The following is a 63630-nucleotide window of genomic DNA, read 5'->3' as shown; positions in this document are numbered from 1 at the left end:
CAGCAGCCCTGGCTCACTGAGTCCTTCTTCTGTGAATACTGAGCAGCCAAGCACAAAACACTCTTCAACCTCTTCTCTTTCTTCCGGAACGACCACCTCCCACGAGCGCACATTGCAATCAACAACTCTGAGTACCAGTGCGGAAACATCAAGTGTCCTGCATAGTAGCCTCTCTTCCAGCACGGTCAATCTTCAGACGAGCTTGCCCTCCACCATTTCCTCCGCCAAAACCCACAGCTCCAGCCACACGACTGGCCAAACAACGTCCAGTCCCAGCACACTCAAGGGGACTTCCACTCAGTCAGAACTCACATCTCCTTCTCCTGCTCCTACCTCGGAACGGTCGCACAGCACGGTTGTGCCCTCTCACTCAACCTTATCTGTGTCTTCCAGTCGGAGCCCAAGTCCAAGCCAGGAGTCCTCGCTTCCTGTGACATCCGGCGCCCCTAGCACTTCTGCACCGGAATCTCTGAGGACAACTACAGCGTCCATTACTTCTTCTATAACTGCTGTCCCTGTAGTTTCTTCCAGCAGCCCTGGCTCACTGAGTCCTTCTTCTGTGAATACTGAGCAGCCAAGCACAAAACACGCTTCAACCTCTTCTCTTTCTTCCGGAACGACCACCTCCCACGAGCGCACATTGCAATCAACAACTCTGAGTACCAGTGCGGAAACATCAAGTGTCCTGCATAGTAGCCTCTCTTCCAGCACAGCCAATCTTCAGAGCAGCTTGTCCTCCACCATTTCCTCCGCCAAAACCCACAGCTCCAGCCACACGACTGGCCAAACAACGTCCCGTCCAAGCACACCCAAGGGGACTTCCACTCAGTCAGAACTCACATCTCCTTCTCCTGCTCCTACCTCGGAACGGTCGCACAGCACGGTTGTGCCCTCTCACTCAACCTTATCTGTGTCTTCCAGTCGGAGCCCAAGTCCAAGCCAGGAGTCCTCGCTTCCTGTGACATCCGGCGCCCCTAGCACTTCTGCACCGGAATCTCTGAGGACAACTACAGCGTCCATTACTTCTTCAATAACTGCTGTCCCTGTAGTTTCTTCCAGCAGCCCCGGCTCACTGAGGCCTCTTCTTACTACTGGGCACCCCAGCATGCAGCCTTCATCCCCTTCTCTTTCTTCCAGAATGACCACATCCCAGGAGAGAACATTGCAATCCACGACCTTGAATTCAGGTGAACAGTTTGATATTCGTACATTACCATTCTCAATAGTCGTGCAAGTTCTGTTAGTTTAAGCCGTGCTATCTTTCTTTTCGCTGCTCCCTCTTCCAACCTGTTTTCCTGTTAGCTGTTCATCTACTTCTACTCAGCTTCTCTTGGCATCTAGTTCCCCCTTGCTCTGTTCAAGTCCTTCCTTATCAATGAGTGTTCATTAAAAATCTTTGCCCCTACTGATGTCATTTTGAAGAAAGTTAGAGCCAGTCCTGTCCTTCCATGTACTCTTTCTCCTCCTGGCATATGTTCCTCTCTGTCATAGATGTTACCTAATGTAGTTTTTTTGGGTGTTAGTAATTCCTCATGGGTCACAGTATCAGCAAGTAAGTCAGATGATTTGTTTGGTTTGAGAAGATTTCGTTATTCTTCCTTTGTCAGTCTGTGTACATGAAGTTATTCTAGGCAAGGTGATATAATGTAGACTTTAAAGCAACTTTCTGATGAATCCATCCCTTCTTAGATGTGGTATTTTTTATGTCCCCACTCCGTATGAGTTGCTGATGATGTTACATAATTTACGAATGAAACATTCGCAAGAAAGCAACCCAGTTAGAAGAGCGCCAAGTTCACCATTTTTATATCTTTTGTTTAGGAAACTCCTAATGGGTGAGGCTTTAAAATGATTTCTAGACATTTACCTTCTTTGTTTTCACTAATTTTGTTCTTTTTTGTGTAGCGTCTACAACTAAAACTCTGCCCCCCAAATGTTTCAATGGCGGGGTTCCTCTTGGGAATATCTGTGACTGTCCGTCACCTTTCACTGAGCCATTTTGCAAGGAGGCAAGGAATGAAGTTGTTGTGGGTAAGTTCTTCTTCGTGCCCCTCCTGATTTCTGTGATCACGGTGATGGTGACGATGCTGCTGGTGGTGGTGGTGGTGATGAGGATGATGGCTGCTGAGTTTTCATGTGGCGTTCAGGACAGTCTCTGCAGGCCCAGCTGGAGCCCCTCCATGTCTGAAGTGCTTGAGCCTCCTTCCCTCTGGTCTGACGGCACGGACAGGGGCTTCAGCGGCAGGCAGCTGTCTCTGTTGCTCTGGCGGGCCCACAAAATAAGTCAGATAATTATTTAGTTGCGTCTTTATATATTTATATCCTGCTAGAATCCCCAAACCCTGGGTGGTTAACAACTATAAGAACATACAATTAAGATAAAAACAGACATATCAGAATTTATTTTGGCGATATCTAATGATTTTTAAATCCTGTGTGGTCAATTGCTATCTTATTCAGTAGCATGAGGTGCATTTTGAATGATTTGACCTAATTGACATATCTATCAAATGCGCAAAAATGCCTGACACCACCATGACACACACACACACACACACCGTGGGAGGTCTACACTGTTTCTTCCAGCCTCCTTCAGGGAAAATCTGTGACTCTGGAGGCCGATGGAGATCCAGCTGTCCTTGCAAGCAAGAGGGTGTAAGTTTCCTTCTGGGTGGCCTGGCTGAGTTATAGATCAGGGACAATGTTACCTTCTGTTATTTATCCTGGGTCACCTTCTTTTGTAAACATCGGATGCGGGTCTGATGCTATGGAAAAGGTGGTCTCAGCATCCTTCCGACGGGATCTGGGAAAGACCCTTGATAAGAGTTATTGGCAAGTACTGAGTAGGGGAGAGTTGGAAAAAATCATGCTAATCTATAGGTACTCTAATACTAATAGTCTTCAGAAAATCAATAGTTTTTATCAAATAAATTCAGCTAAGGATTTATTTATTTAAACAGTTTCTATAAAAACTGAGTGGCATACAAAAAAAAAAAAGATTTCAGTGAAGAAAAATGCAGCTGAAAACACTAATTACTGGATTCCCCAGAGAATTTTGGTTTTTTGAAAGCTGGGTCTTCACGTGGGAACGACGATGTGATTTAGGCCTCCCGGCTCCCAGGCGCTTGTTCTGCTACGGCTGTGTTTTGGCTTTGCTACCTCTGCTTAGATGTTGTCAGAAAGGCCAAGAAGATCTAAAGATGTGAATACAATCTGGAGGAAATACCAAAAACCTGAAACATTATTCTATAAAGAAGTGTAAGCCAGAGGAGGGGCAGCAAAAATTATTACTCTTTGGTGTTAGAAAGATCGGCTGGCAGTTTTATGCTCTTGGGTCATCAACAATCCTTTTTTCTTATAAAATATGTAGAAAAAAATGGATCAGATACTCTGTGGCTAAGTTTTAATGATATGTTTAAAAGGTTGAATTAAGAAAAAAAAAGGAGGGGGGGAAAAGAAAAAAAATCAACAAAGGCAAACAAAGGAAAAACCGCACAAGGAAGCAACTAAAATAGAAGAGTCTTTATGGGGCAGAGCTCGGCTGCTCCTTCCCCCTGCCCTTCTCCCCTCCCTTCCTTTGAACTTTATCCTTTTTTCTTCCTCTCCCCATTTTGTATATTCAAGCAGCTTAAAAAATAATGCTGTATATTTGTACTCGAAATAAAAAAGTGTACGCAACGTATCAGGAAACCTAGAGTAGAATCATAATAATTAGTAAAGACAGATAATTATTAAAATGCTTAATGACCGATGGTTTTTTTTTAATACTCTTCTGGGTCATTTATTTTTTTCTTCCACCACAGATTTGGAGCTGTTCACCAAAACCCCTATCGGAAACATACAGCATCCCTCTGTGGTAGAAGAGGAGATGTGTAACTCAGGATTCAATTGGGGGGGGGCATCCTTGGTGCTCTCTGACCCTGGTGGTTTTCTTGCAGACGTTTCACCACCCAGCTAGGGAGCAACATCAATGCCAGGTGACATTAATCAGCGATTGTTACATTGATGACGTTGCTTAGCTGAGCCGTGAAACGTCTGCAAGAAAACAACCATGCTCAGAGAGCCTCAAGGGGACCCCGTTGGCCTCTTCTGCCGGGCTCAGCTCGGAGGGCCTGGGTGGGCTGAAGGTGGGCCCAGCCAGGATGGCGTGGTTTGTCCATCGCAGCTCTCGGCCAGGCAGGTCCACAGAGTCTCTTCTGGAGATAGCGCTGCCCGGGAAGGAGTTCAGGGGGTCCTCCTGGTCTTCTGCTCCCACCACTGTGGAAGGCCCCTCGCCGGTATTGGCTGGCGCAACACTTAGGCCGCTGTTGGGACAGAGAGGCCTTCGCTCCCTCTCGCCTGGACTACTTCAAAGCGCTGTCCAGCGGCCCGCTTCAGACGCCCACCTGGTCCAGAAGGGCTACGGGTGCTCAGGGCTGCCACCCAGCTCTGCAGGTTTTCAGGAGCAACCGAAAGGGCTGGTTGTCCCCTCCAAGTCAGCTGAGAAGGGAGGGTGGGGAGGGGAGCAGCTTGCCCTGCCTTCTCAGGGAACAGACCCCTCCCACCCGTGGCGATGAACATGCTGTTGTTCAAGGGCGTGTGGGCACAGAAGGTACAAGGGTGTTGACGTGAACATTGTTTTTATGGCCTTATTCTCCAGATGGGTGCACGGGCAGCCAAGGGTGCCAGGGCGTCAGCTGGATTTCTGCTCCTTAATGAGTTAGCAATTCTTTGACTCTAAACCTGTCTTTGAGGAAGTTGGAGGGTCAATAAATAACTGGATAAGTGAATGGGTCCACTTGATTGCCCCCTGAAGGGGAGAGGCGAGGGGCCAGGAGAGGCCTGTGGGCCCTGGCCTAGAGGCTTTCACTACCCTGTGCTTCCTCACAGTGACGATTACGGCTACAATCAACGTCTTCGTAAAAGTGATCCAAAAGAATTTCACAGCAGGGATGGCTACTCCTGGCTCGCCGGCTTTCCGGACTTTTGAGACCCAATTTAAGCAGCAGGTGAAGAGGCTGGCTGGGCTGATGGGAAGAGCCCCTCTGTCGGTCCACCAGGCTCCCCTCGTCCTGTCCCGAGAGCTGCGGCCGGGAGCCCGAGGGGTGGGGCTGGTCACGGCCTCAGGCCTCTGCCGCTTAGATGCCACCCGGTCCCCTCTGCCTGACCGCGGGTGGGAGAGACAGCCGGCTGCCCTCTGATCTTTTCCGGCTATTGACCGGGCTTTGGCGCAGGCAGACCTCCTCCGAACTGGACCCATAGATCTGGCTTTGCCGCTCAGTGAAGGTTTGAGGCTGGCAGGTCCTCATTTGATCTCTACTGCTGATGAGGCTCCTGGGGCTCCGTGATGAGGGTGGAGGCCTGGGCTTCTGCCTGCAACCTCTTGCTTAGGGGGAACATTGGAAGGACTGATGCCTGCTTAAAGCCTCCCCCACCCCACCCCAGATCTGGGGTGAAACGGTGCAGTTGGGGAAGGCCTCAATGTGCATCCTCAGAGATACTTTGAAAACAATGACCCCCCATCTCTCTCCCTTCATTCCCCCCCCCCCAGATGAAAATTTTCTATGCCAACATTTCTGGGTTCCAGGAAGTAACTGTGATCCGTCTGAGGTGAGCTATGGGGGAACCAAGTTGGGGCCCGGTTGAGGGGCAAAAGCCCCACCCGAGGCGGCAGGCACCCCATCCCAGGCGCTCTGTGGGTGGCCCAGTGCCCACAACCAAGGCCACGTCATCCTGGGGCCCTCGGGGCTGGACTCGGGGCCCAGTGAAGCAGCGTCTTCCTCCCCTTCTCTTCCCACCAGCAACGGCAGCATCAACGTGGAGCACCAGGTGCTTCTGCAAGTGCCTTTCTCTGAATTCAATGCCTCTTACGACACGGCTGTGCGCAACATCCGGACTCTGCTGCAGAGCAAGGAGGATGTCTGTACCTCCAAGACCAAAGGTGAGGGGGCCTTGGTTGGCTTAGCCCCACCACGGCAGCCCTGGGGGGCGAGGTGAGATGCAATATCCCAGGCCTGGGAAAAGCTCCTTTCCAGAGGCAGCTTCCACTGTTCAGTTCTCCTCCGGGCCCTTTGCCTGCATTGGGGCCCTTGAAAGAGCCCGTTTCCCAGCAGCAATCAGAGCTTTTAATGGCGCGATAACCGGATCTCTTTCAGATAAGCTGTGTTTCAACTCGAGTGACTCTGAGGTGACTCAAGTGGCTCTCAGTCCTCAAGGTGAGAGCCGGTGCATGCAGTGTGCGTGAGCGTACGTGCAAGAGAGTGTGCCAAGGGTAATGCCTGCTCCACGGGTAGCCTTCCTGGGCACGGAGGGAGCAGGGGAGAAGCAGCCCAAGAGAAAGGGGGCAGGCCCTTCCGCTGGAGGTCTCAGTGGGGCCTGTTTTATCCATGGGAGAATGAAGGAAGCAGGCAAGGGCCAAGACGGGTCCTCCCACGACCCGGAGCTCAGCCTCATCGGGTGACCCCATGACAGGGGTGGGGGAGGGGCTCCGTGCCATTTCTGGGCCAAAAGCAGTGGCAGAGACAGCCTGCAGCCCCGGAAGGCTGCAACGGGGGGGCGGGCGGATTGCAATAGGGGTGGGAGCCCCAGTCCTTGGCTGACCCGGCTCCTCTCCTCCTGCCTGCTAGACTTGTCTGAGGTCTGCAGAAATGCCTCCGTGATCAAGAAAGACATGCAGATGTACTACCTGGCCCGAAACATTAGCAATCAGCTGCAGTGCGTCTCCAACTGCAGCTTTTCGCACCCAGATCCCTTCCGCTGTGACAAGGGGAGCTGCTACATCCAGACAGATGGGCCGAACTGCTAGTGAGTAGGGCGGGGGGAGGGGTGGGTCAGCAGCAGGTGGGCCTGGCCCCCTCCTCTCGGTCACCAGCCCAACCGAAGGGGCTTCCTAGGGAAACCCCAGGGCAACATATCCAGAGCCCCGGGCCCTTCCCCCCGAGGGGGTGGCAGAGGGGACTGCAGCCCCGGTTCTTGGACCCTGCCGGGGCTTGGGAGCAAGGATGGCCTGGGGGGTGGGCAGGTCGGGGGCCGGGGGAGATGTGCACTAGACCCTGAAGGAGCAGATCAGGAGCGGCTGAGGCTCTGGCCCAAAGCAGCTGCAGAGGGCTCTCCTTGCAGAGCAGCCCCGGGGCCCTTCCCAGGATGGCGCCTTGGGTGCCACAGGAGCACGGCGGGGCCTTCCCCTCAGTCTCGTGGCCATGCGTGCTGCAGGGCATCCATGGGCCCCCCTTCCCATGCCCCACTCGGCCAGAGTGTGAAAGGTGACGAAGAGGAAACTAAACCCTCCCATGTAGAGAAAGGCTGCCCCCCAGCCCTGGCACTCTGCCCTTCTCTTCCAGCTGCCAACAGTCGGACGCCTACTGGTACAGCGGCCGCCACTGCGACCAGAGCATCAGCAAGGTGGGGGTGGCCGTGGGGGTGGCCCTGGGCCTGGCGGTCCTGCTGCTCCTCATCCTGGTCCTGGCTGCCCTCCTCTGCTGGCGGCGCTGCCACCCACAGAAAGACCACAGGTACATTGGCGGGACGTCCTGGGCTGCCCTGCCTTGCGGGCTCCCTCCGGTTGGAGCTCGGGAAGCCCTTCTCCAGCCTCTCCAGGCTGCCTGGCTAGCCTTCTGCACCGGGCCCTCCTGGTGACGGGCCCAGTTTGCAGGTGCCGTGTTTGTTCTGGACAGCTACGGGAGGCAACCGCTTCCACAAGGCAATTTGCCAACAGCTTGAAACTGCAGTCCAAACAGAAACGGCAAACAATTGGAAGGTCAAGCCACGGGTGTGAAACTAGCCCAAAGGTTCCCCCTGTAAAACAGGGACCTGTTCAGCAGAGAGCCGTCTACTTAGCCCTTGTTCTGAGCGCTGAGTACATCCCAGGGCAGCCCTTTCCGAAGGGAGACGCCGCAGAAAAGCAGGCACCACGCCTCGCGCGCAGATTTAATTCAGATATTTGAAGGTCCTCGATTAAAACTCCAGATAAGCATCACAGCTGGTCTGCAGGTCCTCGCTTCCTGTTTTCCCCACAAAGTGACCCTGCGAGGCGGGTTGGTCTTGGAGAGAGGGGCCGGCTGAAGTCCCAGCCAGTTTTCATGCCTAAGGCGGTCCCAGATGCCTAGTTTCTAGCGCAGCCCCAAAAGGCTCCCACTTCCTGCCCTCCCCGGAAACGCCAGTGACGTTTAGTGGCCACTGCTGACCCAGCGGGGCAAACAGCTTGTCCAGAAGGCCATTCTGGAGCAGTCCCTGAGAAAGCCACACTGGACTGGCCTTCTGGAAGTGGGCTGGCACCGCAGTGCCTGGCACCACTTGCCAGGGAACGCTGCTCACTTCCACGGGCGGCTCCGGAGGTGGCTCGCCCAGGGCCAGGGTGGAAGCAGCTGCCCGGGCCTCCTTGCACAATCAGGGCAAAGGAAGGCTCAGCAATAGCTCCCAGCCCTGGCACTGCCAAGCATCCAAGGTGGCCAGGGGAAGCCCTCACCAGGTGGCATCTGTGCTTTCCTGCGTTTGGGGTCCCGAGTTCAAATGATGCAGCGGCAGAGGCAGGGCATTGATTCCCACCTCTCGTGTTGCCTGTTCCCTGTGGGCGGAGGGGGGGGGAGCCCATCTTTCTTGGTTGAACATCCGCTTGGGGGAGCAGGCCCAGTCCGGAGTCCTCCTGCTGACCAGTCCTGGGCCAGAGCTCAGGTCTCCCTAACCGCTTTTCCTACTCTCCCCAGGCGGTCGAATTTGAACCCCAATGAGGAGAAATGGTACGAGAATGAGTCGGACTGGGTACCCAGGCCTCAGGGCCTCCCCCCACAGAGCCCCCGAGCCCAGCAACAGAGGCCAGGTAGGTCTTGCCCGGAGCCTCCCTGGAAGAGGGCAGCAAGGGCTCCAGACCTGGGCGGCATCCGAGGAGGGGCAAGGATGTGCCCCACAGCTGGTTGCCTCTCTGGCGGAAGGACCATCGCGTCACTGGCCTCCCTCCGCTCTCTCCCTGCAGCCGCCTCTGCCAGCACCAACAGGGAGGACGCCGGTCCCGCACCCACACAGGGCAGCTTCCGGCCTCGGCTGGACCAAGTGGACACCTCCCTCCAGGTCCAGAAGGGGGGAGGGGCAGCTGGGTGGTGACCCTTTCTGGGAGACACAGCCTGGAGCAGGGAGGGAGGCACCTTCCCAGGGAACCCAGAGCAAAGCGGCTGGGGGGGCGGAGGGGGGGCAGCAAACACCCGTAAGGACAGTTCCTAGAGGGGGAGGAGGGGAGGGCTAACGGCCCCAATGCCAGACGGGGCTGCAGATACCAGGACCATCGGGGCTCCTACGGGGTTTCCCTGCACCCTCCCCTGCCCTGGGGGGTGGCGGGGTGGCTTGCCTCTTCTCTGTCCTCCTGGTGCTCCGAAGCCAGCCCCCCTTTGCCTTTGGCCCTCCTTCTGCAGGCACAGATTGCTCGGCCCCAGATAACCCAGCTCTGAAGAAGCCTCAGAAGCCCAGGCTGGACCAAAGCAGCTTTGCTGGGTTGCTCGTCTCAAGGTCCTGGCCCGATCGGGGCATCTGCTATGGGGGTCCTGGGCCCTGCCATCCCCGACCTGGGGGCTGGGATGCCTAGGAGTGGCTCCTGATGCCACGGGAGGAGAAGGAGCCTCAGCGGGACCCGTGGACTTCTGCTAGGCCTGGACGCTGAAGAGCCCCTGTGGCGGAGTGTGCAAAGATATGGGGCCTTGGGGGGGGGCAAGAGGCTGCTGACTGCGCTGCCCGCTCGCCCGTGACTCACATGCTGTCTCTGCAGGCAGGGACAGCGACCCCCAGCGTATCCCTAATAGCCCCCCAAGGCCGCCCCACCTTCCCTGTCACTTGAGTCTGGGGGCTGCTTGTTCCTGCAATTCATGCCCGGCCTTGCAAGTCTGGCGAATGTGCTCTGGGGGTTGATGATGAGCAGGAGGGAGTGGGCGGGTGTCTTGGCCCGGGCCTTCGGTGGGCATGGCAGATGGGCTTACCCCAGGCTTGGAGCCTTTTGGGTGGAGGGGGTGCATCTTGCCGGCAATTGCACCCAGCCACCCCGGCCCCTCCGGGCTTGCACCAGCCCCGGGAGCAGCAGCGCTTTGCCCGACTTTGTGGCTAATAAAACCAATGAACGCAACGGCCTCGTCTGGGTCTCTTGGGGGCAGGAGGGAGGGCAGCAGCTCGGCCAGCTCTTCTCAGGCCCGCAACTGGTGCTGAGCGCTGAGACCACGACGTTCTGCACCGAGATCCCCGCTTGGCAAATGGGGGCAACACACACACACACACACACATGCCTGCTGAACCCAGCTTGGGCTCCTCCCCACCCCAGAGAAGATGGGCTGCCCGGCAGAGGGGGGGGGCTGGTCTCCATGGGTGGCTGCTGGTGGGGGTGGGGAGGGGGCAGAATCTGAAGCCTCCTAAGTGGGGTCTCTCACCGCAACATCTCCTCTCCCCCTCCCCACATCTGTGGGGTGAGGTCTGCCGGAATCCTCCCTGCCTGGCTGGCGAGAGGGAATGGCTGAGAGGCAGGGCGGCTAGCCCTTCGTGAGCTGGGGGATTCAGCTGCTGAGCCCCCATCAGGTGGCCCCCAAGCGAATCCACTCAGGCTGGGGCCTCCCGGCGCTTGGGCTGGTCTGGGTGGGGTGTGGGTCTTCTCAGTTCAGCAGCAACTGAGCAACAGCTACGTTGTGGCAGAAGTGGGGCATCTGTCAATCAGCATCCTGAAGAGAGGAGACTCTGAAGCAGGGGTGTCCAACCTTGGCTACTTTAAGACCAGAGGACTTCAACTCCCAGAATTCATGTGTGCACGGGGCATTCTGGGAGTTGAAGTCCTCCGGTCTTCCGGTCTCAAGACACCCCTGCTCTATATATGTGTTGCAAGGGGAAGGGGACAGTGGAGTGCATGCACACAAATGTTCTCATTCTCAGCCTCCCCCCCACACACAGCCTCACCCCCGTTTTTCCACGGTAGGCGGTCAGCCGCTCCCCCCTGGCAAGGCAAAAGCAGCGCCCATTGGAGGAAGCCGCCCTTGTCTGACAGCTCCGCCCAGCTCCAGAGTCCCAGGAGGGCGCTCGGCGCCCCCTCCTGGCGGCCCTGAGCAAAACTGGGGAAGCGAAATGCAGCTTGATAAGGAGGCCACCCTTGGGATACCTGCATGCAGTTCTGGTCACCACGGTATATAAAGGATGTTCAGAGTCTAGAAAGCGACAAAAAATATTAGAGGGCCGGAGGCTGAAACAGCTTCCAGCCCTCTCTGCCCATCCTGCCCCCCTCCCCCGTGGACGCCCGGCTTCCCACCTCTCTCCCGCCGCCCCTCCATCCCCAAGCGCCCTGTCCTCAGACCGAGGGCTGAGAAGTGGGACGGGGAGGCAGCGAGAGCCTGAGCTGGGCCTGGGGGGCAAAGAGTCAGAGGGGCTGTGCTACTCCTCTCCCCCCCCCCGAACAACCAGTGGACCTGGCCCTCTCCCCGCCCGCAGCACCCTCCAGCGAGAGCTGCCTGCAGAGGGGACAACTGTTCCACGAGTCAAAAGTCCATCCGTGGCCCCTGCCAGGAAGTGAGGGCTTGGGCCCCCTCCCACGCATACAGGTGAACCCCTGTGCAACTGCAGGGGCCGCGCGAGGAAGCAGCAAACTCCACGGCGAGTCTGGGAGGCCGTTTTCCGACTAGCCCCTTTTTTTCAGCGGCAATCACGGCTCCCCCAGCAACACTCGGGCCACACGCAAAAGCCAAAGGAGAAACCGGCCTTAGGAAGGAGCGAGCTTGGTGAGGAACCTCCCCCCCCCGAAGAATTAACCCAGCCCTTCTAGGCATCCCGTCTGCATCTCCGCAACCCCCCCCCCCCCGCTTTAAAACCTGGCTAGGCTCTAGCACTGAAGAGAGCCGGGTTGGTGGAAAAGCCGAAGTGGATGGGACGGAATGAGCCCACGCTGAATGGCTGTCTGTGTTTGCAGAGTGGCTTGTCTTTTCTTATGGCCCCAGAGCCCCCCCCCCAATCCTCAAAGCAAGCAGACTCCCCCTAGGCGTTCCAGGGCTCCAGCCCTGGGCTCCCTCGCAGCAGACCCTCCTCTGGACGAGCTCCGGAGCAGCGGAGAAAGAAACGCCTCCTCGCAGCCCCCCGGTCGCCTGACCTGGCGTGGCCGTCAGCGAAGGCCGTGTGGAGGCAAGAGGGCTGCGAGAGAAGCTGGCGCCTGGACGGGTGGCGGAAGACTCTGGGCCACTGAGGGGGTCATAATGGAGAATCGCGCCCCGCCTCCGGCCTTTGGGCCTGTTCCCTTCCAGTTTTTGCGCGCGCCTCAGAGCCCTCGGGGCACTTGCTTTTGGTTTCGTTTCTGCTTTCCCCCGGCACCTCCCCTTACAAAGTGGGTGGTGGCGATCCTGGCGGCGGCAGCAGCTCTCAGGGGCTCCCCACTGGCTGCCCCACAAGGCGAGGAGAGGAGGAGCCCTCCAACCGAGGTGGACCCCGGCGGATCTTCTCCAGACCGGGCGGGAGCCGGGCGGCCCTGGCCGGTTCTTCGTCTCGGCAGCAGGAAGGCGGCTTTGGAGACCGGAGCCCTGAGGGCCCTGCCAGAGGCGCCCAGCAAAGAAGCCCCCTCCTGCGCTGCCCGTGGCCTGGGGACCCTCCTAGGGTCTCCTGCTTGAGCAGGGCGCCGGGCCAGAACACCGCCAAGGTCTGTGATTCCGTAGGGTCTGCGGGAGGGGGAAGCGTTGGGGGCAGGTGCTGCAGCCGTGCTGCGAGTTCCTGAAGGGGAAGGGGCCTCCCTGAATCAGCCAGAAGGGCTTGCAAGAAGGGTTGGCTCCCAGGGACAGCGAGAGCCGCTGAAGGCTGGCTTTCCTTGGCTGACTGGCACCTGCCTTCTGCCTGGGGCTGAAAGCAGGTTGGGTCCCAGAGCCCGTCTGCTTCGGGGCGCCGCTTGAGCAGGCCGGGGGTTGCTTGGACGTGGTTCCACCCTCTCTCTTTGTCCTTCCTTCTCTTCCAGGCGCAGGCCAGGGTGGGCTCGGCCTCTGTCCCCTGCTTCTCTAGACAGAAGGTGGCCAGATGGCTGCCAGGGCATCCTCCCTCTGGGAGACCCTCTCCAGCGGCTTCTTGACTTGCACCATTTGCTTGGAGCACTATTGCCAGCCCAAAATCCTGCCCTGCCTTCACAGCTACTGCCAGGACTGTCTGAAGAAGCTGCTGGGTGGGTCAAAGCGGGAGCTGCGGTGCCCCGAATGCCGCGAGCTGGTGTCTCTCCCAGCCGGCGTTGAAGGTTTGAAGACCAACTTCTTCATCAACGGCCTCCTGGACTTGGTGCCTCCGGTCAAGGAGGCCAGGGCCACCTGCAGCCTGTGCCCGCTCATTGGCCAAGATGCCAGCTCTGTTGCCGTGTCCCACTGCATCGATTGTGCCGACCACCTGTGTCAGGCCTGTGCCCGTGGGCACCGTTGCTCCCGGCTTACCCACGGCCACCTCCTGGTAGACCTGGAGGCTTACCGCTCTGGGAAGTTCAACGAGGAGGTCCGGAGGCGTCACGCCTCACGCTGCAAAGAGCACAAGGGTGAAGACCTGCAGTATTTCTGCGTTACCTGTACGGCTGCCCTCTGTCGGGAGTGCCGTCTGGGCCCTCACCTGGAGCACCCGTGCCTGTCCCTCTCGGAGGCGGTCAAAGCCCGCCGCCCCATCCTCACAGGCCTCCTGGGTGGAGTGGAGGAGAAGATGCACCTCCTCGCCAAGGCAAAGGTCAACCTAGAGAAGGAGACACAGGAGATGGAAGAGTGGAACGTGAACATCCGCAGCGTGGTGGAGCATACGTGTGCCAAGGCCGTGGAACAGTTGCTCAGCCACAAGGAGAAGGTCCTGAGCCAACTCTCGGACTACCTGGAGGAGCGGAAGGAGGCCTCTCGGCTGCTGCTTTCTGAGCTGGGCTTCCAGGAGCAGGTGGCCTCCACCACGGTGGCCTTTGCCCAGAAGGTGCTGAATCTGGGCCAGGCGGAGGAGATCGTGTCCTTGGAGCAGATGATCTCCGAGAGGCTGAGGCAGCTGCAGAGCTTCTCCTGGCAGCCCCTAGCCTGGCAGGTCCCCAAGCTCCACATCCAGCCAGACCTCCTCTACGGCTGCAACCTTTTCCTTCTGGAGTTTCACGAGAAGGCCGCAGCCACCAGCCCAGAGAGCAGCATGGAGAGCTCCACCCAACAGGCTAAGAAGAAGAAAAAGCAGCAGCCACAGCGGCCCCAGGCAGCAGAAGTGGGGGAGGCCTCCAGACAGGAAAAGGCCCCAAGTGGGGAAGGCCCTGGGCTGGCGGAAGAGGGGCCAGAGGCCCCTCGGTTGATCCCAAAACCCGTTTTCTTCTGCAGCTTCTGGGTGAAAGTCCCAACGGACAAAAAGCGGCCACAGGTCACGGGCTTGTTCCCGTTTGGCTCCAGTGAAATCCTCGTGGCTGACGAGGAGAACAAGAAGTTAAAGCGCTTCTCTCTGCAGGGCGAGTTCAAGGGCACGATCCCGGTGCCGAGCAACGTGGCCCCATTCAGCGTGGCTGCTGTGGGCAACAAGGCGGTCTTCACCGCCGGATCCCAGCTCTACGTCTTAAATGAAATGGGGGGGATTATGTGGCAAAAGGCACTCAAGGGGGGCCAGGCCAGCCACGCAGTGACCACCTGTGACGGGAATTCTGTGGTCGTATCTGTGGCGGGACATCTGGAGGTGTTCAACTTGAAAGGACAACTCTTGGAGAAGATTGTGTTGGAGGCCTCCCACGAACGGTGCCTGGTATTCCTGGGCAGATGGAAAAAGGGATTTGTGGCATCTGACTGGTACCGACATAGCGTGGTGCTGCTCGACAGGAACGGGGATCTGGTGACCGAATACCAGGAGGAGCAGTTGGGTGGGTCTCAACCAGGCAGCGTCTGTGCCGATGCCCTTGGGATTGTCTACGTGGTGCTTCGGGAGCTGAACAAGATTGTGGCCTTTTCAGAGGCTGGGGAAGAGCTGGGATCATTTCTCACAACAGAGAATGGCATCTTGAAGCCACGAGTGGTCACCGTTACTGGGGACAGACATTTTGTGGTGGCCCTCACCAACGGCACCATCCATGTCTTTAAGATCAAGTACCAGGGCAAGTGAACGAGCAGCAGGCCCTGAGGATGGGGACGGGCATTGCACATCTGCAGGGCTCCAGATGGGAGCAGACACCCTTTGGCAGTGGATTGGCTCTGAAACTGTGTGTGTGTGTGTGTGTGTTTTCAGGCCCCCATTTAACCCTTCATTGTGTGAAGGGCCATGTCTCCAGAAGGCTGGGCCTCTTCCACCACCCCAGTCCAGCCTAGGAACGCTGAGGGTGGACAGAAATGGGTGCCACAAAGCCTGCTCTTGGAGAGGCCACCGGACTGGCTGGAGGGAGGGAGGCGCATCTTCTGTGGACAGGAGGTGGCCAGGTGCCACAGCAAACACAACAGACGAGGCTGGCTGGTTGAAAGGACACTGGGCGCTCCTGGCAAGGGCTCCGCCGCCTCCACCTCCACTCTAAGGGGCAGTTAGCAAGGTAGGAGAGACGGTGCTCAAGAGAAAAGGCTTTGAAAGTTTGGTGCCCAGAGAATGTAAACTGGGCTGTCAGAATTTGGGGTTCGTATCTCTAGGTCAGCTGCCTGGGATGCCTCCCCCCCTCCCCCCATGTTTCAGGACTTCCCTGCTCCCCCTGAGATCTAAAGGTGTCTTTAACCCGGGAGGGGGAACTTGCCTGGGCTTCTGTGCCAATGCAGTCGCTTAGGGCACATTGGCATGAAGTTATGGGGGGGGCTGGATGCAATAATCCTGCATTGCTGCCATCGTGGGGGGATGTTTAATGTTGTAAGTTGCCCGGAGTTGCCTGTGTGGGATGATCATATAAGTTTAAACAAAAATAAATCCTTCCTTCCTTCATTGGTTCTTTTTTTTTTAAGTATTGCTATGCAGAAGAAATTATCTTCATAGACATTGTTCTGGCTGTTTCATTTATTCGTTAATGCGCTGAATTACTGGCCGCTCCCGATCAGGTGTGGCTGAGAAGGTGGCCCTTCCTGCAGCCAGCCCCCAACCCTCTGCTGCTAAGAGACAGCAAACACAAACAACCCGCCCTGGAAGAGCAGCTGTGACTAAGTGCTCCTTTTCCACCCTCTGGGACATTCCCCGAAGCGCTCTGGGGGAGGCGGGGACCCACCGCGGGCCCTGCCTCCTCCGCCCTAACTAGAGAGTCAGGGTCCTGTGCAGCGGCCGCCATTCTGGGGGGAAGGGGCCGAAACGCCCAGGCAAGAAAGCGGATCAGGCAGGCGCGGCCCTGAGCCACGGGGGATGGGCTGGGGCAGCTCAAGCGGGCTGGTGTGATTCTGGCACCCAAACTAGGGGGGTGGGGGTCAGCGCAGGCAGAGTGGCCCAAGAGGAGTTTGAGAGCAGAGAAATCTCCAAGGGAGGGAAATTGCCAGAGTGCTCAAAGGAGGGGAGGGAGAAATCACCATCCAAGGGACACCCCCCCACTTTCCCCCCCAGCACTGGTCCAAAGGCTGCAGCAGCAGCCACTGCCCCTGCTGGCTTAGACACTGGTTTGGTCTCTAGCCTTCTAACCCAGGGACCTTCTCCCCACATGCCGGGCTCTTGCTCCCGTCCGTTCCCTCCCCTGCTCTGCCGCTTTACGCAGCTGGGCCTTCCTGCCATCTAGGGAACTCCAGCCTGGAAGGGGCAGCCCCCCCCCCAACGTTCTCCTCTGAAGTGCTGAGCTGGCTTTGGAAACGGTAACAATGTTCTTCCTTTGGAGGCTTTTAATCAGCAAATTCTCCCGAAACCAAAGCAGGAACCACCCTGCTTTGTGTGACACACAACGGCGTGCGCACATCAAGCCAACCGCAAGTTGCCCAACCAGTTGCATAACCCTGAATTCCGACCTGCTGTTGCAGCCTGGTGGCCACCAACCCAGACTTCTGGGGAGCCCACTCCTGGGGGGGGGCAATCGGCGTCCCTTCTGCCCACTGCAGGAAGCGGCAGTTCTATGGACAACCGGGCCCAGCACCCTCGGACTGGCCCTAAGGAGGGAAGGCCAACGGCCGCCCGCTTCTCAGACCCTGAATCGCACACAGGCTCGGGGCGTGTGTGAACGGGAGCAGGCAGGAGCTGCAAGCCTGCTGCATGGAAGGCAGAGTCCACGAGCCGCCTGAGGCCGCCCTCCCAAGGGCAGCCCTTAGACTCCGGTGGGCCTCCTCCCCCTCCGTGGGCCTTCTGAAAACCGGCCTCTCTTCCGCTTTGGCCCCTGTCTGAAGGGACGGGAGAGCTGGAGGCATCTGAGAGCTTATTAATGCACTTGGGGGCTCCCGGAGCTGCTTTTCCAGGAGGCAACTGGCCTTTCTTGTTTTTGTTTGAAGACGTTTCTCTTCTCCTCCAAGAAGCTTTTTTTATTTTTTATTTTATTGAAAAGTTTTACAATACATTTTAAATATACTACATCCCTCCCCCCCTCCCACCAACCCTCCCCTCCCCTCCCCCCTCCCCGACTTCCCAGAGCTGAATACAGGGTATAAACTTACAAACTTAAACTAAAATATGCTAACAACAAAAATAAAACCTTAAATTCTATCGCACTTTAACTCTCCGTAAACATAACTATATTACTAACAAAGAACTAATAATACATCGTTTCAAACCACTACTTATTCAAATGCTAAAAGAAACTTTTTAGTCCCATATTTATTCTGAATATATTCAATCCATCTTCTCCATTCCACAATGTATCTCTGTTGCGATTGTTCTTTCAAATGTGCTGAAATCTTTGCCATTTCCGCCAAGTTAGAAACTTTCAAAGTCCACTCTTCTATAGTCGGCAGTTCCTCCTTCTTCCAATATTGCGCTACTAAAAGTCTCGCTGCCGTAATTAAATTCAACATCAACTTAATATCTGTAACAGTAGTTTCTGTAATAATACCCAATAAAAACAATTGTGGAGAAAACTTTATCCTTTTCTTAAATATCTTTTGCATATTCCACCAAATTTTAATCCAAAAAGCTTTAACCTTTTTACAAGTCCACCATATATGGAAATACGTTGCATCCTCACAACCACACCTCCAACATTTGGGCTGGCAGTTCGGATACATGTTTGCTAATTTTTTAGGATCTAAATGCCATCTATAAAATATTTTATAAAAATTCTCTCTTAAATTTTGGGCCTGTGTAAATTTTACATTTCTAGCCCAAATCTTTTCCCAAGTATCCATTGTTATAACCTCCTGAAAATTCTGGGCCCACTTTATCATACAATCTTTAACAAGTTCCGTTTCTGAGTCAATTTCTATCAGTGCATTATATATCCTTTTTATATGTGCCTGGCCTTGATCTCCAATTTGTTTTACCAAATTTCCATCAGATATTAAAATGCCAACTTTCTGATCTTCTTTCCATCTTGCTTGTAACTGCCCATACTGAAACCAGGTTTGCACAATCTTTTCTTCTTTTAAAATATTATATGGCTTTAATTGCCATACATTCCTTTCTATCCTTAAAATTTCTTTATATGTAGTCTCATCATGTTTAAATCCAACATTTATATTTTCTATTGCATGTTTAGGTATTGCCCAAATTGGTATCTTGTAATTTAACTTATGTCTATATTTTTTCCATACTCGCAACAGAGCATACTTTAATATATGTATCTTAAATACATTATCCACCTTCTTGTCATACAATAAATATGCATGCCAACCAAATAACAAATCATAACCCTCAAGATTTAATAATCTCCCTTGTGTTAAATTAAACCAATCACTTATTGACGATAAAGCAGCAGCCTCATAATATAATTTAAGATTAGGCATTTTAAGACCACCTCTTTCACGTGTGTCTTGCATTATCTTAAATTTGACTCGTGGCTTTTTCCCTGCCCAGACAAATTTATTGATACCTCCAAGAAGCTTTTTGAGCTCTGACTGGATGGTGGGGAATAAAAGGATTCCATTCGGTCAGAGCTGAGGAAGCTTCTTGGAGGAGAAGCGAAATGTCTTCAAAGAACAAAAGAGAGCCCAGTTGCCTCCTGGAAAAGCACCTCTGGGACAACCATGACCATGAGAATCCCCGTAGGTGCTTGGGGGCTGTTTTGTACCCCACCCAGAATCAGTTGTGCTTTGTACAATAAGCCAACTCTGCCAAATGGCCACATCCTGCCAGGTTGGAGGCCCTGCTACACTTTTGCCCAGGAAATGGGCAGCCCGGAAGTGTGGGGAGATGCTTGATGGGGAGGCAGACTGAGGGGGTCACCCTGTGCCAATCCAGCCAGCCTCCAGTCTGCAGTGGGGGGGGGGGTGGAATGAACGAGGCAGGGATGATATTGGGCAGGAGTTCTACCCTCAACCTCTGGGCCCCACAAGGGCCCCAACTGCACTTTGGTGGAGTCTCCGAAGCCGGGGCTCTCCCCACAGTGGGGCCCTCTGATGGGCACAGAGTGGCTGCCAGAATGTGCCGGGACTTGGTGCTGCCTCTGTGTTGCCTTTCTGGGCAGCAGCCTCTCTGTTGCAGGCATGAATCAGTTGTCCCCTCCCCCTGCCTCCCCCACCCCCTTCGGGGCCAGTCACGTTGAACTCCTGGTGTGGGAAAAGCCCTGCGGCCCTCTAGGTCTGCTGCGAGGGAGGGGCTGTCTGACTCCATGGCTGCTGCTTTGGGGATGCTGGCGGGGGGGGGCACCTGGCTGGGCCCAGCCCTACAGTTGCAAACGGGACTCTGTCTGTAGGCAGGGACCCCTCCTGCTGAGATGGCTGGGCTGAGGAAGGGGCTGAGAGGTCAGGTGGGTGGGTGGAAGCAAAGCAGGGGGGCTGTGAATGACAGAGGGCCCCCTCTAGGGACAGTGGAGGAGGAGCCAGGGCCTGGTCTTTGTGGGTGATGCAGGCTGTGTCTGCTGGCCCCGACCTCTGCCCTGGGCCGCTCTCTGCTGCCCGGGGCACCCTGGCACACGTCTGCAGCGTGCAACGCCAGGGCACCCAGAAGGTGGTTTGAGGGTTCCCCCTCTGGCCCCCTTTCCTCGCAAAAGGTCTGCAGAGACAGACAGCGTGAGGCAGCCGCAAAGCATTCAGGAGCGACAAGCCCCCCCCCCGCTCTCCTCCCCTGGAGCCCTCCGGGGCCAACCCCTTTGGCCCAGGTCAAGAGCCCCAGGAAGGGCTGGCGGGGAGGGGAAACACCTGGCACCCAGGGCCTCAGCAGGGGGAGGGGGAAAACAGGAAGACGGCAGAGGTCTTGGGCAGAAGATAAAGCCAGGCAGGGGAGGGCAGCTGGAGGCCAAAGGGAATTCCCAGACAGGCCCCAAGTGAGTCATGGTGCCCCCCCCCCCACAGAATCGGCTGGGCGAGGCTGGTAGAAAGTCCATTCAAGCCCAGTCACAACAACCTTTTCCTAGATTGGCTCAGCCCACAGAGGGCTCTTTTATGTTATTCATTAGACAAATTTATATACACAGTGACTCTGAGAGCGTGCAACATTAAAAATCCAGTTAAAAATCCACAATTCAACCCTCATCAACAGAATCAAACACTTTATCAGCTCTGAATGGGGTCCCCAGGGCCACTGACACCACCACGCTGCTAAGGCCTTGCTGAAAAGCCCCCGGGGCGGCAATCTTATCTCTGGGGGGCTGGGGTTCCAAAGGAGGCCCTTTCCTGGGTCCCACCAGGCTCCCCTCCCCACACCCGGCAACATACCCTGCCTTCCTGGCCTGGTGAGAGGGGCAGATGTTTGGGGAGGGGCGGTCCGTCAGACGGCCTGGCCCCCCAGCCATCTGGGGCTTTAAAGGTGGCAAGCAGCATTGGGAGGCAGGCACGCACCCAGGGCGGCTCCTTCAAGAGAGGAGACACGCGCTCAGGTTTGGATCTGCACAAAACCATGTTTAAGCCAGCCTTCCCCGGTGTGGTGCTCCCGATCTCCCAATACTCTTCCCGCTAGTGGGGAGGGGGGAGGCAACGTTGCAGCTCCTTTGCAGGCGGGCCAACATTTCCCGCTGGAGGCAGGCGGTGCTCCTTCTTGGCCGACAGCAGCCCCAGAGGCCATTCAGGGGGGCAGGCCAGGAAGAGACGCAGTGGTGGGGAGACCACGCTTGGCACTACGGAGGGGGGAGAGCTGCCCAGTCTCATACCCCTCTTCAACATGCCTGACGTGGCTCAGCCCAAGGCCTCTTTTCTGCCCCTGCTGGGGCGCCTCTGGAACCGGGTGGCTGAGTCTGTTTGCCTGAGCGGGTTTGAGCTGAGCTTGCTGGGCAGGGATGGGCGCACGCCGTGCAGCAACCAAGCCAAGGCCTGGCTGGGCAGGGCGCTCTATCTGCTGCTGTGGCCTGCCAGGTGCCCCTTGCGGCTGGAGGGACTCCGCGACAGCTCTCTCCCAGGGTTGGGTGGGCGTGGGGGTCCAGGGGACGAGGGGCTCAAAGGCCGAATTATACAAGTGGAGGCGGCAGCAGCAGTGACCTCCCCCCTGCCAGCCCTGAGAGGCAGCTGCTGACCCTGTCCTCCTGGGGGGGCAGCAAGGGAGGTCATCCATGTGGCAAAGAAGGCATCAAGCGCCAAAGGCAGCGGCCACAATGGGAAGACCGGGCTGCTTCTCCCAGAGGAAGCCTCTACAACCGGAGGTCTTTGTCCCAGTGAGGTCTCCGCCTCAGCTGGGCGGCTCCACAGACGGAGCTTGCTGGCTTTCAAGTTGGGGTGGCCCCTCTGTCTCACAGACAGCCCCCCCTCTCAGCAGAGGGCAGCTAGCCTTCGGTCTGTTTAGCCTGGCCTCCCATGGGGGGGGGCAGGTGGGAAGCCTCCTTTTGGTTGGTCACATCGAATCTCAACGTTTGGAGTGAACACGTAGAGTCGGTGGTCAGCAGAAATGGAGCAGGGGTGTGTGTGTCTCAGTCTTCATGGGGTGTTGGGGGTCACAAAGCTAAGAAAAGGGGAGCTCAAAAGGCCAAGATCAGAGCAAGGGGGCTCCCAATGCTGGTGCCCCAAGCTGCAACCTTCCTCCCATCCCAGGAGGAGGAGGAGGAGGAGGAAGAGGAGGAGGAGGAGGAGCAGGACCCCACCCCCGCCCCCACTCTCCATTCCTCTTTGCCTCCTGCTGCAGGTGGGCCTGGGAACCTGGCAGAGTCAGCCCCTAGATGGCTCACTGTCGGCTGGGACTGCTGACCACTTCGCTTGGAATGTCCTCCTGCTGGCCACTCCCCCGCACTCAAAGGAGCAGCGTGCTGACCAGCAGGGCCTCTTGGTGCGTCCAGGCTGTCCTTCCCTTCCCGCCCACCAGCACTGGGCCCAGCACCGCCCCAGGGCGCCCCGATACCAGGCCTCCTCTCCAGCTGCTGCTTTGCAAGGGACAGATGTGTTGGGGAACAGCCATGGTGCCAGCTGCGCAGAAGGCACGCAGAGAGCTCGGTGCCCTGTTCCTGGCCCTTCCCTGCCTGGGACCGCCAGGGCTTCCTGGCCCACAAACGGAACTCCTCTCCCGCCCCCATGCTTGGACTGTTCCCTCAGACCGAAGAGCCCGGAGGAGGCAGAGAGAGATTCCAAGCGTTCAGGAATGATGACGACACTGTGGCCAAAAGGAGACTGGGTTCATCCTGGCCCAGCAGGGGGAAATCCACCCCCGCAGCAGCGGCCACTTCAGGCTGCATCATCCCAAGACGGCTGATTAACAGCAGGGGCTGAAATGTGCCGAATGGAGATTGCAAAACGTGCGGGGTGGGGGTGGGGAGCGCTGCAGTCCTTCCCTGAACCCTTGTGCACTGAGTCCAGGGCCCAGGAGGAAACCCTCGGGCTTGGGGGCCTCCCCGCTCCTTGCAGCCCAGGGAAATGGGACCGGAAGAGGCCTCAGGATGGACCCTGTGACGCCCACAGGGACAAGAGTCAACTTCAGACCACGCTCCAGGAAAGGCTCTCTCACCTGGTTGGAAGGGACCTTGGAGGTCACCTAGTCCAGCCTTGCCCAGAGCAGGAATTCCCAGACTATCCCACACCAAGAGCTGCCCAACCGCCTGCAATAGAGGCCCACAAATGCAGCAGGCTCCTGGGGTCCGGAAGTTCTTCCTCGTTTCGAGTCTGGGCCTTCTCTATGCTGTTTCCCTCTGCGGGCGGCTGCCTTGCCCACTGACACTATACAGAAGCCAAGGAGCCTTGGTGGAGCAGTGGGCTAATGCCTCCTTAAGTAACACCAGCTGCCTGCAATTAGTGCAGGTTCGAGTCCCACCAGGCTCAAGGTTGACTCAGCCTTCCATCCTTCTGAGGTAGGTAAAATGAGGACCCAGATTGCTGGGGGCAATTAAGCGGACTTTGTAATAATGCCGCTTGGTGTGTGTGTGTGAAAGCCCTAATAAGCAGGCATATACATAGAATGAAGGCTACTGCTAAGCTTGTAAGCCGCCCTGAGTCTTCGGAGAAGGGCGGGATATAAATGGAATTAAAATAAAATAAATAAATAAAAAGTTTCCCCCTCCGAGAGCCCGTCTCCCCTAAACAGGTTGTCTTCTTTAGGCCGCCCATCCCTAGTTCTTCTCTTCCTAGATTTCGTTCCAAGCTCCTGCAAACCTCTGCCCTCCTTGCAGCTCCTCAGGGCCTCCTTGCATTGGGGCAACCCAAAGTGGACCCTCCGGAGGACAGTCCGGCTGCAATGTGGCCGCCCAGAGAGGACTGGCGCAGCGTCAGCGCCGCTGCGGAGGCAGCTCAGGATTGCCTCGGCCGTTCCGTCGGCCGTAGCCCCTGCCCCCTCAGGCGGGACGCCCGGATCCCTCCCGGGCCGTCCCTGCCTCTCCTGGCGCGCCTGAAGTCGGAAGCCTTCCCTCTGGAGAGGGCTCCGCGGGCAAGGCCGCCGTCTGTCCCGCGCCGACTCCGGGGCCTCCGTCCAGGATTAGGGGAACGCCGAAGGGCGCCGCCGCCGCCCCACGGAATGCCCCCTTCCGCCGAGGAGGCCCCTGCGGGGGCGGAGGGCGGGCTGCTCGGGGCGGGGGCCTCGCTCTCCCTCCGGGCGGGTGCCGGGTCTCGCGGAGGGGGCGGGGGGAGGAGCGGCGCCAGGCGCTGACTTCATGCCGGCTTCCTGGCAGGCGGGCGCAGCGCATAAAAAGCCCAGCGCGGGACGGCGGCAGCGCACCGGCACCGACAGCCCAGGGACAGCCGCCCAGGGAGCCGAGTAAGCAAGGGGGACGCTCCGGAGGCGGAGGGGCTCCCCGCCTTGCAAGCCCCAGGGACGGCCGTTTCTCCTGATCGGCCTGGCGGAGGCGGCCTCGTCCCTCCTACTCTGAGGACGGAACCGGGGTGGCCTCTGCGGGCCTGCCCCGGCCCGGGATAAGAGGCGGGCGGCAGCCCCCACCCCCCGGTCGCCGCTGTGGGCCGCCGGGAGCCGCGTCGGCCAGGACGGCGCCGGTTCACCGCTTTCCTCTCTCGGCAGGATGGAGCTGTGGTCCCTCCTATCCTTGGCCTGCCTGGCCCTTTCGCGTGCCGCGCCCCCCCCTTCTGGCCGCCAAGTGGCCCGGGTGGCCCAGCTGTCCGCGGACTTCGGGCTCCGGGTGTTCCGGGAAGCGTCCAAGGCCTCCAAAGACCAGAACCTGGCCTTCTCCCCGCACGGCGTGGCTTCCGTGGTGGCCATGCTCCAGGTGGCATCGGATGGAAACACCCGGCGCCAGATCAAGGATGCCATGAGATTTAGCCTGAAAGGTGAGGGACTGCAGGAGGGAAGGGCGTGGATGCCCTGCTTGGTGGGGCACCGCTTCACTAGTTGGTTGCTTTGCTCTTTCGGAAAAACGAGATGGGGGGGCAGCCTAGTAGGGCTCCTGACCTCCCAACCTGCGCAGCCTGGAAGCATGAACAGGTGGGCTAGGAGAGGTCCTGTGGCTGAACCCAACCGCCCGCAGATCCTGCCTGAAGGGCCAAGGGAGGTGTCCCTAGTGCAGGGGAAGGCTCCGCAGTGTTTGAAGGAAAGCGGGGTGTGCCCGGGCGGTCCTCTGGGGAGGAAGGCCTCGCCTCGCCCTCCTGCTCTCCCCAGAGCAGCTGACCGTCCCTGGTGGGTTCATCGGAGAGGTCAGTAGAGGGCCTGGCTCCAGCAGATCTGAGGACACGCTCTCCCCCACAGAATGGGGCGTCCCACGAGCCCTGCGACTGCTGCAGAAGACCTTGAGCGACCCCCGGAGCAAGGACGTGCTGGAGATGGCAGACGCCCTTTTTGTGCAGCGCGATCTGCCGCTGGCGCCGACCTTCATGCTGCGCTTCCAACGAATTTTTCACCAGATGGTCAAGCAGGTGGACTTCTCAGAGAGCGCCCGCGCACGTGACATTGTCAATGCCTGGGTAAAGCAGCACACCAATGGTGAGCAGCAGCGGGGAGAGTTCCTGGGACGGGCCTGGGGAGGCCCTGGGAGCTGCAGGAAGGACCCTCGGGAAACCGGGCAGGAAATGCCAGGTGGGGTGCTTGATTGGGGCCCGGACTCGCCCCGAAGGACCTCTGAGGCTGGAAGCAGAGGTTGCCCTGCGCTGCCCTCCCATCACCCGTCTCTGCTTTCTCAGGGATGATCCAGGGTTTCCTGCAGGAGGGCGCCCTGGGTGCCATGACACGCCTGGTGCTGGTGAATGCCATCCACTTCAAAGGCCTCTGGCGGCTTCCCTTCCCGGAGGCCGCCACCCGCCAGCGCATCTTCCACAAGCTGGACGGCAGCACCATTGCAGTCCCCATGATGGAGCAGACGGCTGAATTCCACTATGGTGAGGAGGCCCCTCCTTGGAGAGATGGGAGCTGGGGCAATGTGGGGCCTGAGTCAGCTCGAGGGAGCTTCCCTGAGCATGTGCAGAGTACTGGGGTCAGGATGCGCAGGGCTGGTCCTTGAGATCTCCAGGGGCCCCGATCTGGCTCTCACCCTCCCTTCTCTTCCAGGCGAGTTCTCCATCCCTGAGCAGGGGAGCTACGACGTCATCGAACTGCCCTACCAGGGGGAGACGCTGAGCCTGCTCATCGCCACCCCCTTCCAGCCGAACGCCCCCCTCTCGGCCCTGGCGGCTGCCATCGACACCCAGCTCATGGCGGAGTGGAAGGGCAACATGTCTGCTGTGACACGGCTCCTCGTCTTGCCCAAGTAGGCATCACTCGGGACTGGCTCAAGCCACCAACCCCGCAGAGGCCCGCCTGCCCCTCACTGACCCTTCCTTCCTTCTGTGCAGGTTCTCTCTGGAGAGCGAAGTTGACCTCCGCGGGCCACTGGAGGCCCTGGGCATGACGGACATGTTTGACTGCCACAAGGCCAACTTCAGCCGCCTTTCAGGTTGGGGTCTCCCTCCCCCCCCAAGCCCCCTTGGCTCCTCATCCTCCAGGCGCGGCACTTGCTGCCCACTGGCTGCAGGGAGCCTGGCAGGGCTAAGGCCCAAGGCCAGGAGGGGGGAAGGGGATCCTGGAAAGTGTGCAGAGTGCTTCTTTCCCTGGAGCCCATCAGCTCCGGAGCGAGAGAGCCCAGATCCCCCTGGCCGAAGCAGGCTGGAAGTTTGGAGTATCCTGCTGTGGCTTTGGCTGGCAACCCCCCCCCCCCGGGCATCAGACCAGCCCAGGAGAGAGGTGCTGCCCGTGCAGAGGACCCTGGGGTCGGGGCCACGCTCACGGGTCCTGCCCTCTCTTTGCAGTGTGGGATGCCCTCTTTGTGTCTCGGGTGCTGCAGAAAGTGAAGATTGACGTGAACGAGAGTGGTACCAAGGCCTCCTCTGCCACAGGTGGGTACCCTGGACCACTGCAGGGCCCGTTCTCTGCCCAGTCCTGTGGGCAGAGAAGAACCTGCTTCTTGCCAGCAAACTCCCCCCCCTTGCTTTGGGGCTCCCTGATATGCACGGGGTTGGTTTTGCTCTGAAGTGGGTCACCCCCATGACTCCTCCCACGAGCCTCAGGAGGGGGTGGGCAGAGAGGGTGGCACTGGTGCCCACTGAATATTAAGCTGTTGAATGCATCCCCCCTCCTCTCCCTCCCAGCTGGTATCATCTATGCCCGGATGGCACCCTTGGAGATCGTGCTGGACCGGCCGTTCCTTTTTGTTGTGCGGCACAACCCAACCGGTAAGGCCCACCGAGGACCTTTTCCTCCCCACAGACTGCAGGGGCTTCTCTCCCAGGGGTTGCAGGAGCCCAGGGAAAAATCGGCTCGCCAAATAAAGGAGGGCTTCACTTGAACCAGGACCGCACCCAGTGCCAGCCTTGGGCTTATTATTTATTTATTTATCTATTTATTGAATTTCTATACCGCCCTTCTCCCAAAGGACTCAGAGCGGTGTACAGGGCAGTAAAAGCATTACATACAAAAGTTAAAATAAAATTAAATTAATTAAGCCCTAACAATAAATAATTAAAAATACCCCAAACCCTTAAACCAGGCCGGCCTGTTCAAATAAATAGGTTTTCAGATCACGGCAGAAAGAGCGAAGGTCGGGAGCCATCCGGAGCTCAACCGGCAATTGATTCCAAAGGGCTGGCGCGCCCACAGAGAATGCTGGCGCGCCCACAAGTTTGCTGCCTGTGCACCAGCCAGGGTCTCCGGGGTCCAAGAGCGTGGGTCTTTGCCTAAGTTGGGTGGCTCAGTGTCGTGAGACAACGCCGGTTGCGCAAACTGGTCATTGTGCTAAGCCTTCACAGTATACACTTGCTTGGCACCCTTGTGATGCAAACGCAACCTTCCCTTAGGGTTGAACTGTTTTGGAACCCAGCCAATCGGAACCACAGGGAAGGCCTTCAGGGCAGGGATCCTGTCTGGGCCTGTTCTGTCCATTTTGGTGAGGGGCGGCAGCTCAGAGACGGACAGAGACAAACCCCGGATCCTTAACCCTACTCCCCCCACCCCAGCATTGGGCCGCTTTCATCAGGATAGCTAGCTGGAGATCCATCCGGTGGGGGCAGCCAGGGTTCTGCCTCCCTCCAGCCCTGGTCCTGCTTCAGCTGGAGGCTGCTGGTGTGCAACGGGCACCTACTTGCACACGGGGCTCCTTCAGGCCCCATTCCGTATCCCCACCCCGGCCAAGGAAGGGGGGGCAGAGGCGGCTCCGCTTGCCCCACCCCCACTGGCCCCCTGCAGCATCTCCCTTCCTCCCTGCAGGCACCGTCCTCTTCATAGGGCAGGTGATGGAGCCCTGAGCGCCCCTCCCCTGCTGGGCGCCCGACCTCCCTTTCAAGCGAAGGAGCGCCGTTCTTCGCCCGGCCAGGGAGCCTCCGCGCCAGCGGGATGGTCCCCCGCCACCCTCTTCGCGGAAGCCGCTTCTGCTGGGCCTTCTCCCTCGCCTGCCCCGCCACTCTGGGCACCGAGGGCGCCAGCGCGAGAACCGGGCGCCCAGCCCGTTGCCCTCGGCGGACCAAGGTCCAGGCGGGAGGAGGCCCCGAGGCGCAGGGGAGCGCTGCCAGCCGCCGCCGACGCCAGCCTTGGATCGGGGAGCCGGACTCTCCCCCCCCCTTGCGGAACAAGAGCCGTCTGAACTCGAGCACTTTGGGACTAAAAAGGAAGACTTAATATATGCAGATATTTTGTTTTATTTTTGCACATAAAAATACACCGCGACGGGCAACCGACTGACTCGCCTGCTCTGCTTTTCGGCCACGGGGCGGTCGGGGGCGGGAAGGCGGGGGGAGGGGCCACGCCGGGCCACGCCTCTCTCTGGGGCGGGGCGGCCGGGCGTCCTCCCGTTGACGTCACGGCAGGGCGTCTCCCGCGTCTCCCGGCAACCGCCCGGGCCCGGAAGTGCGCGCCACGAGCATGCGCGGGCGGAGGCACCTGGGCAGGTTAGGGCGGAGAGGAAGCGGCTGCCGGGCCCGCCAGGGACGCCCCGCCGCCGCCGCCGCCGCCGCCATGGTGAGGCCGGGCGGGGGCCGGGGCGGGCTCGGGCGACGAGCAGGAGCGCGGCTTTCCGGGGCCTCCGGGCGGGGAGGCGGGCGGCCCAGGGCACGGCCGAAGCAGCGGGGCCCCTGACGGGCGCGATCCCCGGGCCGCCTCCGCCCCGAGAGCCGCACCTGGGCGGGGAAGGGAGGGACGGCCGAGCTCCCGCCTCTCCGCGCAGGGATGGGGGGGAGAGGAGAGGCCGCCCCCTCCCCCCCGGGGGGCTCCGGGCTCGGCCCTCCCGGTGGCCGCCCGCGGTTCTGCCCGCCCCCCCCCAGCCCGACGGGGCCCGCCTTGGAGCCGGGGCTGCTGCCGAGCGCCTGCCGCGGGCCGGAGGGGCCTCGGCGCGGCGGAGTGAAGGCCGGTGGGCGCTGACCGCCCCCCCCCCGTGCCCCGCAGATGCGCTTCATGCTGCTCTTCAGCCGTCAAGGGAAGCTGCGTCTGCAGAAGTGGTACCTGGCCACCTCCGACAAGGACAAGAAGAAGATGGTCCGGGAGCTCATGCAGGTGGTGCTGGCACGCAAGCCCAAGATGTGCAGCTTCCTGGAGTGGCGGGACCTGAAGGTGGTCTACAAAAGGTGACTCCTTCCCAGGAGGAGCAGCCCGCAAGGCCTCCTCCTCCTCCTCCTCCTGCGTCCAGTGGGGGGCTTTGTGGATTGCGGTGCCTTCTGGGAGAAGGCCCCTCCTTCACTACCTCTGCACACCTGCCTTCCTTTCTGCATCTCTTGGGTAGAAGAACAGCTGGTGGCGCCCGGAAGGGGTCCCACCCCATGGGTTGCCTGGGCTTCGAGCCAGAAGCAGCCTGGCTATTTGGGGAACGGGGGCGTCCTCCGGGAAGGCCTTGCTTCCCCTCCCCCCCATGAGAAGAGGGTTCAGCCTTGTCCATCAGGCCTCCTTGCCAGACGGAACCAAGGACCGGTCGGACATCCAGCACGGCCACATTCTGGGGGACAGCAGAGGGCTGAGCAACCCACTGCTCTTCCTTTTGAGGGGGGGTGGGGGTGCCTCAGGGCAGCAAGAGCTTTTGCCTTCTGCCTCCAATGTCCTCTCAAAGACGGCTGGGCTGACCGTGTCAGACGGCTCCTTTCCCCAGCCAGGTCTCTTAAGCGCTGCTCTGGACAGACAGCGCAGCTTCTCTGCTGAGGAGGGTGTGTGTGTGCTCCGCCCGTTGGGGTGGGCTACGTCCCAAAGAGGGTAAGGGGTCCCCAGGGGAGAGGGCCATTGGCATGTCTGAGCGGCTCTGGCTAATAAGAAAGCAGGGCATTGCTGGTGGTCCTGCACGCCCCCCCCCAGTGCTGTTTGATATTTCAGGAGGAGGTGGGTGCTGTGGGGCAAGGGAGAGGCTCTCAGCCCCTCCTTCCTCTCCTCTGGCCCAGGTACGCCAGCTTGTACTTCTGCTGCGGCATCGAGGGGCAGGACAATGAGCTGATCACTCTGGAACTCATCCATCGATACGTGGAGCTGCTAGACAAATATTTTGGCAGTGTGAGTCAAAGGGAGTTGCGGTCTTCCTTCCTTGTGCTGATCTGGCCACTTACTTGCTCCCACCCCCCTTGTGCCCCACACAACAGGACTGCTCCAGGCCAGCTCTTGGCAGCCCCCCTGTCCCTGCCCCACACCTTCATGGCCTCTGCAACCCTGGCTGTGGCTGGGCCTGCTAAGGACCGGCTGTGTATCCTCCAAGTGGGGAACTGGGCTGGCAGGCCGGGGGGGGAGGGGGGCACTTCGGTTTCCCCAAGGATCATTAGCAAAGCCCTCCCTGCCTTGCGCCCCTCCTCCCCAGGTGTGTGAACTGGACATCATTTTCAACTTCGAAAAAGCCTACTTCATCCTGGATGAGTTCCTGATGGGAGGGGAGGTGCAGGACACTTCCAAGAAGAGCGTCTTGAAAGCCATTGAGCAGGCAGACCTCCTGCAGGAGGTAGGGGCTTTGTGGGGGGGAGGAGGCAGGCTGCTCTGCTGCACCCACTGCCAATGGCCGGGGGGGGGGGGAGGAGGAGCACCCTCCCCCGAGGGGCTTGGCTTCTGCATGCCGTGAGTCACTCGCGCTCTCCCGCAGTTGGTGTGGGCTGCTGCAGAGCCGTAGCGCAAACAATGGGGTGGAGAGCAGCCATGGCCAGCAGACTCCTCCAGGCACACGGAACGGCTGCCTTGCTGGGAGAAATTTCAGCAGCAGGCTGAGCGTGTGCAGAGTGCCTTCTCAGAGCTGTCTCTGGCAGGGGGCTTGCTCGTGGTGTGGCGAGTTCTCCCCCTTGATCCCCTCTCCCCCTTCCATCCTGCAGGAGGACGAGTCTCCCCGGAGTGTGCTGGAGGAGATGGGGCTGGCATAGTGGGGCTCCCTTCAGAACCTCAGGCCATCTTCCCTTGCCACCCTGCCCCTCCCCTTCCTCCACTGCCCCACAAGCTCCGCAAATACCGACTTGTGAGGCTCCGGCAGGTGGGCAGCTGGACTCTGCAGCCCCTGACTCGGGGACAGGATCCAGGTCACTTGTCATCACGGTCCCGGATGATGGTGGTGGAAGGACCTCCTCGCGACTTTCTTCACTGCCCAGTTGTCGGTTCCTGCCCCCTTTCGCACCTGCAGTGTCGCCCTGCTGCCGCTGACTGGCAGAGCCCACGGCGCCCGCCTTCTGTCCCACCCCCCGGGGGGGTGCATCGGGAGACTCCAAAGTCACCATAGAACAGCAGCTTCCCTGCACCTGAAGGCTGCTCTCTGGATGTTGGAGGGGTGTGTGCGTGTGTGTGTGTGTGTTTCTCTGCACTCCGCCTCTGCCAGCGCTTCTCCCTGACCCAAGGAATGGGGGGCAGGTGAGGTCGTCCTGGGATTTCTGGAATAAAACGTGTCTGGAAGAGTCTGCCTGAGGGTGTTTTTATGCCTAGCAGGATCCCAGCCGTGGGAGCCGACCTCAAAGCTGCAGGTGCTGCATGCGCTCAATTCTTGGGGGAGGTGTTTAGGGCTAGGGGTCCCAGCTGCGGCTGTGCCAGTGGGGGTGCAAGGGTCAGCTAGGGCGCACCTGCTGCTGGCCCTGGAGATCTTCTAAGCAGGGCGGGGAGGGCCGGGCCAAGCAAGCCTTGAGGGCCCCGGCACCCCTTGATTCCTCTTGCCACTCCGCATCTTGCCTGGCATTGGGGCACTTGGGGTGCTGGAGGGGGGGTGACAGAGCGGAAGGCCGGAGGTTCAGGGAGAGTGATGAGGCTTCGGGCTGGATACTGGAGCTGCTCACTGACTCCAGCTGGGAGAAGCTGCGCTTGACCAGTGGGAGCCCCTTCCTCTGTGCCCAGCTGGCCCAGTGCCTTTTTCATCCCTCTTAGCCAGTTGAGAGGCAGTTGGAGAAGGGGGGCATCCGCAGGTCCCTGCCTGGGGGCCTCCTGCTTCCAGCCACCGAGGGGGAGGGCTGGGTTGGCCTGAGGAGAGGTCCTCTGGTCCCCCTTGCTCTCCTCCGCCTTGATGGGTGCCGTGTGGTACTGAAAGCCACCATCTTGGGGCTTAATGTCAGGGTTACTTCCCAGCGTGGCTGAGAAACACACAGGAGAACAGACAAGGCAGTTACTACTAGAGTATTTCAGAGTTCCTTGATGGGACCTCATTTCTCTCCAACTTGCGTGGTGCCCATCTCGCAACTGACTTGGCAGAATACGAAGATTAAACCCCACAGTTTGTTTAAAAGGTAACTTGTGTAGATCAACACCTGTCACAAAAACGGACGTCTGCAGTCGGGCCAGCTAGCCTAGCCTGAAGGACGGCTGAAGGGCCAGAGCGGCCAGACCTCCAGGAACGCTGCTCTGTCAGGCAGGCGCTGCCCCCGAGGAGGCAGGGCTCCGTGGCTTCAGCAAGAGGACCTTGTTTTACATGGGGGTGGGGGGGGAGGACGCAGCCTCTGTGCCAGGCCTGGGGGGGTGGGGCGCCTAGAAGCCTGTGCAAGAGCCACCTGGGGGTTCAAGAGCCGGCCTGGAAGGCGTCACTGCTGAGGGGGCAGCTGAACCGGCCTCCTGGCTGCCAACCTTCCTCTGGCCATTTGGAGGGGGGCTGTTGGCAGCTGCTGAGGCTGAGCCCACGAGCAGCCACTCGGCCACCTCTGCCCACCCCCTTTTTGTGGGCCTTCCAGTAGGGTCCCTCTGGAGGCTTCCCGTCCCTACGCTGGGGTCTCTCCACTCCCCTCTGTGCCCGTCACCAAGGTGGGGGGCTTTCTTCCTGGCTTCCGGCTCTTCCTAGCAGAGCTGCCTCCCTTCTCAAGTGAGATCCAGGGCAAACTGGAAGCATCCCCCCCCCACCGCCCCAGGCCAGCTCCTGGCCCCTCTTGCCTTCCCAATGCGGCAAGCAAGGCTTCGTGGTTGGTGCTGGTTTCAGGCAGTGCCGTGGAGAGCAATGGGGGGCTTTCTCTGGAAGGTCTCCTGGGTGCCCAAGGCCAGCTTCTCTGCCCTGCTTGGATTTGAGGAGCTGAGAGTGGGCTGGCACTTGTCACTCTGCAGACACTCGGAAGCTATTGGGGAAAGTACCACGTTGCAGTACTTCCCTGGGCCAGTTCTAGTGATGGTTCTAAGTTTCCCAGATCTTGTATTGGGGGGCAGAGGCCCATCCGGCCTGTAGCCCACCAATTTACAAATAATGAGAGTAACTCATAATAAAATAGTTGCTTTTATTTCTTAGCAAAACTAGTAATTCGACATGCTATTTACAACAGGGCAAATGTGTTTTATTTCAAGTACAACAAAATGGACCAGACATCAAAGCAACTTCTGCTTGTTTGTACAGGACTGGACACCACAAATTGAAGAAACTTGCACACTCTAGGACTGATGTCAGTGGAAAATTCTTACACACGTGCAAACTGCCACCTTCGCCACAACCTCGTCAGCCTTCCGGTGCTCACCCAGATAGATCCCTCTGCCAGGCAGCTTTGGATGGTCATGAATGTTCACAAGCAGGTCTACTAAAGCATGCTCAAGCCCACCCTCCCCACCCCCTGGAGGGTCCCTTGGCTCTGGGTGCAGAATGCCAGCGTGCTGCTCACGTGACTCCTTGGTGTCCATCACCTGCCTAGGAGCGGAGGACGAGGGCCCGGCGTCTCTGTCCCAGATTGCCAGAGCAATGGGGTCCCTTTGAGCAATGGGGTCCGGTGGCAGCCAGGAGGAGAACGGCTTGTCCGGAGAGCGGAACAGGACAAAAGGAGCCGCGGTGCTCCAGAGGGGGCCATGTCTGCTCACCTCTCCCTTTGCCTCGCTTTGCACCCTCCCCGTGCTGCCATCCCGGTTAGGAGAGACAGGCTTTTTCCCATCCCCACAGGCAGATTCCCTCAAATATGTGGCCAGACTGATTCAAGGGCAGAATTGGAGGCCCAATCGCAGTTCCGCGAAGAAGCCTCCCCTCGGGTCTGTAATCCACAGAATGTAAGAACACGCAGGCCGAATCAGAAGATGCCATGGGAGCCATCTTTACCCAGCCTTATTTCCTGCCCCTTCAACCACCTTGGAAAAGATGGGTTTGCACCTCTTGAGATCCCTTTCTCTGCTAGCTGGAAAAAAGCCAATGTATGGTAGGGGGGAAAGTATAAGTGGACACCAAGGAGCTGGGCTAGCAGGTTCAGGCTGTGCTCCTAAGGCACTCTCTTGTTCCCGGGAAAAGGCCCCAAGAAGCTGCTCCTTGAGCTCTTTCTAGTTTCTGTGTTAGTTTGAAATGTCCCTGCAGCCAATAAGGAGAGTCTGCGGTATGAGACTGGTGGGGATTCACTTCTGCTCACTGCTTAGACTGTGACAAAAAGCAGATTAAAGAAACCAATTTAGTGTGTGCATAAGGCGTCAGGCCAGAAACCAGGAGACAGTGAGTTCTAGTCCTGCCTTAGGCAACAAAGCCGCTTAGGCAGCTTTGGGCCAGTCACTTTCTTGCAGCCCTAGGAAATGGCAATCCACTTCCAAAAGATTTTGCCAAGAAAATTGCAGTGATTTGTCCAGGCAGACTCTGAGAATTGGACATTGGACTCTGAATGGGAGGGAGGAGGAGGAGGAGGAGGAGGAGGAGGAGGAGGAGGAGGAGGAGGAAACAGATGGTGAGTTCTTCGGCAACAAGTTGTTCCATTACAACCCCCTGCCCCAAGTCAAATAATTATATTTCGGGGAAGCCTGTGGACCAAAATTTGACCTAATTGGCTGCTCTCTCCTTGTCTCTTGAAGACAGAATAGGACCCCGTCCCTCAAAGTCGCCGTCTAGAGCTCACTGGAATTGACCAGTGCTGCGATCCATACTTCAGGATCAGCCCCAGTCCACCCTGGGCTGCCTTGTGGTTTAGACTGGCTCGTCTGCCTTGCCAGACTTCAGGGGGCTGGGGAGGCAAAGGAGGCTGACCTGAGACACGGGAGGGCAGGTGAAAAGGGAGCATTTAGGAGGTGGGCCTTTGTTGCCACACCCAACTTCCCTTCTCTTGCCCGATTCTTTTCTGCAAATTATTTCTGCAAGTGCTAAGGAACGTGGGTGATGGTTTGTCCTGTTCTGCTCTTGCGAAGGCCTCTGGCTGCACTTCCTTGGGAGTCTGTGGGAATGGCTGCTCAGAGAGGCTCCTTTAGGCTCGAGAAAAGGAAGTTCCCCTTTTCCCCAGTAGGGGGCAGTTGCTGAAATCGGATGAAAAGGGAGGGTGGCACTGAATCTCGGGACCTTTCACCAGGTGGGGAGCCTCGGTTCTCCTGAATCATGCAAGAACCCAGATTTACGTCAGAAACACTGTGAGTGGCCAAGTTTCTTTGAGGGGCGTGGGGCTGGGGGGGAGGAGCGGCTGCTGCCACCTTCACTAGAAAACTTTGGGGTGCTTCATCAGCAGGTTCTCCAGGTAGTTCTCCAGGTCCTCATCGTGGGCTTGGATGTCATAGTAGCCTTCCCGTGGCACCGTGGGGCCCGGCAGGTGGCGGTAGTGGTGGCGGGCCGGAGTTTGGAAAGTCCGGGGGCTGATGTGGTTGGAGATGCGGTCGGTGCCTCCGTCCTTGGCCTGGTAACGCTTGGGCACGGGGAACTCGTTCCCTTTCAAGACTTCGTTCCAGGCGGCCGCCTCCTGCTTGGGGAGGTGGCGGTAGGTCTGGAAGGCCGTGGGGCGGAAGGCCTTGGGGATGGGGCGGGCCTCTTGGTGAGCGCTGGGGTGGGAAGGGGCCTTCCTGGGTTTGCTGCGGGAGGGAGCCCCTAACGGCTTGGCCTTGCTGTGGGACTCGGGGCCCTCCCCTTCCTCCTTCTTCTTTTTCTCAACATCGTTGATTATATCAATGACGTCATCAGCAGGCAGGTGCAGCTTGCTGGACAGCTCAATCAGACGGTCAATGGTGTTCGGATCTATGTCTTCCTCCTCCTCCTCCTCTCCCCCCACCTCCGGGGTCTCGTTGGACCGCTTGTCTTCCGCCACATTGTCCTCCCCATCTGCAAAGAGGAGCGAGGCCTCCTTGCTCCCCCCTCCTCCTTCTGACTCCTCCTGAGCATTGGCCCCTCGCTGCCCCTCCTCCTCCTCCTCTTCACCATCCTTCAGCAAGTACTGGAGAAGCAGGTCAGAGGCCACGTCTGCCAGGCGCTCCTCCTCAGCTGCAGCCCGGCGGGCCTCCTCCGCCTGCCTGCGGCTCTCGGCCAGCTCCTCATAGCGGCGCTGCAGCAGCTGGTGCTCCAGATGCTGCTGCTGCCTCAGCTTCCGGGCTCCGGCCCAGGGCTCCTGCGGGGGCGCCCTGCGCTTGGTGTGGGGCTTGAGTTGCTGGTACTCTTCCAGTTCCTTGAGCACGTCGTCAGGGCGGGGGCCTTGGGGAGACTCGGAGGGGGCCGCTGGATGGCGGTAGGAAGGCTCCCCTCGCTGGTCAGTGGGGCTGAAGTGCTGCAGCTCCTTCAACATGGACTTCAGGTTCTCTAGCTCCTGCTGGTCAGAGACCCTTTCCTTGGCCTCCTCGGCCGCCTCCTCCTGTGGCCGATCTCTGTCCTTGTTGGATGGCCGGCCCTGCAGGCTCTCTGGCCACACATCAGAGCTCCCGGTCCCGCCCCGGATGCGTTCTTCAGCGGCCCTGGCCTTGGGGCTGAGGGGCGACTCCATGGAGCCCTGGGGTGCAGTCTGAAGGGCTTGCAGGAGGACAGCAGCGAGGGCCTCGGGATCCAAGTCTTGGAAGAGCTCCTCTCTGCCGCCCTTCTGCTGCCCGGCGTCCGGGCCCACCTTTGCCCACTCTTTCCTGGACTCCTCTGGAGTTTCGCCCAACCGGCCCTCCAACCCCTGAGGAAGGGGGGCAGCCAGCTGGAGACGGGACTGCACCAAAAGGCAGAGGAAAAGGACCCGTGTCCCTCTGCGGAGAGGCTGGGGCCACAGCACCATGATGCACAACTGGATGATCTGTGGAGGAGGGGGAGACAGACAAGGGGCAAGGTCAGGGCTTGAGTCTCCCAGGAGCAAGAAAAACACATGTGACCCCCAGAAACGTTGACAAAAGGAGCTGGCTTGGCCTTCTACTCCTGTCAGAGGTGAGGCGAAACCTACCACCACCACCACCACCGGTTAGATAGCCACCTATTCTCTCATTAACAACCCCCCTCCCCCAGTTAGCTGCTTTTTTGCCAGCTGCACAGTTAACGGAGGGTTCCCTCTGCAGGGCCCATGGCTTGCAGAGTATCTCGGGGAGGGTCTGCTCCCTGCAGGTGGGCCTGCTAACAGGCACTTTTGTCGGAAGGCCTCCTGGTGGGCACACTCGCAAGGGCTGGCCATGGCAGGGCTGGGGCAGGAGGTCTCCAAGGGGACCTCAAGAGCGATCTGAGAAGGGCTGCAGCTGGGAGAGCCACAGTCTTCGCCTTCCCTGCGCCACGGAGGGGCATTGCTCCAAGGAAGATGGTACTCCCCCCCCCCCGCCCACAAGTCTCCACTCACACCTCCTGCCTTCTCCACAGTGTGTGTTGGGGGGAAGCAGGGGGGCTCCTCCCTTGAAACGAATTTCTGTTATTGTTGCTTCTTGCCAACCCGTCTCGGTCAATCATTCATTCAGCCCAATCCTCTGGGAGTGGACTTGCCTCCCCCCCCCAAGAACGAAATCCTCTTTTCATTGAACGGGCTTCTCCTGTGTCTCACCTAGTTCTTGTGGCGTGGAGATGATGGACTCGAAATGTGATGCTTTGGTCTCTGCCCCTTTTCGTGATTTTGGAAGGAGCAGCTCATGCTTCCCTTGGCCCAATTATCACCCCCCAGCCAGCCCCCCCCCCCACCCCCAGCCAGCTACTGGTGCAGATGGTCCTCTGGGGGGGAAGGATCAGCCTCCCCCCCAGCAGAGCAGCAGCAGACTGCGCTGCAGTCCCCACACCCACCGCCCTTGCTGGCGGGGAGTGCTGGGGAGGCGCAGCCTCGACCCCCTCCCCTTCAGATCCTCTCCTGAGATCCTGCTCCCTTTCGCCTCTCCTCCTCTAGGATCGACTTCGGCCTCTCGACCTCTCAGCCGCGCCCCAGAGCCTTTCATGCCCATCGGATTCAGCCTTGGCGATTTCCGCAGTGTTTACCCCGAGCGACGCCCCCCCATTCTCCTCGGAGACCCTCCGGGAGGCTTCCCCTTCGCCTCGCCACTCTTCCTTCCTGCTTTTCAGAAAACAACAACGCGAGGCAGATCTTCCATGGGGCCCGCCCTCCCCCTTCTCCTTTGCGCCCGAGTCAGCAGGGTTGATACATTGGGGTCCCTCCCGGCTGAATTCCGGAGTGACGCAAGTTTTTCCCTTGCCCCGGCCGTGTCCACCTGCTGAAGGCTCGGAGATCTGGCTTCGTCGCCCGCAGTCCGTGCTCTCCCACCCAAGAGTCCCCTGCGACGGGGAGCCCCCGCCGACCGGCTTTTTCCTGACGCCAGATCGCTTGGATCGCTCGCCTCCCCTTCCCAGCAATCCGCTCCCCCCCCCGTGGATGGGCGAGGCCGGGGGGGGGGCGGTTGTCGTCCTCCCCCTCTTTTTGGGAGAGGGCACTCCCGCCCACCCACCAGCGCTCACCCACGTTTCTCAGTGGTCCGGGAGGGAGGAGCGCGTTATCGGCTCGGGTGTAGCTGCGCCGCCGGGGACTCCACCCTTTTGCCGGTTCGCCGCCGCCGCCGCCGCCTGCCTTCCTCGGGCGTCGCTCTCTGCCGGATAGTCTTTCAGCACCTTGAACAGCGGCGGGGCTGGGCTGCTGCTTTTGTACTTCCAGCCCGACCCACGTGGGGGGCTCTATTGACGTCAATGTTCATTCATAAAATTTGAGCAGGATTGGAGGGGAGTTCCGCGCTTGCGCGAAACGGAAATAAGCCCGTCGAGTGAACGAGTGAATGGCTGCCTGTGGCTGAATGAATGAGAGCGGAGTGGATGAATGAAGAACTAGAAGGAGAAAGCCGCAGGAGAGGCGAGGCGTGGATCTGGTGAATGAATGAGACACTCGGAGGGAAGGGTGGAAGGGGCACAGACCTGGGGAGCCCCGAGGAATCTCTTACCAGATCTGCAAAGGGGCTTCCCCGTTGCCCGGGCCAAGAAAGGGAGCCGTGGTTTCTTTCCGAATCGCGTCGGCGGTGCGAAGGCCTCAGAGAGCTGGCGGCTGCCCGGGGGCAAATCATCGGCGGCCATGCGCGGGCGGGGCGGAACTGGGGGCACGCGCGCTGAGACACCTCTGCGTGCACTCCGTGTTCCGCGTGCCAAGCGCGGTACCGGGAGGCGCGCAGGAGATAGTATGGGGACCCCAGGTCGGCGCGGTGGGTCTTTTATCTCGGCGCCTTTTGCCAGAGCCCCGAGCAAAGCCTGCTGCCTTGCCGCGCCGTGCCTACCTGCCGCCGCAGAGCCCTCCGGCCCGCCCGTGCTTACCTTCGGCTCCGCGTCTCGCTTCGTTTCTTCTCCCTGCCCGTTCTCTCCGCCCTGCCCTCTCAGGCGTGACTCCTTTTGGATCCGTGCAGAGTGGCTTTTGCGAGGTTTCAGGAGAGGGTGAGTCACCTCCCCTCCTCCTGCAGTCCTGGTGGCTCTCCCCTCCCATTCCCCCTTCCGTGTCCTTGGGGTGAGGGAAGCTGTGCCGTCCTCTGCATTTCTCACCCCTCACCTCTGAACTGCGAAGGAGAGGTTGGCCAACCCCACAGGAGGCTGGAGTCTACTGTGCTCAGACCAAACCACCCAAGCTCCCTCCGTTTTCCTCCTTCTCCCCCTTGGTTGCCGGCATAGGGTGTGCTTGCAGGAGGGAGCGGGGAAGCCATGATGGGAAGCCGTGACCCTTTTTCTCACGGATCTGGCTTGTTCCACTTGAAGCAATGTCAGCTCCTGCAAGCTCCCTGCTTACATGCCAGGAACACAAAAGGCTTATTGGACGCTCCCTTCCGGGAAGGCGATTGGGAGTAAGGCTTTCTCTGCAGCATTGGAGACCAAAAGAGTCCTCCAAAGAGCCGTTGCGTTCTTCTGCGGTCTAAAAAGCAACCACCGTCCGGCCAGCTGGAGTTAGAAAAGCAGTGCTTCCAAACGCTGGCAGATACTACACCAACACCCTTCCACAGGGAAAGTCCCACCCGTCTAGCCCAGCCTTCCCAACTGGGTGCCCTGCAGCCAGAGGACAAACAGCTGGAGGCTGTGAGGACTGAAGTCCTATCCGACGGGAGGGTGGCTTTGAAGCTCATGCCTTCTAGGAAGCCCAGGAGAGAGACTCAGCCGTGACCCTCCCCCTTCCTCTGGCCACAGAGCACTGTACATTCCCAGCCAACAGGTCCAGGCACCCAGGAGACCCCAGCACTGAAGAGGAGGAGGAGGGGGGAGGAGGAGGAGGAGGACTAGAAACAAGGTCTTGGGAAGAAAGGTGGAAGGAATGGAGGGGAAACGGCTAAGAGGAGATGCCATAGCAGTCTTCAAGCGTTAAAAGACTGTGACGTAAAGAAAAAGACAAGACCAGTTCTGGTAACTCCAGAAGGCAGAAGAGAGTCATGATCTAAGTGACAGGAAGGTGGATCCACTGAATCAATCGAAGAGAAAACTTCCCAGCAGAAAGAGCAACTTCATAATGGTCCGAAAGAAAAGAGAGGAGCCCACCTGCCCCTCTTTCTAGGGAAGGGAGTGGTCTCCGGAGCATCAGCAGAAACCGCCGCCCCCAAGGATTCTGCTGCAGAAACTTCTGAACGGCTCCTGCTGGGGGGTCCTGGACATGCACGCCCTGCAGGGCCGACCAGAGGACTCTTCCCTACCTCAACTCTGCCACTCTTGTAAGGGCAGCCTCTTCTGCTACCTCTGGATGTCCAAAGAGCATCCAGCAGCCAGAGAAAGTCCCTGGCCAAGAAGGAACATCGACAGGGAGGCCAGGCTCTTTGGTTGGCTGGCTGGAGCTGTGGGAAGCCAAGGAAGCAGGGGGCCGGGGGGGGGGGGCGGCAAAACCTTCAGGCCACCAAGGCGTCCTGAGATCTAAGGCAAGTGCGGCTCCTCCCTCGAGGTGAGCCCGGCTACACCTTTGGTGGCAGCCGCTCTCTGGGGGCGCTAGTCCTCTCCTTCCTCACCCTCACCCTGACTCTCGCCAGCAGTCAGCATGCACACGGGAGTCGCAGACTCAAAGGATGGGGACCTGCTCTGGCTCTCTGCCTCGGTCCCTGTAAGGGCCACCACGCAGGGGAAAAATTCCACCTGGTGACCGTTTTCCGCCCCTCCCCGAGCGAGCGAGCTGCTCCCTCCCAGGGCTGATGCCGGATTTCCGGGCTGTCAGAGTTTAGATTAATGCCTGGAGAGTGAGTCACTCCTGCAGCAGAAGGGGCTGATTGTGTGAATGAATCAAGAGGGCTGGACTCCTCCTGCCTGGCATAAAGCAGGTCTGCAACCAGGAGCTTTTCTGCTGCACTCGAGAAACCCACCCAGCCCACTGGAGTGGAGCTAGACCCCAGCCCTGACTAAGAAAGGAGCGGGGCGGGGACTGGGGGGGCAGATGGAGGGGGGTGGACATGATTGGCAGTGATTGATGACTTTTGGCTTTCTGCCCACCATATTGCCTAATGGCTCTTGATCCCTACCAGGGATATGGGGAGACCAAGGAGTTGCTGCCCACGGTGGAGCTGCAGCTTCAAACAGAATATCTTCCCAGGTGTGGAACAAGAGTTCAGATTCTAGAATGGCCTTTGTTCCCCCCCCCACCCCCCAGCCTTAAGCGGAGTGGAGTGGGATTGTGCAGCAGTGTGAGCAACTGCGTGAAGCAGTACACAATTTCTCCTCCCTGCCCCCCACTGTTCTTTTAAAATAGGGCCAAGAAAGAGGCTGGGCAGCAGGACAGTGCTGGGGAGATGCAGGGCACGGACTCACCCCTGTCAGAGACGGGCCTCCCCAGGTTTGGTGAGCCTTCTCCAGCCCCCAGAGCTTGCCACTTCCACGAGATGTGGGCCCGTTCCCCCTGCTGCTGAGGCCAGGACTGCCTCCTGTCCCTTGGCACCACTCCTGCTTCCAGAGCCAGCCTGCTGGCCTGGAGGACTCCTTTCCCTCCTGTGCTTTCATCTGCCCAGCCCCCCACCTGCTCTGCCTCTATGCCCATCTGACTTTGGGGCTGGGTATACTCCACCTACTGGGCTTGGCTGTGGTATGGTCCACAAGGCCAGCTGAGAAGGGGTCCAGCCTCATTTCCAACCATTAACTCTCAATATCTGGGGCAGGGAAGGACGTGGGGAGCTCCTTTCAAGCATCTCCACGGGCCAAATGGGGCTGCCTGAGGGGGGTGCTTGCCTTGAGTGTCCCTGAAGGGAGACAGGCTCCTGGGACTGGGACAAGACATGGGCCGTCGTCAGCATCCATTGCACCCTGCACAGAGCAGGGCTTGACCTGTGGGGCTTTCTCGGCCCCTCTGAAGTTTATCATCGGGTGAGACCTGCATCCACGGCAGTTTCTTGGGCCCAAAGCCCAGACCTGCGGAGAGCTGACAAGGAAGGGCCATAGTTACTTGGCCTCTCCAGATCCCTGGCCCATCTCCCCATCTCTGGCAAATGGAAGGAATCTAAAGTCCCTGGAGGACATTTGGAGGCCTTTGACCAGTTACGCCCTTGATAGGAACATTCCTAATGGCTGAAGAATTAGGCAGAAATGGGTGCTGGTCACCCCCTGCCCTTTGGCAGCTGGAGCCTTATTGGCCTCGCCTGTTTTGAGACGGCTGATGGTTCCCTCCCTTCCCCCTCCCCTCCAGCCTGGGCACTGGATGACTGTTGCTGCTGGTGGGCCTGAGCAGTGCTACTGTACGGGGGTGGTGTGACTCACAAGTGGGCTGTGGAGGAGCCAAGTAACTGGGGAGATGACAAACTAGCAATCGGTCTTTCTCTGTAGGAGTGGCTGTGTAGCATGGGGGGAGGGAAGGTAGGGGTGGGGGGGAGGGAAGCAAGGGCAGATGTCCAAGCTCAGGATGGCTGCAACAATGAGTGTTCTTGCTGGGGGAAAGCAGGCCGAGAGCCGGTGCCTTGGTCTTCAGAGGCTGCCTTTTCAGCACGCCTTGGGGCTTGTCTCTTTGAAGGAGTCAGGCCAGAAGGGGATCAGGCCCTTCTCCTGGGTTTAGCAGGTCATGAGACAGCCCTTTGGGGCTGATGAGCTGCCACTAAAATCAGGAGACGGGCAAGGGAAGGTCCTGCAATAAAGTGAAGGGAATTGAGAAGCCCTGGAAGTAAAGAAGGGAAGTGCCAGTTGATCCTGAGGTCACCCTGTTAGCTGTAGGCTGGCTCTTCCACAAGGCTTTTTCTGCTCTCTGGAACCTCCTCCTCCCCCCCCCCGTGGAGATTAGAACTGGAAGAGGGTTTCCTGCTTGAGCGGAGGGGGGGTGGACTAGAAGACCTCCGAGGTCCCTCCAACTCTGTTATTCTCTTATTCTGCCCCAACCGTCTTTGCCTTCTGTAAGGCCCTAAAGACCCAGCTATGTTCCCAGCTGCCATGCTGGGTGGGTCAAGGCTCCTGTTTCCTGGCTTTATTGCTTACTGGCCGAGTACTTTGGCTGCTATGCATATTTGGGGGGGGGGGAATGTTTCCTTTATTTTTTTATTGTTTTAAAATGTTTTATTGTTTTAATTGTAATATATTTCTTGAATTGCCAGCTGCCCAGAGTCACTGATGGAGATGGGGGGCTATAGAAATTGAATAAATAAAGGAAGACCCTCGGAATGGCTTACTGCCAACTGGGCTCCAGGACTCATCAGGCCCTTGTGTGCCTTCAACTTATTCTGCCCTGCTTTAAACCACCAAGCCAAATGCGGAAGAAGCGAAGAAGCGGGAGAGGCAGCGGAGGACAGCCCTTGTCCCTAGCAAAAAGCCCCCTCGCCCTGTTTGTGCCCGTGTGCTGCCTTCAGCCATCCAGGCTGACAGGATGGTGAGACCAAAGGGGGAAAGAGGGGACGTGTGACCACAGGTGTCCTGGTGGGTTTGGCAGCTGTGGACAGTATGCGTCATCAGGGCTTTGTCTCACGCACAGCTCACAGCCAGGCAACCTGCTAACCGCCTGACACCCCTTCACCCCCGAACCTGATGTTGCCAGCAGCGCTCTCCCTGCCAAGCTCGGGATCTCGAAACGGGGCCCCCGGGGCCGATTTGCATGCCAGAGGAAGAACTAGTGCATGTTCACAACATTGCTGGTCATAGAGGATAATATTGTGGGTGAGTCGCTGGATGTCATCAGGAGCCTCCTGGCCCTGAGGTGTCTCTTGTGACTTCAGGCGATAGCCCAGCAAAGTCCGCTAGGCGCCCATGGCCGTTTTTATGCCATCCTGGATTAAATGGCTCTTCTCCTTCGGGGACTTTACTCCTCCGATTCGGATCCAGTGCCCAGCTGACAGGAAACCTGCCCCCTCCCCCCTTGTGCGGCGAGGAGCTGCAGGCAGCCTGGGTCCGCCGGCTGTTTGCGCTCCCCGCACTCTCCGCGCAAGCCTGGGCCGGGCTCGCTCCCGTGGTTGGGGGGCTGCGCCCTGAGCCTGAGGAAGGGCGCCTGGCTCGGCGGCTGGGAAACGCAGGCCCTCCTTTCAGCACCTCGGAAAGCTCCCTTGCCTCGGCCCGGGGAAGGCCCGGCTTTGCTCTGGCCCGGCGGCGGGCGGAGGCCTGGAGAGCTGGGGGCCGCCGGAGGGCGTTTTCTCCCGCCTGCCCGTTTCACGCTAACGAAGCCGATCCCACGCGGCTTCCCGGGATCGGCTCAGAGCGGGCGAGTGCCGCCAAGCCGAAGCGGTATGTAAGGGTGAAATTTAGACCGGATGAAGGGAGAGGGAAAAGTTGGCTCAGATTCCCCTCCCCCCCATTGCACCAGGCAGCTCTTGTTTTCCTCCTCTAGGAAGCGGTGAATCATAACGCCCCCCCCCCCCGTGCGCCTCAGCTGTTATCAGCCGCGCGAGTGGCGGGAGGGGGGAAGAAATCCCACTGCAAGGGGGGCGAGCGGCTCCAATCCCCGAAGCAGGTATGGGGCGCCCTGCCCCCTCAACGCGTTTCCAGCTCGCTGCAGGTACTGGGTGGGGGCGGCGGCTGGAAGAGAAAACGGGATGAGTCACGGATAATGAAGGTTCACAAAGGAGATGTTTTTCCGGCAGCCTTGGGCGCCTGCCCCCTTGGAGAGCCGCGTCAGGAGGGGAGTCGTCTCTGAGAAGCGGCGAAGAGCACCCAAAGTTTCGAAGAGAGCTCAGACGGCATCAGAAGCAGGTGCCAAAGTGACGCCTTCGCTTCTCTTCCCCCCCCCGCCCTCTTCCGCTGCCTTGGAAGCTCGCGGGGGGGGCCTCCCCGGGCGCACAGCCCCTCCGGTCCGCCTGCCGTGAGCCCAGAAAGGAAGGGAAGCCTCGCCTCTGCCAGAGAGGAGGCCAGGGAAGGGTGGGGGGCGGTGAAGGAGGGCCGCCTCTCTGCTTTTTGCTCTCGAGGCCACAGGGCGGGCCAGGCCCTCTTCCGCCCCACCCATCCCGGTGTGTGGCTGCGTTGTAGCTGGTGGCCGCCCCCTCTCCGCCGCCGGTTGTCTCATTCGTGGTCGCCGCCTCCTCCCCCTCCCCCTCCCGGATCCGCTGACGCAGTAAACGGCTGCAGAGAATGAGTCACGGAGCTCGCAGAGCGCGGCGAAGACCCGCCGTGCTAAATTTAGTCCAACGGGCCTGGGGAGAGGGGCTTTAAAGGGGCGTCCAGCACGGAGATACAGCCTAGCAACTGTGGGGCGGTGGGCGGAGGGACAGATCAGCAAGGTTTCTTTTCCTTCAGAAAGGATCGCTGAGCTCGTGGATCAGAAAGATTCTGCCAGGGCTTCTGTGGATCGTCAGAGAAGGGGGTCACTATGGGGGAGGGAAATGTCCCTTTCTTTCCCGCCTGATCCTTTGGGGTTCCCAAGACACGTGCAGCCAGATCTGTTCAACGATCTCCTTGGGCATTGGTTAAGCTGGGTCAGTTTCCATCCTAGCTCTTGGCCCACTGCCTGACAGTCTTGTCCGTCTTTTAAGGGGTTAGGCACGCGGGCTTATTCTGCCTCACCCCTCCCTCTCCCCAATTCCCCAACATCTTCAGCCATGTCAGGAAAAGTAAGCCATCGTGGCCACACGAAAGTAGCAGCCTGTTTTACAACCGTATTAGCATTGAGAACACGTCGGGAAATCAGGCTCCGTTCTTAATACAATTTCCCAGCTCGGGATACAAGTGGAGGGAGAGGAACGCAGGGGTGGGGGGAGAGAGAGAGCGCTGTCGTTCTGTTGTCTTAAAGACCATCTGGGCTGGGGACCCCCAGACAGCCAGTTCCATGGTAATGAAGAGCTTCTCTTTATTTGCCTTGAACCCCCCCCCCTCTGGAAACTGCTTGTTTGTCTATCCCCCCTCTTGGTAAGTAAGCCCTCCGACCCCTCCCAACTGCATCCCTCTCCATTCCTTCAAGGCGAGGAATTGCTTCAAAGAATCTCTCTCTCTCTCCCACTCCCCCACCCCATTGATAATCTTTATGGAGGCGTTTATCAGGGGAGGGAGGGGCCTCCTCCTCCTCCTCCAAGGCTGAGCACTAAGCAGGGAGATTGGCACTCCCCAATTGCAGGCCTTGCACTCTCCACAGCCTGGAGAAAACTTTGTGGTGGGGGGGGCAAGGCAAGGGGAGGCCCAAGAACGAATGGCTGAGCCCACCCCTCCCCCTGCCCCAAGTCCATGTCCTTTTTAAGGAAAGTGACCGAGGGGGCTTCCTCTCCTGCTGCCCTTGGATGAGAGTCTCTCTCCAGCTTCTCAAAAGTTCCTCCTGGAAGCTTCTGGAGCTCAAGCGCTACACTGCCCCCTTCCCCTGGCACCATGTCTTTCCATCCTCACTTCTGGGGAGGGGGCCAGGAGAAGGGGGTGGGTGGGTGCTCTTAGAGTTTTTACTTAGAAGCTGAGCCACTCAAATGGGCCCAGCACCAGGGAGCAGTGAGGCAGCCAGCCCAAGGGCCGGCCCCGATTCTGCCAGGGAAAGGACTGGCCTCGCAGCCCCAGCCTGTCTCACCACGTCTCCTGAGCTGCTGCCTTGCAGCATTTAGTGTCCTCTGCGCCTTCTTCCCAAAGAGAAGCCGGGACAGAGAGCTGCGCTGCCAGCAAGAATTGTGGGAACAGCAGGAGAGACCCCGCTTTGAGCAAGGGAGGCGAACCCAGGTCCGGCTCTTTCTCCCCTTGGCTTGCCTAGAAGCACAAGGGGGGGCAGATCCTGGCCTTGCTCCCAGGGCCTGCAACAGGGCTTTATTTGCTGAACACCCCCCCAACCCCCAGTGAAGGCATCTTGAACAAAGGTTCAGGCTTCGGGCTCTGCACCTTCTCGTGTCAGCCTGGGAGAATGTGGGGCGCAGTGGAGTGGAATGCCTGCCATCTCTTTTTTCCGTCAGGCAGCCAAATGCTCGGTGACCATAAAAAAGGGGGCTCTGGCTCAGCCAAGGAAGCCAGATGAGAAAGTTCAGCCGGTTTCGATGAAGGCCAGCCTGCCCTCCAAGCAGCCCCTGACGGGGCAGAAGCCAAGAGCTGGCAGTGGCCGTGATGCCAGGCAGCATTTATACCACAAGGCTGGCGGCTGCCTGCTTGCCAGACAAAAGGTTGCCCTCAGCATTATTCCCACCAATTTCTTCAAGAGTTTCTTTGAAATGGGGATCAGCACACAGTTCCTCTGAGGCATTTATTACGGTGCCAGAGGCAGCAAAAGCCACCCCAGCAGAGGTCCGGTGGGATGCAGCCTTCTATAAACTGATGTGAACTAGAACATCCCTGAGGCTCAATATAGCAAAGAGACTGACTGAGGAGGGTGGCATCTCACGGGCTTAATAAGGAGGATCCGAAAGGTCCTGGGGTGGAACGATGGTTCATTGAGAGAAAAACAAAGAGGCAGTGAAGGAGTTCCATTTAGGGACCTACAGTATCTTATCCCGGCTCAGTTCGCAGTTTTCTCCAAGCCCCGGGAGGTGACTGGGGAGAGGGAGGTCTTCTCCAGGGCAGGATAGTGCAGAGGCTGGAGGGCTTGGCTGGGCCTGGGCCTCCCTCAGTCACTCACCAGACTGCTATGGGGAGAAGGGGGGGAGGGGGAGGAGAGTGGGGCTCCTGCAGGAAAAGCAGGTATTCTCTTCCAGGATGACTCAGGCTCAGAGGCCTCTCAGCCCAGCCCTTACTTTGAGGTCACCTGGCTTTGGGGTTTGTTTGGGGAGAGACCAACCAGTATGTTCCCTGTTAGCTTCCCATTCCCCTTTCAAAAACTGCCCTGGGTGCAAAATGAGGGGGACAACTTGCTTAGCGGGGAGCACTTTGGGACACCAGAGCAGATAAACTGCCCGGCTTCCAATTTTTCTGCTGATGTTACCGGTGAAGGGAGTTGCTTGGCCCATGCTTGGAGGAAGCCCCAGTTGGGAAACTCTCCCTCAATTGGGTCTTGGCAGGGTAAATTCCTCAGTTCAGGATGAGGTCCTCTTGGTCACGGAGTGGTTTGTATTGCCACTTGTCAACCTCGGTTTACCGTAGGGACGTAGTGCACGGCAACAACGGAAGAAGCTTGAAACGGAAGGAAAAGAATTAAAGTGCCCAGAAGAATGTGGAGTTGGATGCCAACGGGGACTGCAAGGAGGAGGCTGGGGAGGGGCAAAAATATCCCTCCAAAAAGGGCTGCTACAGAAGGTGAGGATGGGAAAAGGGCCGCCTCACGTGCAGAGGGAGCAGAGGCGGCTGCCAGAAACAGTGCAGGACCCGTGAGGCAGAAGAAATCGAGGTGGACAGAAATAAAAGTTGCTCCCATTTGGGAGAGTGCAAGGGACTGGATAAGGAAAACGGTGAATGAAAATCAAAGTCATGAATTTTGGAATAAAACCAAAGTAAGGGAATGCTGGAAGGGGTATTTCAGAGGTTAGCAAAGGAAAGCGTGGACTTGGATTAATGTTACTCAACAAACAAACAGACCATCAAACAGCTGGCATTCAGTATTTTTAATATTATTGTTAGCTTCCAGAAAAGGAACAATGAAAATGAAAACCTAAATACTGTGAGAATACTGAGAATGGTTAAGCCTGCAGTATAACTGGAGAAATGTTAAGAGTGGGACGTGGGTTGCTTACGGCTGTGTGACTTTTTCAACGTATCTGCCAAGGTTGCAACTGTACAGGATGCTTCTTGTTCTTTTACTAAAAGCAAAAGGTGACAACAGTGATCGCAAACAAAACTGCGTTTCTGGAACTGATGGAGCACGTCTGAGAATAAACAGTTCATTGTGCAAATGTTTTGAGAATGGGCAGACAATAAAAGCCAAGGAGAGAGATGTCTCTTCTTAGCACGATGCCTTTATGATCTCTGTAGAAGGAACTGCTGCGGGGAGGTTTGGGGTGCATTGATTGGGGGTGCAGGTGTGCCAGGAGCTTTGTGTGTGGGTCAGAGAGCCACAGAAGGGCAGATGGGAACCGGCAGGTTGGGGGTCACCCAGCCCAGCTCCTTGCCAGGTGGGAACAGAGGCCACCCCAGCCCCTCTTGAAACTTCCCCAGAAAGGACACCCACTAATTCTGAGGCAGATGTTCTGCTCCCGATGTGAATGATCTGCCATGCTGGTTACATTGAAAAATGTGAGGAGGATGTTAGTCCATCAAAGATCGAGGCAGGTGTGTTCAAGCCGAACAAATAATTGTGAATCATACGTAAATGAAAAACTAGCACAAAGTGATGTGCTAGTTGACTTTGCCAGAATGCTCACTAAAGATATCAAATGGGAAAAAATTAAGGGCACCGAATGCCGATAGCAAGATAGATGGCGGCTGGGCGCAAGGAACAAATATTGGTTGAAGTTCAGGTGCTGGTCTAGAAACCGGGAGGCGGCGAGTTCTAGACCTGAAATGAAACATGAAGGTCGGCTGCCCAACTTTGAGCCAGTCCCTTTCTTTCAGTCCAATCCACCTCACAGGGTTGTTGTTGCTGCGGGGGGGGGGAAAGGAGGAGGAAGGAGTGCTCTGTGTGTTCTCTGCTCTGAGTTATTTATGAAAAGTAAGGAAGGCAGGGTGCAGGTAAGTCAAGTCCAGTCCTGCTGTGTAAATGTTCGCTGCTTCTGCCCACTGTCCCGGCGGTGCCGCAGGAGAAGCCCAGCGGGGGCAGGGAGGGGAGGGTCCCTGCTGGGGGCGGTAGTGAGTCTCTCGGCTCCTTCAACCGGCCGGAGGAGGAGGAGGAGGAGAGGGGAGCCGCAGCAGGCGGGGGCGGGGGGGGGGCAAGCCTGGAGCTGCTGAGCTGCTCAAAAGGACGCTTCAAGAACAGGAGGGAAATGGCAGACGGGAGTGTGGATTCTGGCAGAAGCAGAAGCCTGGAGGGTCCCGGAGGAAAGAACGGCATCAACTAGATTGAGCTATATTTCCCTTTTTTCTTACGCCTTCAATTTGTTCAGGTGTTTCTTTTGCCTTTTTGCACAATCCCTCAAAAGTTATTGGCTGCTTATCAAAAGGGCCTGATGAGGCATTTGGGGGTGGAGCTTCCGGCCACGGTAGGACAGTCCCCCTTCTGCCCCATTGTCTGTCCTAAAGGCAGCCCAAGGACAAGCAGGCCGCAAACGGTCTGCAAATCTGGCTCACGGGTGCTGCGAGTCTGCTTGCCTTTTGTTCCCAGCCGAAGGAGCCACTTCCAGCTCTGCCACCTGGCTGCCCCACCCCGCCTCTGGGAGAAAACTGCCCCTGTGGGGCAGGCCCTGAATAAGCCACCCCAGAGAATTAGACAGAGGGGCTGCAGCTGTGGTTGAAGGGGAATCAAATTCGGAGGCAGCCCCCCCCCCCACGCTTCTAAATGGCCTGCTGACAGCTCTCAGGATGAACAACGTTGCAAGGGTGGCTGGCAATGCCCTGTGCCAACGCTCGCTCTGCCTCCCCACTGAACAAAACAAGGGACGAGGAAAGGCTATTGGGGGGCAGGGTTGGCGAGGGAACGGCAGAGCCCAGGTGGGAGGGAATGAATTTGTATCCAGAGGCTTCTTCTAATACTGCACAAGGCTCACTTTGAACGTGACTCTTGGGAAAACTGGGCAGGGGCCCCGGCAATAGGACGTGGTGACCTGGTGCCACTCTTCCTCTTTCCTCACGTGGCCACATTGACTATTGCCAGGAGCACCACCTACGTCTGCCCCGTTGCCAGGCTCCCTCGCCGTAGCCATGCAACTGTTGCCAGGGAGGTGGGGGGCAGCAGAAGCGGCTGGGCCCCTTGGGGTTGCACCCCCAACCTGGATGTAGCCTTGGCCCCAAATCTGCAAAGCTGCCCCACTGCCTGCTGTGGTAGACAAACAGCCAGCCTTGGGGCGTGTTCCAAAGGTGGGGATGTAGTCCTTTCAGAGTTGGAGATAGAGGGTTGATGTATACAGACTTTGTATGTAACCTAGATCAAAGGGAGGGTGTGTGTGAGTGTGTGGTCTGGACAAGGAGGGTGTCCTCCCCCCTTCGTCATGGTCAGTGTTTCTGAGGCCATTTGCCTCTGCAAGGTTTCAACATTTGGAGGGTGAGCCCCGTATGCTCACGGATCAGGCTGGCTTTGAGGGGCACCAGGGACCTTCTCGACCACCTGACTGGGAAGACCACTGGCCATAAGCAGTGCCTCAGGCCCTTGGTACAACTGACCCCAAACGGCCTCTCTCCACTGGCCAGCCCTGGGCAGCTCCTTGGTCTCTGAGGCAGGACCTGCAGAAAAGGAGGCGCAGACTCAGCTCCCGGAACCTGCGCAGACGGGCAAGAGAGCCACAGGCTGAGCCGGGTACCTGCCCAGCTTCACCCCTCCTAGGTGGCGGTAAGAGAGGCCAAACGCTTTTTCTCCTTCAGGGGCTCCGTGGGCTGCTGTCCAGTGGCCTTTCTTGGAGCGGCTGATCCTGTCGAGAGGGCTTCTTGCTGGCCCTGTGACCGGCTAGCTAGCCCAATGCTGGGCCAGCAACGTCACTCACTTTCACCTGCGTTTTGGCTCCGCTCAACCTGCCAGTAAGCTTGGTCGGTTCCCCCTCAGGAAGGGGGCAGGGCGCTCTCTCAGATGCCCTCTCTGCCCGCAGCTTGGGCCCTTGTGGCTTCGTGGTGCTGCCAAGGCAGGCTGTTCCCTCCACTGGGAGACAGCCAGCGTCTCCAGGCAGAAGGGCCATTCCTGGTGGCCTTGAAGGGACCTGGGGCGTGCCTCTCCCGTCTCCCTGCACCCGGAGGTGCTGTATAGCTGTTGCCTGGTCTGTCGCCCTTCTTTCTTAGTAGGTTGTTGCGTTGGTGGCAAACCACCCTCTTCGGATAAAGCAGAAGGTCTGGAACCTGGTCAGGATTCAGACCCAGACCTGGGACGGAAGCAGCTTCTTGGGATCTGGATGGGAAGAGCACCCCGGTCCAGCTCCTTTCGGTCCCCTCAGCAGCTTTCAGCCCCTCCACATGGCATCCTTAGGGACTTTGGTCAGGATTGGGGGCTCCTCAGAAAGGCTGGTCCAGTCAGGGTGAAAGAATGGGAGGGTGCAACTAAACCCAGTTTTACCTCTGCATGAAGCCACCGGCTGAGTTAGAGGTTAGTTTGGGGTTCAACACTGTCACTGTGCTGAGGGTATCCACAGCTCTGGAGCGAGGAGGAGCTACGGTTTGTCCATCGGGGTGCCTGGTTGGCCCCAGGAGCAGCTCTTGGCAGAGAACCCATGGCCAGGAGGACAATAGGCGAAAAGCTTGACCAGTGCCCAGCTGTGGGCCTCCTCGGGGCAAGAGGATTGGCCACAGGGCCTCCTGGCACAAGGTTCAAGGTTCTGCCTCTAAGAGTGGGGCAGGAGCCTCAGCTGCCCCCACATGCAAAAGGCTGCCGATTATCCAGTGCTCACTGATGGGGCCACCTTACGCCCACCACGGCCTCGGCTCCCAGGGCTCAGAGATGCTCCCTTTCGTGGCTTGACTTCCGGATGCTTCTGGAGTGCCTTCACAGACACCCACCCACCCCAGAATCAGCCCCTGCGCTCAATCTCGCCGGAAGGGCAGCTGGGGGTCTTCCACACTTGGGAGGACCGGGGGGGAGGGGGGTCACAGAGGACCTCCGGAATGGCCTCCCAGTGGACAGGGAGCTCCTGGAGCGTGGAGGACAGAAATACAGGCAGAGGCCTTTGGGACGACATGGGCGTCCCTTTCGGGTTTTCTGATTTGAGCATTTCAGGTGTTGGATGGTTTCAAATGGATGTTAATCACTGATATTTTCACCATGTTTGAACTCCTGTCAATATGACAAGAGTCCTGTAGGGCTGTGGTGGGGTATAAATGTAATAAATATGACTGAATAGATATGGCAAACAGCTGGGGGGGGAGGAGGGCAAGCAAGATGCCTCTCAACAGGACTGAGGAGAAAGAGGGAGGGAGGGAGGGAGAGAGAGAGAGAGAGAGAACCTCGGCTGATGGGGCTTTAGTGCTCAGGACACAATTTGGGGCCCAGCCCTCTGGAGAGGCCACCCATCCTCCCCTTCCCCCGGGCTGTTCCCTAGGGAAGGGCTGTGGCTGCAGGCCTCGCGGGCAGAGCCAACGGGGGTGGGGCGGGGGGGCGGGGTGTCCCCTTCCTGGGCCTGCATCTTCTCCGCCGGGATGGCCTGTGGAGCCCACCTGAGAGGACAGACCGGGCCTGTCGGAAAGGCAGGGGAGACCCATGGTGGGCAAAGCGGGCTCGGGAAGGGAGGGGCCCTCTGCCCTTCAGATGTCGGCCTCCAGCAGGTACTGCTCAGTGTAGTCCTTCGCCAGCTCCAGTCCCAGGGCCTCCTGGCAGAAGGCCGCCATCTCCAGCCACAGCTGGGGCTCCAGGAACAGCTGGCACATGACGCTTCCCCGCAGGGCGGGCACCTGGAGGCGCAGGTGATGGATCAGCTGGCTCTTGAGGTGGGCCAGGCTGCGGCCAAAGGCGTCGATGTTCAGGTAGTGCCAGTCCTTGCCCAGCGGGATAGAGAAGGGCTGAGTGCTCAGGGTGGCCACGGTCGGGCGGGCCTTCTGATCCACCACCCAGCAGAGGCTCTTCTTCTGCAGGAGGCCGAGGTTGCTCCGGGTGGCCTTGAAGGGCTGCCAGTCCTGGATGATGGTCTGGTTGGGGAGGACCTCCCTCCGGAAAGCCTCCTTCAGAATGACCTCCGGCACCTCCTTCTCCAGGAGCAGCTCCGAAGGCTCCGGGCTGAAGCCGCCCTCCGCCAGCACTGCAGCCTCCAGCCGCGACAGCACCTCCTGGGCCTGGAAGCGCACCAGAAGGATCCCCTGGAAGGGAAGGAGGGTTTTTCAGGGGGGGGCGGGAAGAGCCTGGCGGGGCAACAACCAAGCCGTTGCCTGCTGGGGGGGCCACTATGGCAAGTGCCCCTTCTCTGCCTGCTGGCATCCTGCCCGAGGAGACCCCTAGGGCTGGCCCTGCTTCCTTTGGCTTCCAGGGGGGTCCCATCCAGTACAGACCCGGAGAGGGGGCTCTTTCTCCAGGCCCTTCTGGTCTGGCTGGATCCCCATTTGCTTTTGTCCCTCCAGGCAGCTTAGAAATGGGGGGGGTGTTCCCGGAAGCCAGGTCTGCAGGGAAGGCAACCAGCTGGGGAGGGCTTCCTAGGCAGCCAGTAGATTGCCCCCCCCAAGTGGATCTTGAGGGCCTTTTCCAAGAGGAATGGAAAGAAGGGGGCGAAGAGAAATGGGCCCAGCCACAGGGAAGGAGCTGCTGAGGCTTCCTGGCTGAGAAGCTGGGCGGCCATGGAGGTGCGCTTGCCAGCAGGGATCTCCTCCTCGCCTGGGGCCCAACAGAGACCCCAGCCTCTTCCCCAAAGAGCTGAGGCGGCCGCAGCATCAGGTGGCAGGCTTGGGCTGGGGAGTGTGCCTGCTGGCTGTGCCCCCGGCCTGGACTGAAGGGCCGAGTGCTCGACTTCAGCTTGCCAGGCTGCCCAAGGGCTTGAGCCCTGGGCTCAGGTCCGCGCTCTCAACTGGGGGAGGCGACCGGCACCCTCTCTCCCAAGGGTCCTGCATCCACCTGTCCTAGGTCCAACTGGTTCAGGAACAGAGCCCCAGCGCTTTGGTATACTTGGTCCCGCCCCCCTCCTCAGCCTCCCCCCCCCAGAAGGGACAGGTCGTTCCAGAGCAGGGTGTCCCTTTACCTGTTTCGCAATGATGCGATACTTCCTCAAGTCCTTGGGGCCCAGCTTGTCATCCCGGGTCAGGCGTGACACTTTGACTTCTGGATGCTTCTCCTTCACCATGGCGGAGCAGAATCGCTGCAAGACCCCAGCCACGCCTTTGCCACGCTCCCAGGGTGCCACGCGCAGTCCCTCCACCAGGGCGGTTTCGCCCGCATCAATGATGTAGACCGACTGGAGCCCTATCTGGGGGCAGATTGCAGGGGGGGGCGAGGAGCAGGGGGTCAACTTCCAAGAGGTCCGATGGGTGGAGCAAGCATGGGAGAGGCCCTGGCCCCACATGAAACACGGACACTCGGGATCCAAACTCTAATCAGCCCCACTGCACTTGTCCAAGGAAGCCCCCCAGGTTCCTTGATGGGGACCAGAGCCCCGCCTGGCACCTACGTGAAAAGTCCAGTGAACGTGGAAGCACAGCTTGCTTTGAAGGAGAGGGGAAGGGGTTTCTCCTGAGGGTCCTTCTTCTCCAGCTTCTGAAATGGGGGGGCATCTAAGCAGTGCTTGGCGAGTGCCTGCCTTGGCCTGAGTATTCCTTCCAAAGGTTTTTTTGGGGGGGGGCATTCAAGTGTGGCAGATAAAGTAAAACAGCCGCATTACAGCTTTGGAAACATTCTGGATTTCTGCTTCAGAACTGTCTCTTCTTCCATTTTGAAGAACACAAAAGGGACCGCAGGGCTAACCCAATCTGGCCTCCAGCCAAATGCTTTTGGGGCAATGCACGTTTAGAAACTATTTCTCAAATTCAGGTTGTTCCTTCCATAACCTGACAATAGTAATTGGGACCATTACTGGACACAATATATGCGCATAAGAAAGGGCAAGGTCACGTCTCCCCTTCTGCCTTAGGGGCTACTTCCCATTCTAGGGCCAAGTTGTTTGTCAGGACTGTAAGCTCGGCTGGGCTCTCCACTAAAAGGGGGGCACACCAAAAATTCTGTAAACCCCTCCTAAGAGTAGCGGACAAACCCACAACTCCACTCTAATGCCAGCCCTCTTGGAAACAGGAGGATGTGGCAGTGCACCTTGAACATCTGGAGGCTAGGGGTCCCGGGGCCATCCCCTTGGAGAGGCAGTAGGTTGAGCAGCCAAAGGCTCCCTCGGAAAGGATCCAGGTCCCTTTGTTCCACTGACCAATGCTGCTCCCCACCAGCCTCTCCCACCCACCCACCCACCCCGCTGAAGGGTTGGGGGAGGAGAGGCAGCGAGCCAGCTTCGCACGGGCCCTTACCACCACGCCGTTCTTCTTGGCCAGCACAACGGTGCGGTTTGGCTCATGGATCCAGGCATGGTAGCGGCTTGGGAGGTAGTCGAGGCCCCCGTAGATCCCCTTGGAGATGGCCAGGATCTCCTCAAAATCTCTTTCTGTGGCTATGGCGAACTCCAGCTGCGAGTCGGCGGCACTTTCCAATTTCATGGCTTGCAGAGGCAACGGTGGCTGCAGGGACACAGAGTTCCATAAACACCCAAGGAAGGGCCACGGACGGGAGTCCCACAGCAGCCCTCTGCAAGCAGCCCGGTTGGCCTCCGGTAGGGTGCAGACAGGTTCTCTCGGGTGGGATGGAGAAGGTGGGTGGAGAGGGAGAAGAGGAATTGGGGATGGACATAAGCCTAGCAAGAGAAGGCGGCTCCATGATCCTGTGAGTCATCTGGTCATCTCTGCATAGCTGGTCCTTCCTGCTTCCCGCAGATTTCCACAGAAGCCCCACTTGGCGCCCTACAATACAGGCTGTGCCTTGGGGGAAACGCAGCCTCGGGATCTGGATGAAGCAAGCATATTCACCCTTACATCCGGCAGATCCAGGGAATTTGTGACAGTCAAAGCTTCAGCAAAAAATTACTTTTTGTTATCCATGCAGCCACCATCTCAAAGGGAGAGCAAGGACCAAGGGCAGGGGGGCATCGTGCTTTCCAAGAGAGAGAGATGGAAGCCGCTGGCTGGAGATGGCTGGACGCAACCAAAGTCTGCTCTTCTGACCCCAGAGCTGGGCAGAGGCCGTCAGCCCAATGCCCTTGGTGTGACCTCTGTCCTGTTTCCCCACCATTTTCTCCTGGCGGACGGAGCCCCTCAGTCAAAACCCTCTTAAGACAAGAGTGGAACTTCAGCCTCACCTTCCTCACTCCAGGTTGCCTTCCCTGGCAGGTGAACTGGCCCACAAAGCCTGCCTGACAAAATCAAGTGAGTGCGGGCTACATTGCTCTTCCCTCTCCCTTTTCCTTGCATTCTCTCTCTCTTTCTCTCTCTCTCTCTCACACACAGGGGGGGGCGGGGGGGGAGGGAGAAGGGCCTTCCCTTGCTCAGGTGATGAGCCCTGGAAACAGAAAAGGCACGAAGGGTAGCGCAGCTGTCATCCTTCCTTGGGAAACCCTGCAGGGCGGGGCTCGGAGAGCCAAGGAGACCCCCGGACCAAACGCCGCTCCAGCCAGCCATCCTCCCCTGGCCGGCCCTTTGCGGGGGAAAGAGCTCCGGGAGGTTGCGGCCGGAGGGAGACGATCCCTCCCGGGGAGTGAACGGGAGGCGAGGAGAAAGCCGGCTGCCCCCCCCTCCCCCGTCGCTTGTCTCCCCCGCCGCCGCCGAGGCCTTCCTCGCTTGTTGGAGCTGCCGGCCGCAGCCAACTTCCACTCCGGCCTCGGCGGCAGAAAGGAGGGAGGGGAGGGGCGCCAGCGCCTCACGCCGAATCCCCCGAGCAGCCCCGCAACCGTCTCCCCCAACGCCCGCGGAGGCCGACAGGCCGGTGCAGGGAGGCGCCGCCAATATACCTGCTGAAGAAGCGCAGAAGGGCAGAGCGAGCCTCGAGCCGATGGCGCACCTGCTCGGAAGCTCCGGCGTCGGTCCTTTGCGCCCAAAGACCTTCTCGTCTCCCAGGAAGAATGGAGATTAGCTCGCCCCCCACATCCCTCCGCCCCGCCCACGGACGGCTTGGACGGGCGCCTGCTCCCCCCTCTCGTGCGCGCTTCTACGTCAGCGCCGGGGGAGGAGAGGGCGCAAGAGAAGAGCGTGGGAGGCCGAACGAGGTGGCAGATGCCGGGCACCGGCTGCCTTCAAGGCTCCAGAGCGGCGCGGGACCCCGCAACAGGGCTAGGGCGCCCACTGCAGGTAGCGGGTCCTCCTCTGGCAGAGCTAATGACCCCGGGCTCTAGTGCTGGGCTGGGAGGCCTGGGCCCTCCGCTCGCCCGGCCGGAAGGCATCCTAACTGGTGACCGGAGCCGGCGCTGGGCGCAAGGATGGGGGAAGCGAGGAGAAGTTGCTTTCTCCAAGCCCTGGAGAGGAGCGGGGGAACCTGAGTCGAGCGCCTCAGCCCAGCTAAATAAAACAAGGTGCATCTGCACGGCTGGGTCAGAGCCGCATTCCAGGCGTTTCATTTCATTATTTCATTATTCTTTATTATTTTATTATATTTATGGGCAGAAGCAAGGTAGGGATTTCGGACTTTGGTCTGGGAGAATGAGAAGACTGCGCAGCCCAGAAAGCCACCGATGGCTCACCAAACGAAGCTCTTACTGGAGGCACCAACGGCCCCACTCCGGGCACAGAAGGCGAAGGCCCAGCCCGACCTCTGGCGGGGCTCGGATGCTGGGAAAGGAGGAAGAAGGCGAGAGGAGGAAGAGGAGCACCACTTACTGTGGAGATGGGAGGAACATAAATTGAAAGGGCTGAAAAATCAGTTTAGGGAAGGAGCGTCATGGAGAAAATTTGTCCACATGCTACCCAAGAGTCGATAACGAGTTGACACGTAAACAGTCCATCAATAACCAAATAACCAGGCTGCGCATCCAGGCCGGGGAGCCGCACGACAGCCCGTTACAGCAATCCGGCTGCCGTGACCGAGGGAGGCGTGGGGGCGCCTGGACGCGGAGCTGCGCCACCAACCTGCCGGAGAGGCGCACTTGGGGACGGCGTGGCCCGCTCCTGTTTGAAGGGCCCACAGTGGCCTCGGCCTCGCATTTGGGGCGCGGGGGGGGGGCTGGCCTGATTCTGACAGGCAGAGCTGTTTTTAAACTCCTGGGTGAGCCGTTCTCCAGGGCATTAACGAGTAAGTTAAAAGCCACTCCACGGACTATCAACTTGCACGGAGACCCCGGGTGGGACGGAATCCACCGGATTCTTTGGGGGTTGAACCTGGATGTTGATATGCGGCTGGCTTCCTTGCACCGGGGAATCCGCCCCTCCCCCATCCAGTCCCAAATCACGGCTCCGCCCCATAGGTCCAAAGCCGCCCCGCAGACCGCTAGGCGAAGCGGCGCCGGGCTCCCGAAGCAGAGAAGGCGTCCGTTACTCCGGGAGCGCCCGCTTTCGTGTAGCCGGGGGTGGGGGAGCGGCTGGCAGCTCCGCTTCATGAACCGAGGCAGCCAAACGACCCCGAAGCATCTCCGCATGGTCTGCCGCGGCCACCGGAGCTCCCCGCGAGGACGGCGGGGAGCCCGCGCCAAGGATACCCCTATGTCTCGCCGCCTTCTCCGTCCCTCCGGGCGCGCCTACGGGCAGTCTCCCCTGACCAGCCCCCCACGATTCCCGCTCCAGCCGCTGGGCCGGTCTCTGCAGCCGCGTCTGCGCCTCCCGCTGGCTCCTCTCTCCAGCCGGGACGGGGGTGCCGCAGGGGCTGGTTGCGGGGGGGGGGGGCGTTGGGGGGTGCTGGGTAGCCGGGCTGCCTCGCCTGCTGCCCGAGCTGGAGGTGCCAGGCCCACAGGGGAGGCTGCCCGAAGAAGCCCGCCGCCGACCTCGTGGCGCAACGGTAGCGCGTCTGACTCCAGATCAGAAGGTTGCGTGTTCGAATCACGTCGGGGTCAATATCCTCCTTTTTTACTCCGGGCTGCGCCGACACCGGCAGGAGGGGGGAGTGCTCGCTCCTGGGCCCTTCGGGGGAAAGACGGAGCCTGCAGAGTATCGCTGGGGGGACGGGAAGCCGGCTGCGCTTAATCAAGGAGCAGCAGCAGCCCTGATCCGCAAGCGTCCGACAGGGGAGCTGCGAGGGGCTGAAGTTCAGGTCCTGGGGAAGTGGGGATCCCACGAGCAGTCGAGCCCCCGCGCGGCGCCCCCTCCCCAGTCCTCGAAGGGGCCTCCGCCTCCTCCTATCCCGGCTCCCGTTTCCTGCTCGGGCGGTTTGCTTCTTGGTTTTGAAACTCCGCTCCGGGATTGGGCCGTCTCCGTCCCGTCCAACTATAAAACTCCTGGCCGGGTTTTGCGACATACTTATGCCAGCTTGCACTGAACAGCCCGGACCGCGCGGATGCAAACCGGCGGGTGGCGCCGTGGCTTAGTTGGTTAAAGCGCCTGTCTAGTAAACAGGAGATCCTGGGTTCGAATCCCAGCGGTGCCTTCTTGGCGATCTTCTCCCCTTTTGCTAGCCGCCGACTCATTTTGCGGGTTGGAGGCCGCCGGCGCCGCTGGCTGCAAAGCGATGGCAGCGCTCGGAAATAGAGACGCGCCAGATGTTTCCCGGCCGGCCCCAAACGCTTGCGGAAGAAGACAGCGGGGGCGGCGGCCCTTCCCCCCGCAGGGCATCCCTTGAGGGCGGCCCTTTCGCGTTGGCTCAGATTCAAACCCTGCAGAGACACCGCGGGGCAAAGCGCCAGCCGATTGACAGCACGGTAGCGCGGCCGAAGGGTTAGCGGTTAGCGGGTCAAAGGGAAGAGCCCCCCCCAGTGATGCCCCCCCGCTGCCCTCCAGGGGTCAACGAGAATGGAGCGCGTGGCAGGCGGGGGATGTCTGCTGATCCCTACCCGTCGGCTGTGCCTCTCTCCCGGGTCCCCCACTTAGAACAAAGATCATGCAATCCTGGGGTGGAAGGGACCTTGGAGGTCTTCTAGTCCAACCCCCTGCTCAAGGCAGGGTGTGTACCACCATCCCGGTCAAATGGTTTGCCCGGTCTATTTCTGCACACCTCCAGCGATGGGGCACCCACCATTCCAGGGATTGTTCTGTCAGAAATCTTTCCCCTCCTTCTAGGTTGCGTCTCTCTTTAATAACCTTCCACCCATTAGTTCTTTTCCTCCTCTCTGGTAGGGGGAGTGTAAGTCAACCTCTTCTTTTGGGTGATAGCCTTTCGAATACTGGAAGACAGTTATCGTGTCTCCACCCCCCAGAAATGTTTTCTTTGATTGGCTATAGACATAGCTCATTCCCTCAACCCTTCATTGTGCGATTCGTCCTCCAGACCCTTTATCTTCTCTATGGTTCTTTCCTGCACTTTTTCTAGAGCTCAGCATCTTTTTTATATTGTGGTGACCAGATCCGTATGTAGTTTTCCACGTGTGGCCTCACTAGTGCAGTATAAAGCCGTGTCATCGCATCTTGTGATCAGGCTATCCATCTGTTGAGTCAGCCCAGGACAGCGTCAGCCTTTTTCGCAGCTGTAGCACATTGGTGGCTCATATCTAATTGTTTCTTCACTGGGACTCCTAGGTCTCTCTCACAGTTGCTGCTGTTGAGCCAGGCACCACCTTGTGTCTGTGCATTTGGCTTTTCTGGCCTAAGTGTAAAACCTCACTTTTCTCATGGCCGAATTGTGTTTTGATAGGGCCCAGTGTTTATGTTTGTCGAGATCCTTCTCAAACTCGAATCTATGTTCCCAAGAGTTAGTGATCCCCACCCCCACTCCCACCCCACTTGGTGCGGTCTGCAAATTTGACGAGTCCCTATCCCCTCATCTAAATCATTGATGAAGATGTTGAAGAGAACTGGGCTCAAGAGGTAAACTTGGGGTTCCCCACTGCATGCTTCCTTCCATGTAGATGTAGTTCCATTGAGGATTATACGTTGAGTGTGATTGGTCAGCTAGCTACGAATCCATCTGGTGATGATCCTGCCTACCCCATATTGTTCTTTCTTACCAAGAAGCTGTGATGTACTTTGCCAAATGCCTTGCTGAAGTCCACTTGGGTGAGGCTTGGCTGACATGCAGCTTGCCCTCCCCATCCAGCAAAGTCTCCAGCCAAGGGGAGGGGCACCTGGCCTCTGGCCTCCTCCGTAGCCTCCTTTGGCCCAAGCTCCCCGTGTCCACTTCTGACAACCGGCACGGCCGCTGGGTTCCAGAGCAGCCCCACACCCACTGTATGCAGAAACCAGACGTGGGTGGCACAAGGTGTGTAACACTCTTTATTGGGACTGGGGAGCGGAAGAGGGGACCCCCGCCTGAGCCTGCAGCAGAGACAGGCGCCTGGCTCCCCCGCCGGGGAGGGGTCCCTAGGTGATGAAGAGCTGCTGCGAGGGGGAGAGGCCGCTGTGGCCCTTGTGCTCCTCGAAGAGTCGCTGCAGTGCCTGGACGTAGAGGGCGTGGTAGTGGTCCACCTCCTCCGGGTTGGGGTGTGGGCACAAAGGGACAGGGATCGGCTTCCCCACTGCAAATGAGAGAGAAAATGTGTGCGTTTGTGTGTCTGTGTGAGAGAGAGAGTGCAGCCGAAGGCTGGCTCTGCCTTGCCAGCGCAGGCTGTCTTCCCACAGCCCGGAGAGGGGGAGAAGATCCCAGGCTCACCCACAACCGTGATGGGGGATGGATGGGGCAGGAGCCCCCAGCAGCGGCTGAAGAAGAGGCTGCGCCCCACGAAAAGGCAGGGAGCGAAGCCGGTCAGCTGCTTGAAGCCAAGCTGGAGACGCCGGAGGAGGCTGCCCTCGGGGAACTGCAGCTGCCGGAAAATGTCATTCTCTCCAAAGGAGAAAACGGGGACGAGGTCTGCGCTAGAAACAGAAAATGGGGAGATTCTGCACAGGGGCACCCCGTGCGCCCCGAGTAGGGCTCTGCACTTTGGGCTCTCTCAGCCTAGAGAAGAGACCTCTTCCTCCAATAGGTGAAGAAGTCGGGGACCCCCCAAAATGTGCCCCCAGCCCGCCCATTCCAGGAGCCGAGGCTGCAAGGAGACCCTCACCCGTGCTGCAGCGCCAGCCGCACGAAGCCTCGTCTGCCTGAAAGATGCAGCCGCTGCTGGCCCAGGTTGCAGTCCAGGGCCTCTGAGGCCCCGCCCACCACAATGACCACCGCGTGTCCAGGCCCCGTTCGGAGCAGGAAGTCCAGGGACTTCTTGCTGACTGGCACCATCCCTGGAATGGGACAAGGAAGGTGGGAGGGGCTATCCCTAAGTTGGGGGGGGAAGACCCACTTCATTGCATGACACTAGTGCCCCTTCCCATGGGGGCTGCATTCCCCACCCTGGGCCAACCAAGGCCTCTGGAGGACAAACGGGGCACCTGAAGCTGTCTTTGCCCTCTGCCTGCCAGCTTAAGGGGCTCCTGACCTCCCCCTCCCTCCCACCAAGGAGATTCCCTTAGTCGGCCTTCCCAAGGACAAACATCCTGGTCAAAAGCAGAAAGGTCCAAGGCGGGGGACGGGTCCTCTCTTAGCTCAAGGTTTTGACCCAAATACACCAAAGAGAGGGTCACTGCAGCAGCCCCCC

At 58.8% G+C, this 63630-nt stretch overlaps 6 protein-coding genes across 7 annotated transcripts in view; 4 read left to right on the top strand and 2 right to left on the bottom strand.

Moving 5' to 3' along the window:
• Positions 1-5596: 5596 nt before the first annotated feature.
• On the top strand, positions 5597-9444 carry MUC3A (mucin 3A, cell surface associated; the record flags this gene model as incomplete). Its single annotated transcript, XM_083378735.1, has 7 exons — positions 5597-5609; positions 5702-5920; positions 6135-6194; positions 6606-6783; positions 7320-7490; positions 8682-9042; positions 9381-9444. 7 exons carry the CDS (start codon positions 5597-5599, stop codon positions 9414-9416), a joined length of 1038 nt encoding a protein of 345 aa, XP_083234861.1. The 3' UTR covers positions 9417-9444.
• Positions 9445-12297: 2853 nt separating this feature from the next.
• On the top strand, positions 12298-15830 carry TRIM56 (tripartite motif containing 56). The gene is made up of 2 exons (XM_083376467.1): positions 12298-12613; positions 12923-15830. The coding sequence occupies exon 2, from the start codon at positions 12982-12984 to the stop codon at positions 15040-15042; it is 2061 nt and encodes a 686-aa protein (XP_083232593.1). The 5' UTR covers positions 12298-12613; positions 12923-12981; the 3' UTR covers positions 15043-15830.
• Positions 15831-23943: 8113 nt separating this feature from the next.
• On the top strand, positions 23944-28454 carry SERPINE1 (serpin family E member 1). Of its 2 annotated transcripts, none has more exons than XR_014494151.1 (9): positions 23944-24066; positions 24325-24590; positions 25006-25239; positions 25437-25631; positions 25801-25999; positions 26085-26187; positions 26566-26624; positions 26877-26960; positions 27991-28041. XR_014494151.1 is itself a non-coding variant. In XM_083376848.1 (9 exons), the coding sequence occupies exons 1-9, from the start codon at positions 23963-23965 to the stop codon at positions 28026-28028; spliced, it is 1308 nt and encodes a 435-aa protein (XP_083232974.1). In that variant the 5' UTR covers positions 23944-23962; the 3' UTR covers positions 28029-28454. The 2 variants fall into 2 exon arrangements, 1 of the variants encoding a protein (XP_083232974.1); XM_083376848.1 differs by having other exon boundaries at positions 26085-26185; positions 26538-26624; positions 27991-28454.
• A 147-nt stretch (positions 28455-28601) lies between these two features.
• Positions 28602-31616, top strand: AP1S1 (adaptor related protein complex 1 subunit sigma 1). Its single transcript, XM_083376849.1, has 5 exons — positions 28602-28737; positions 29161-29339; positions 30138-30246; positions 30545-30682; positions 31044-31616. Exons 1-5 carry the CDS (start codon positions 28642-28644, stop codon positions 31089-31091), a joined length of 570 nt encoding a protein of 189 aa, XP_083232975.1. The 5' UTR covers positions 28602-28641; the 3' UTR covers positions 31092-31616.
• A 22172-nt stretch (positions 31617-53788) lies between these two features.
• On the bottom strand, positions 53789-56659 carry NAT16 (N-acetyltransferase 16 (putative); the record flags this gene model as incomplete). The annotated part of the gene is made up of 3 exons (XM_083378010.1): positions 53789-54337; positions 55207-55431; positions 56474-56659. The coding sequence occupies 3 exons, from the start codon at positions 56657-56659 to the stop codon at positions 53789-53791; spliced, it is 960 nt and encodes a 319-aa protein (XP_083234136.1).
• Positions 56660-62334: 5675 nt separating this feature from the next.
• Positions 62335-63630, bottom strand: part of MOGAT3 (monoacylglycerol O-acyltransferase 3) — a gene marked incomplete at its 5' end in the record, with an annotated part of 5106 nt that continues 3810 nt past the window's right edge. Inside the window, 3 exons of the mRNA XM_083378734.1 lie at positions 62335-62580; positions 62715-62917; positions 63106-63277. Coding sequence (XP_083234860.1) covers positions 62426-62580; positions 62715-62917; positions 63106-63277 — 530 coding nt within the window. The 3' untranslated portion in view covers positions 62335-62425. The remainder of the gene's footprint in view (positions 62581-62714; positions 62918-63105; positions 63278-63630) is intronic.

Source organism: Vipera ursinii (assembly GCF_947247035.1).
Source record: "Vipera ursinii genome assembly, chromosome: Z".
NCBI classification, from domain to species: Eukaryota; Metazoa; Chordata; class Lepidosauria; order Squamata; family Viperidae; genus Vipera; species Vipera ursinii.
This window is presented reverse-complemented; position numbering and strand designations above follow the sequence as displayed.

What these genes read in the sequence shown, in the direction of transcription:
- SERPINE1 (XM_083376848.1), top strand. Translation starts at nt 23,963, where the DNA reads ATGCCGGCTTCCTGGCAGGCGGGCGCAGCGCATAAAAAGCCCAGCGCG. An exon ending in GACGGCTGAATTCCACTATG is followed by an intron (nt 25,632 to 25,800) that starts GTGAGGAGGCCC and finishes CTTCTCTTCCAG; the next exon opens with GCGAGTTCTCCATCCCTGAG. An exon ending in CAAGGCCTCCTCTGCCACAG is followed by an intron (nt 26,625 to 26,876) that starts GTGGGTACCCTG and finishes TCTCCCTCCCAG; the next exon opens with CTGGTATCATCTATGCCCGG.
- AP1S1 (XM_083376849.1), top strand. Translation starts at nt 28,642, where the DNA reads ATGCGCGGGCGGAGGCACCTGGGCAGGTTAGGGCGGAGAGGAAGCGGC. An exon ending in CCGCCGCCGCCGCCGCCATG is followed by an intron (nt 28,738 to 29,160) that starts GTGAGGCCGGGC and finishes CGTGCCCCGCAG; the next exon opens with ATGCGCTTCATGCTGCTCTT. An exon ending in AGGCAGACCTCCTGCAGGAG is followed by an intron (nt 30,683 to 31,043) that starts GTAGGGGCTTTG and finishes TCCATCCTGCAG; the next exon opens with GAGGACGAGTCTCCCCGGAG.
- TRIM56 (XM_083376467.1), top strand. Translation starts at nt 12,982, where the DNA reads ATGGCTGCCAGGGCATCCTCCCTCTGGGAGACCCTCTCCAGCGGCTTC.